This window comes from Biomphalaria glabrata, chromosome 10 (genome assembly GCF_947242115.1).
Source record: "Biomphalaria glabrata chromosome 10, xgBioGlab47.1, whole genome shotgun sequence".
In the NCBI taxonomy this organism is placed as follows: domain Eukaryota; kingdom Metazoa; phylum Mollusca; class Gastropoda; family Planorbidae; genus Biomphalaria; species Biomphalaria glabrata.
In genome coordinates, this window is record NC_074720.1 from 17,461,032 (window position 1) to 17,529,726 (window position 68,695).

Here is a 68,695-nt window from a genome sequence, read left to right on the forward strand (position 1 = left end):
TGATAGTTTGTAGTTCCTAGTTTATGATATTCGGCTTGTTAATAGTTTGTAGTTCCTAGTTTAAGACCTTCGGCTTGTTGATAGTTTGTAGTTCCTAGTTTAAGACCTTCGGCTTGTTGATAGTTTGTAGTTCCTAGTTTAAGACCTTCGGCTTGTTGATAGTTTGTAGTTCCTAGTTTATGATATTCGGCTTGTTGATAGTTTGTAGTTCCTAGTTTAAGACCTTCGGCTTGTTGATAGTTTGTAGTTCCTAGTTTAAGACCTTCGGCTTGTTGATAGTTTGTAGTTCCTAGTTTAAGATATTCGGCTTGTTGATAGTTTGTAGTTCCTAGTTTATGATATTCGGCTTGTTGATAGTTTGTAGTTCCTAGTTTAAGACCTTCGGCTTGTTGATAGTTTGTAGTTCCTAGTTTAAGACCTTCGGCTTGTTGATAGTTTGTAGTTCCTAGTTTAAGATATTCGGCTTGTTGATAGTTTGTAGTTCCTAGTTTAAGACCTTCGGCTTGTTGATAGTTTGTAGTTCATAGTTTATGATATTCGGCTTGTTGATAGTTTGTAGTTCCTAGTTTAAGACCTTCGGCTTGTTGATAGTTTGTAGTTCATAGTTTATGATATTCGGCTTGTTGATAGTTTGTAGTTCCTAGTTTATGATATTCGGCTTGTTGATAGTTTGTAGTTCCTAGTTTAAGACCTTCGGCTTGTTGATAGTTTGTAGTTCCTAGTTTATGATATTCGTGCCTTTTTAGTTCACTGAGTGAACCACTTCGAAGGCCGAGTTTGATTTTGTGTTTTCACTAAACTGTCTTGGTAAACTTGTTTTTTTTTTCTGTGCCTGACAGATTGGTATTTCTAAATGAATTTTGTCTTATTATTGTCCTGTTTCAGGGCGTGCCACTGACACTGACAGTAATTGTATCCTTGAGATGCAGAAACAATGTAAAACTCACAACGAGGCGTTGACGGAAGCAGAAAATGACCACGAAAATCTTTGTTTGTAAGTATAAATGTTTGTTTGTAAGTATAAATGTTTGTATGTTTGTATAAATGTTGTTTTTTAAGTATATAATATGTTTGCTAGTGGAAATATCTGTAAGTAAAAATGATTTAAGTAGAAATGTTAGTTTGTAAATATATGCAGTGATGTGGCTATCGTGTATGTAGTTGTTTCAAAGAGACAAACATATAGTCTCTATGTGCATTTTTTTAAACATATGAAAGACTAGCTGACTCCCATGAACTTGTTGGTAGACCTATATGTTTATTTGAAGACTAAGACTAAGACTGCTTTATTGATCCTTGTGGAAATTTGTTGTGATTACAAGGACTCGTTCCTCATATAATGACAACACAACAGAAACATTCACATAATAGAACAGACACAACATAAAGAGTTCATTCAGCGACTAATTACAGATATCTTGGTCCTTTTCATGTTTCCTGATCAACGAGTGGCGTTGATACAGTCTGACCGAATAAGGTACGATCGAGTTTTTGTTTGGTCGGAACACTTTTGTTCATCCTACAATGGAACGTCCCCCAATAAGAACGCGTCCCGACATTTTGTGTTTGCGTGTACTCCATACCCCTTTTGACTCTTGAATTCTAAAGTCCATTTTTTAAATCCTGCATTCGAATGGCCCACATTCCGCCCATTTAGACTCTGCACTCATACACACTTCTTTGGCCCATCAGTTGTGGTCTCTAAAAAAAAAATCCATGCAAATTACTTTTTGCTGTTTTGCCTTTCTGTTATCTCGATTTTGTTTAAAACCAAATCAACGATTGAGTCGACAGTTTCCTTTCCAAGCCTGTCCCTTTTCGTAAACCATTTCTACAACACCTGTGAAGTGGCTACTTTTAATGACCTTCCCCCCCCCCCCCCCCCCCCGGATTTCTCTCTCACTTCCTGCAGCTTATGAATATTCATGACCTCGGCTACATTGACATGTCATTTCGACACGTGCCACTTGGCATGCCATTCCAGATTTAACCCCTCTATGTGGCACCTGTGATTCATTCAGTGTTGCTTTATGGACATCATCAAGGTCAGCGCCCCACACCATCCTCCCCACCGCCGTTCCTCTCTATGCAGGCTGCCCCCCCCCCACCTACCCACCTCCACTGCGAGATCAAATATTGGTTGATTGATTTCATCCCTTCCGCGACCTCGTTCAAAGATGACAGGAATCAAATATTTATCTTGCTTCGTTAGAGGAGTGGCTGAAACCATTGAGGGAGCCGCAGCCCTTGGTCAGTCTGACCGGTGTGACTAATGGATCGACAGGTGAAGGTTTTACAGCACTATAACAGTGGTCAGTGACCAGTCGAGGTCACATGGGGTCATTGGGTGTTGTTGCTAATCTGGCCTGCGTCAAACGTCTTCCTACTCTTATCAATATCACAAACACAGACCTATATATGTGTATTCTACCTAGACTGGAAAACGAAAAGTAATTCTTATCCGATAATGAGCAGATCACAGACCTATATATATATATAGATTGTTATGAACGTAGCTCTTTTTTTCAAGCTCTAAGGGAAGTCGCCCCGAATCTAGGAAAATCAATCTTTTCTGTCTTAGATAAGTAATGATCTTCAGTTTTCTAAGTTTAAAAATAATGTAATACCATTTTGCGGATCTTTACTAGAATGGGATATTAATCACATAACTATATAGGTCTACATCATAGACTTATATATTAGATATTAGATCTATATCTAGACTGGAAACCGGAAATAAATTCTTATCCGCGATTGATAGATTCACAGACCTATACATATATAGATTTTTATGTACGTAAACTCTTTTTTTCAGGCTCTAACGGGAGTCGCCCCAATCGATCTTTTCTGTCTTAGAAAAGTAATGATCTTTAGTTTTCAAAGTTTAGAAATAATGCAAAATCATTTCTCGGATATTCACGCAAATATATTTCCTGTTTGTTTCCATTGAGATAATGTTTCAAAAATCCTAGATGGAAATAATTCATGTTGATTTAAATCATCTTATGTACATTTAAATAGATTGATTACCTAGATCATTCTAGATTATGTATCTAAAAATTGCAAAATAATATTTATGAGACAAGAGTACTCTTATTTTTTATGTTCAATTATTAGATCTAGATCTAAAAATTAAAATACACTATAAGATATGTTACATAGGTTAGGGTTGAAAAAAAACTTGACTTCTTTTAACTTCTTTACAAAACAACGCCTTGATCCAACTTTCTACAAAATTTTCACGACATTTTTTGTAGTGTTAAAAAATCTCCATGTACAGTCTATGGTCTATCTATATATTCACGCAAATCTATGAAATAAAGCCATTTCGTGTTAGTTTCCATTGAGATAATGTTTCGAAAATCCTAGATCTAGATCTAGGTCGTAATAATTGAAGTCTGTTGATGTTAATCATCTTATGATTTTAAATTGTACATTTAAATAGATTGATTACCTAAATCTTTCTAGATCTAGATTATGTATCTACAAATTGCTAAATAGGAGACGAGCGTACTCTAGGTTGGGGTTGAAAAAAACAACTGTACTTATTTTAACAACTTTTTTTTTTGTGAAGTTTCTCACGACATTTTTGTCTAGTATAAAGAGATCTCCATGTCCAGTCTAGATATACTATGTTTAGGTCTGTGGTCACAAACTGAATTTGAGTATATGCTGATGTCGCAAACGGAATTAAGTATTGGTTGATGTCGCAAACTAAATTTATGTAATTTTTAAAGTTGCAAAACTGAATGTAAGTAGGCTATTACTTCGGCACCTTCGATGTGAGGTCACAGAGATCACGATTAGTTGGATGCCTGTTCGCGTGGTATGTGCTCTGAACTGTCGTCTAGATGTTCCCGGGCTCAATTCCTGCCCGCCGCCATCCCTCGCCGTTCTGTGGTGAGCCTAGCCAAGAGCGATTCCTTGAGCGTAGCCATGGGAGGTGTGTATTACCCCCCCCCTTTTTCTGGCCAATAACATCTTAAAGTTCTAAAGGAAAACTACAGTCACCAAATCCCGTAGGCAAGTGTTTAAAAGCAAAACTACTACAGTCACTAAATTACACAAGAGTAGTTAAATGAGGTTTTAGTTACCCCCCCCACACACACACATTTTTCTTTTTTTTTAAAACAAAAAACTGAAGGATAACTAGTAACTAAATTCCACAATCGTAGCCTTGGGTGTTTAAGTGTTAGATTCTAAAGCCACTACATTCTATGGGCGTAGCCAAGAGATGTTTGAGGTTAAAACGTCCTCCAATAAAAAAAAAAAAAAAAAACTAAAGTCAACTAAGTTCATGAGCGTAGCCAAGAATATATATGTGTGTGTTGTTTGTGTGCGTGGGTGCGTGTGCAAAGGAGAAAAATTCAGCCCTCCTCACGAAATAAATCCTGGTTACGCCCATGGTATACTCACTGCACTGATGTACAAGACATCGCTTCATCTCGCTACTTACAAGACCAACAAACCTTCTGAATAGTTCAATTCAAAGATATACTTTTGCTTCAAGATAATTATTCCCAGATCTGGGATCAAAGTTCATCCAAGTCATTGGTTTTACTAGTGCCCAAAACAATGGATGTATTTAATAGGGATTTGATCTCCTCTGGATACAGGTGGCCGCGCTGTGAACTGGGGCCAGAGGGAAACGATTTGAAAAAGTTCTTCCTGGCCACCGACCTGTTGACATCTGTGTTCGTTTTGCTGGTCAGTTCAATATGGCGGCGGCGTTCACGTCTGCTTTCCTGCCATAGATCTGGAGTAAATGTGACCTTACCCCGGATGTTGTCATTCTCATTGTTTCTAAAGAGATGGTTACAATGAATTCATTTCTAATGTATCACGTGTGCGTATGGCTGACATGGGAGGGTCCGAAACTTGTAGTTTGGAAAAGGGGGGGGGGCATATGGAGCCTGATAATATAGGTCCGTGCAGTCTAATTACAATTTTACTTGTCCCTGTTTTCCCCCCTAACAAACAAATGTATTCATTCAATCGGGCTATGTAATTAGCAATAATAATTGTATAATAATTTATTAATGATAATTAAAGAATTTAAGCTATAACCACCCCATCCTCCCCACACTTACAATACATTGTTCGACTGTCACACTAGTCGATGTGGTGCCAGTTGGAGTGAGAGGCTATGAACGTGAAAACGTAGCTGGCTACTGTTTCAATAGTTTCAAAAGAAATGATTCGCTTATTCATTGAAACTGCTGCTATATTTTTAAAAAGTGCGATCGTTCTCCCCTCCTTTGATCTGCCCATGATATTCGCCTAGAAGGAGGAACGAAATCATATCCTACAGTTTGATGTTGGTCTAGTTTTTATACTATTGAAAGTCTGGTTTCACCAGATGTATCGCCTCCCTTCCTGCTCCGTGTAGATGCACTGGTAGTCTTCTGAAAGCCTGCTTTTTACAAACGTTACGTCACACTGTGTCTGTCTAGTCAAAAGTTTGAACGCATTGTTTCTCCCACACTCGGATCAAGTTGAATCTCAACATAATCAACTCTTTAGTATTTGTCATCTCTTCTTCTGCGTTCTCATTTTCATATTGTAGGGTAGAAGAAGAAATGGCAAAGATTGTAAACCCTGTTTACATTTGGTCCTGCGAACTCTTTAGCTTGTGGAAATTAGACAACATAAAAACTATCAACAGAGAGCTTTGAAACATTTGTTGATTTTGACTGTACATTCGATCTAAATAGATCTAGACTTCTTGATTGGATATTAAAACAGGATAGACCTATTTATATGGATCTACTTGAAAAATTAGATTCTAATTTAAAGTTGTTTTAAAGATTTAAATAGTTATGAGTTACGCCTATAGTAAACCTTCTCAGTATTCATTACAAAGCTTATATCAACTCACTTTGTCTGTCTGTCTGGTAAAAAGTGTGTACACGTTATTTCTCCCACACCCATTGTCGAATCAAGCTGAAACTTTGCACAATTATTCATTGACATAGACAAGACATGTATCAATAATTTAAAAAAAGTAACAATTAGAAAATTAATTACTGGTAGCTTATTATTTTATTTAATAGAAACAAGGGAAACTTATCCTTCAGTATTCACAGATATGGCTAAATGTGTTGGATGTAGTCCCCGTGTTCACGCTAGTTCTCCCATCACGTCTTCTCCCATCACGTCTTCTCCGATCAAGTTGAAACAATGATTTGTTGTACCTAAAGAGAACATGAATCAATAAACAAACAAAAAAAAACAAAAAAAAAAAACTCAATTAATTGTTTGGTAATTATTTATTTTGTTTGATATCCAATAAGGGAAATAACTTGAACATTATTGGTGGATATAGTTTTAAGGTCGGAGCTATTCCCCTTTAGATAACTTTTTTTTTATTATGCTTGTTTTTATTGAATAGTCTATAGATCTATTTCTTGTATTGTGAAACACTAGAACTAGAAAATCACAGTGTACATCTGTTTGATCCCATCTCCAGACACTTCTATGCTTCTCTGAGGTGTGTCGCTACTGTGTCGCCAGGATGTATTGATACTGCCATGCACACACTGCAGCACTACACACACTCACCTTGGCATTGTGAGCTGAGTCAGGAGTTGGTGAGTGTTTTTAGAAGCAATCTTAAGATTCTTAAGACAGTTCAAGGGTTAGGGCCTTACTATTTAAAGTATGTTCAAACACCTAACATGAGCTTAATGTAGACAAGATTGTTCTGGAGTTAGATGTAAATGTAATGAATTGTAATGTAAGTAAAGTTGTACATAACAAACTTAGCATTAGGTTGTACTTAACAAATCTAGCATTATGTTGTATATAACAAACGTAGCATTAGGTTCTACTTAACAAACGTAACATTAGGTTGTACTTAACAAATCTAGCATTAGGTTGTACTTAACAAATCTAGCATTATGTTGTATATAACAAACGTAGCATTAGGTTGTACTTAACAAACGTAGCATTAGGTTGTACTTAACAAACGTAACATTAGGTTGTACTTAACAAACGTAACATTAGGTTGTACTTAACAAACCTTGCATTAGGTTGTACTTAACAAACGTAGCATTAGGTTGTACTTAACAAACGTAACATTAGGTTGTACTTAACAAACGTAACATTAGGTTGTACTTAACAAACCTTGCATTAGGTTGTACTTAACAAACGTAGCATTAGGTTGTACTTAACAAACCTTGCATTAGGTTGTACTTAACAAACGTAACATTAGGTTGTACTTAACAAACGTAACATTAGGTTGTACTTAACAAACCTTGCATTAGGTTGTACTTAACAAACGTAACATTAGGTTGTACTTAACAAACGTAACATTAGGTTGTACTTAACTTAAGTCTTTCACAAACTTTATATGCTTATAAAATGTGGAGGTGACAAGTTCAGCCTGCTCTAAATAGTGTGTGTGTGTGTGGGGGGGGGGGGGTCGCTATTACTTATGTAAAAGGATTAATCATTGAGCTGGTCCTATGGCTGCTTAATAATTGTTAGCTACCGAAACAGTTGAAGGTCTCTGCCCTCTGAACTTTTACATTTTACATGGAACTTGACTATTGAATGTAGAGCTCTAGCTTGTTCTTGGTTTGTTGAAAGGCCTTTGAAAGAACTCTTTTGTTTCTCTCTAACTCTGTATGTGTACTTCCACTTCCCCAGGCTTTAGAACTTCAAAGTTTAGCCAGCAACTTCTACAAGAGTCATACAACAACGACCAGCCCTCCAGAAACATCAACGATCAATGGCTCTGCTGTAACATTAACCACGGCTATCAAAAGATCAACAGTTAGATTGGATTCCAAATCAACAGAAGTCCACGCCAACAATGCCAGTCAACAGGAGCACAAGTCACGCAGTAAGTATCTGCAGGTGTTGATCACTTAGTGGCACTGTAGACTTAAGCACCTTAGGTATTAATATATAGTCAGTGTAATCATGTTATGTACATATGTACATGCACATGCATTTCAGGTGCATGGTTATGATTTTTAATTACATGTTAATTATCTTATTTTCTGGTAATCATACTTTGTATAGGGTAATGCTATGTATAGGGTAATCATGTTATTTATGTGATGATTATGTTATGTTGGGTCAACAGGATAATACCATCATTAGGAAAGTGTCTGATAATGTACATTAAAACAAGTCTTTGTAAAAAAAAAAATTATATATTTTTTTTACTTGATAATTTTACAGCCAAGAATTGTTTTGTAAATTTTAGACATTTCTTCATATATGAAGATTAGTACATCTTAGCCTCCTGTAGAATAGCAAGTGTTGGCAGAAGACTGGGTTTGAACCTGGAACCTTCAGATCATGACAGTCTAGAGCATATACAACATGACTAGCCCACCATTAGTCATTAGTTAAGATAACAACCAAATAAATGTTAGAAAATATGTCAATGTGATATGAACTCTTCCTTGTAAAGGGCTTAATACTGATAGTGGCTGTTAGTTAATAGTTAGAAACTGAAGCATTTATGTCAATATTCAGTGGTTTAGAATAATTCATTTGTTTGGATATTTTATTAACAGCGTGAACATCAACTTATCACAACAGAGTCCATGTACCTTCTTGTTTCAGTTTCAATTCTTATTACCAGTGATTTAGTCAGAGATTTAAAAAAAAAACATTCCCTCAGAACTTGTCTTAACAAATGGGTTGGTCTGAAGGTTAGGCTCAGGGTTAGAGCTTGCATGTGAGAGGTCTATCCTAGCTGAAATCAGACACAAACATACACACAAAAAACAACATTGAAAACATTTTGGGTGATTGATTTACACTTTGGCTTTAGCTTGACTTTAAGAACTTATTTTATAGTTTTTGGGGGTTTTTTTGTCTATACATTTTTTTTTAATATGTGAACAAGTGAGATTGTTGATATTATACACATACCATTGCCAACATCAAGTCACTGAACTATACAACTAGGACAAATATTTTGGTCAATTCTAATTTGAGAATCTTTTGTTGCTTTGTTTTGTTTCACATGTTTTGGGTGTTCCTTCAGATATGAAAATAATGACATCCTGGCCCTAACAGCAGTGTATGCTTCAGAATAGATGTGTGAATACATTTTATTTAAAAGAAAATAGCTTTTTTTTTATTTATTGTAATTTTTTTCTATTATTGCCCATAAGTTCTTATCTCTTTGTGCTTATTTCTAAGTTCTTACCATTTCATTTTTAATCATTCATTTTAAACCAAAACATCCTTTTTTCCCCCTCCAGATTCAGCGGTTACTTGGAAAGTCACTGACCTGTACATATTGACTGCAATTGGCTATATGTTATATAGCATGTTCCAGAAGAGTGCTTTGTCTTGACCAAAACAGTCGTCATGACTCCTGTGTTCAAATGGGAGGGTCTTAATTAAAAGGGACCTAATCAATGCGACATCATTCCATCCTACCAAGTTCAGTAGCCTTGTTGTATTGATACATTAATTCAGCTGCTTAATGTAATCTGCTTAATTGAATTCATTCTGTGAATGTTGACATTCTGTTGATTCATTCTGTGTGCAGTCAGTTATGTCAACTGCTAAAAGATTTGCTCTTGAAATACATAAAGAGATCATGTATAGTCATTTATTTTAATGCATTTTCTATCCAGTTGTAATCATTTTAGTTCTTAGACCTATTCCATCAAGAAATTATTTTTATATCTTATTTCACAAGTAGCCATCTTATTTTGTTTTCTGTAATGGTTTAATTTGAAATCAAATCACCTGGACCTTATTTCATCTTCTCTTAGAAAACACATTCCTTTTATGTTTTTTTTATCTAATAACCTCTAAATTTTTAGAATTTTTTATTCTATTTTTTTTTTCACATTTTAAAATATAATTTTTGTTGGGATGGGCTGTATCTGGGGATATTATTGAATTTATGATAGGTTATACAAAATTAGATAAATTTCTATTTTAGTGTACTAATAAATCAAATTTAAAAATGACTAAAGAATAGATCTGCAAGTATTATGTTATCAATTTAAAAAAAAAAGTTTTTTTAAAATGTATTAAAAAAAATAAATCTCTTATTGGTGGTTATGTATCTTAATCTTTAAAAGTTTTTTCACTATTGTCTTGTATTGTTTCATTTCATTCTGCTGACAACTCTGATCTATACCTTTAACTAAAGATGGATAGCTGTCTGATCAGGTGGTATGCACTCTGGATTGTCATTTTGATTGTCCCGAGTCTGAACCCTGCCTGCCCCAATCCCCTGACATCCTAATGGAATTTCAGATTAGGGTGTAATAATCTTCAATTCTAAAGGAATATCAGGAATGTAAAACATGCATAGCATTAAAAAGAGAATTTTTGTAATTTTTCAATGTAGACCTTCAATTAATTTGATAGAAAGCTTTTTTTTTATTGTTTGGTTCAAATGAGTTGGAATTGCTTAAAATAATCCATTAAAACCAATTTCCTTAGTTGTGAGAGGGCTTAAAATCCATCCCATCTTGTTAAATAATTGTCTCGTCTGCCAGTTCCAGAAGGGAAACAACAGAGAAAATCCTTGTTATCTTAAATCAACATGATTCCAGTATTAGTTTACCCCAGCATTCAAGCTGTCCCACCCAGTTCTGCACTTAGAAAGTCATCCAAATAAACTTGAAGTCTCTCCCATGAGATTGTCTACTCTAGATTTCTACTCTCTGACCTCCTTCTTGCCACTTCTGGAGATTAACCATTTCAAAAACAATTTCTTTTCATTAACGAAAAAATTTTTTTTAACAATATGTACATTCCAAAGTTTTTTCAAACAGTGTCCAGTAAATGGCCATTATGTTGTGAATGTGATGTCATTATTCAAGGGTTTATTTCATGTGATTCAACACTATAGAACAAAATATTACTCTACCATGTATTTATTCAAACTATTAGAACACATGTTCTGTTGTAATGCAATGTTGCTGTTGTTGTTTTTTTGGTTAATTTATTGCAATCAGTCATACAGATCTGCACCTGTTTCTTACTATATTTATTTTCTTTTGATTCTTTTTTAATTCATGTTTTGCAGGTGCCATTTTGTTCTGTTGAAATTCAAAAGCTACAAATTTGACTTTGTTCTTAAATAAAACATGAATTGATTGAACTGTGTACATAGAATCAATGAACAGAAATCAAAATTTGTTTTATATTCATATATTTAATTTCTTATAACCATTTTTTTTAATTCTTTCTTTTAAAGGTTGTGAGGGTATAGATATACATAAATAGAATTCATTATTATAAATTAACAGAATATATTTTATATTTTAATTTGTTATTAATTGTGTGTATTTTCTTTTTTAATTAAAATAGTAGCTTATTTTACTCTTAACATTTTTCAATTTAAAGAAATTTTATAATTTAAAAAAATATATTATTAATTTAAAATTCATACATCTGAATTCAAAATACAAATATTAATAAGATCTGTTTATAATGTGTTTCATGATTTGATTTGCTTCTACTTTCTGCATTCTATATTTATTTCATCTATTTTTTTTTTTTTAAATACAATTTAACTTAATCAAATAATTTTAAAATTATTTATTTATTTTGTTGATTTCCGCACAAATTTTGTAATATTACTTAATGTGAATAACATTTGTACAATTTATATGATTTTAACAGAGTAGACTATAAATTCAATTTAATGTCTTTGTCAAATTTACCATATCTACATAATTGTACAAAAATGTCTGGGTTTTTATTTTTATTTAAATGCCAATTATCTGCCCTTACTTTCTTCCTATGCTTCCCCTTTGTTGACATATTTTATACAAATTATGGATTATTAAATAAAATCTTTTGAATATATGACATTGTCCTATTCATAATTTGTTTGCTTTATAGCTTCACATGTTGGGGAAAATGGAAGTAAGTTAACTCTAGATAGACACTATTCACTTTTGGTTTAGTACATATTATGTCCATACGGTGGCAAGACTGCACTAAAAACAGCAATGTCCTTGCGAACGCCAGTATGGACAATATAGGGGCATCTTATGGTCCGACAGTTACGCTGGGCAGGGAACATATCCCGTATGGGAGACAAATGTATGCCAAAAGCAGTCTTTTTTGGTGAGCTAAAAATTGGTCAAGGTAACAGAAGTGCCCCAAGGAAATGCTTCAAAGACCAGCTTAGGCATTAACTTCCTTGGCTGACATAGAAGAGAGCACCTGGTTGCATGTGGCCTCAGAACGAGACAGCTGGAGGTCACTCACGAAGGCCGCGGGATACATTTGAGACCAAAAGAAAATCCGCTGCCATGGACAGACGCATACGACAAAAAGAAAATCTTAATCAAACACCTGCGAACAATGGTTATGCTTGCCCTGATGTGGCTAAATATGTAGGTCACAGCTTAGGCTGCATAGCCATGGGAGATACTGCATTCCTCATTAATCTTCGGACTTGAAGACAAGCCTTATTAGTAGTTGCTATGAAAGTAACATTTCCTGAGACTTCCATGTTGTGTTGCACTCCATCAAGGCCTGTTCAGTTTATAAAAGATAACTTAGCCCTCACACTTGGTAGACTTAAATACCAAGAAAAAAGAAAGTTGACAGTAAAATTGTCTATTAATGAAATGAAAAGATGAAGCTGAGCTATATAGGCATTTTGCATTAAAAGAAACTACATCCAATAAATAGTGGCATTTTACGTCTCGAGAGACGATCTTTTCCCTTTGCAACTTCTTGTGTGACTAAAGAGGCCAATCCTTGATACACAGGTTGGGCATATATAATCACCAGGCGCCGTTGCATTTTCACCCTTCTTTCTGCTTCTGTTGTGTCTGACATCTGCAATCTGTGACCCTTCCTTTATGCTCTCTCTGTGGATCTGTCCAGTGCCACCTCTTCCCAGTTGCCAGTGTCGATTTTGAAGAGCTTCATGTCGCGTTTGCATAGTGTAGAACTTCATATAAATAAAGAAAAGAAAATAGCATTAGGGCAGTGCTACTCACATTTTCTTTGTCAACAGTTAAGTGACTACAAAGATTGAACTCTGCAATCCCATATAAAATTGATAACATTATAAAACCTATGCCATTATAGTTATAGTATAATATTCATAAAAGCATTTATCAATTAATTTCAATATTTAATGAATTTGTAAATTTCAAGTTTTGGCTGAGTTGTAAAGTGCTTGGCTTCCTAAACATGGTGTCTTGGATTCAAATCTTGGTAAAGGATGGGATTTTGAATGTCTGGATTTTTTACCCAACTCTAATGGATACCTGATGTAGTTGAAGAAAGTAAAGGCAGTTGGTTGTTGTGCTGCCCACATGACACCCTTGTTAATGTTAGACAAAGAAACAGAACTTTACATCATCTGCCCTAAAGATCACAAGGTTTGAAATGAAGTACTTAATATCAAGTTTTCTATGAACCATTATTTAAAAGTTTTTTTTAAAACATGTTCAATGTCTCACCAGTTGCGAGTTAAATGCTATAAAATGATATAGTCATTAGGACATCAGAAAACAACAGTTGAGCAAGTTTAGGTAACAGTCCAATGCATGTCTTACTAGCAATGTCCCCCACCCCTCCAGTTTCACTTAGCTCCCAGCAATGTCCTAACAGTTTCATTTAGCTCCCAGCAATGTCCTAACAGCTTCACTTAGCTCCCAGCAATGTCTAAACAGTTTCACTTAGCTCCCAGTAATGTCCAAACAGCTTCACTTAGCTCCCAGCAATGTCCAAACAGTTTCACTTAGCTCCCAGCAATGTCCAAACAGCTTCACTTAGCTCCCAGCAATGTCCAAACAGCTTCACTTAGCTCCCAGCAATGTCCAAACAGCTTCACTTAGCTCCCAGCAATGTCCAAACAGCTTCACTTAGCTCCCAGCAATGTCCCCCAACCCCTCCAGTTTCACTTAGCTCCCAGCAATGTCCAAACAGCTTCACTTAGCTCCCAGCAATGTCCAAACAGCTTCACTTAGCTCCCAGCAATGTCCTAACAGCTTCACTTAGCTCCCAGCAATGTCCTAACAGCTTCACTTAGCTCCCAGCAATGTCCAAACAGCTTCACTTAGCTCCCAGCAATGTCCTAACAGCTTCACTTAGCTCCCAGCAATGTCCTAACAGCTTCACCTTGAGATGTGACACAGTAACTCAGTTTTCTGAATATCTTAATTAGACAAAGAAATGTTGGTCATACAGTGCACAATAAGACATTCACTTCTGACAAAACTTGGCAAAGTTAATGATAAAAAGTTTATTTATATTGGTAAGTAGACAAGTACTCATGGCTAAAAATAGAATATGTATATTTATATATAATTCTTCAATATCTTTTTTTATATTTCAATTTTACAATGTTAAAAAAAAAAATATTTGATTGGTAAATCGCATTATTAATTAAAAGACACAAAATAAAAATATTCAAATATTCTTAAAATTTTGTGATCATATACTGTTCCAATTAAAAGATGAGTAATTTCCTATTACTCTGTGGTCATTCAATTGTCCATTCATGCTAAATGAATTCAAAGTTGAACAGCAGAATATTCAAATGTTTGATGTGAATATTAAAATAAAAGAGAATCAATTCTCAATGTAATATCACACAAACTTATTCACACACAAAAAGTTTTAGTTCAAAGCAAGAACTATAAAAAAAAAAAAAAATAAAAAAAAAAAAATTAAAATTGTTCTTTGAATAGCAAAGAAATACATGCAATGGTATATTGATGTACACAGTTCTTTAGTCACATGCACTTTGTAACAACAGTCATCTCGTAGAAACACTGACTATTTATAATCTAACATTTGACTCAAATCATTACCGGTAGTTGAAGATGTTTTAGTTCCTTATAAAAAAAGTAAAGGGAAACAACTGATATTTCTGAAATGGGATTTCGTTATCTACACATATCTATAAGTTATTTCCCTTACCTTTGTTATGTCTGCGACAAAAAAAAAATGTGGACTAACTAAGAATGCTAAAAAAAATATTTCTAGATCTATATATTTTACACAACCACTAAAAAGAAAGATACAAGTGTTTTGAGATCCAAATGTAACAATTGCTTGAACTCTACAAGAAACTAGAAACTAGTAACACTAGAGGAATCTTTTGTTTTATAAAGTATCAGAATAGATCCTTCTTGGGCAATACCACCAGACACACACATATACTAAGTAGATAAGGTTGAAAAAAGAGTTTGAGAACTATTGCTCATAGGATACTTAATAGCTTAGTGGTCAGAACAGAGACTGGACACAAGATCTAATAATAATATACAATCTCTTCTTGCACTCACTCTAGGGGGAGAGCATTCCTGATTGTCCTAGAAAAAAATATGTGTGATTGGCACTGACTATGTGAAGTCTATGTTTTGCAAGACATCAACATAAATAGATCTCTATGGTCTGGCTCTTTTACTAGGATCTGGTGATTTCAAAAATCTTCCAGAAATACACAAAGAGAGCTAAAACAAAACAAAAAATGTAACTAATCAAAATGAAAAGCATTTCTGAGGAAATTAAAGAAAAAAAGTATTAATTGGCAGATTCAAATGCAAGACCTCTATCATCTAATATTTTAACAAATCCAAAGTTGGACTGTTGTTTTTTTTTTCAATCATTCTAAAAACTCGGCAACCTCATCATCTAAAATGGAGAGATTTGTTTAATATTTGAAATTTTCCAGCTAAAACTTTTCTTTCCAAGAGATGGTAGTGAACAAAGAGTTCTGGCCAGGACAAATGCTATATTTCTATCTGAGAAATCAAACCAAAAATGTAAAAACATGTTTAGCTTGAAGTAGTGATGTCTAAAAATACTGGCAATGATACTATCTCTTTGTCATCCACCCTGGGCTCTCTCTTTGTTCTGCACTGAACAATGAGACACACACACACACACATACTGGAACAACACTGGTGGAGCCAGGCAACTTGGAAATAAAATATTGATTTTTCCTTGGTCAGGTAATTCAACTGCTTGGTCAACGCCCAATTGTAAGACCTTTCATTGGCTAATGGCTTTATCAAGGAGAGAGAGGAAAAAAACTTAATGAAGAAAACAAACAATAGAAAATGTGGGGATAAAATGACACTACAGCTTGTTGATATATTATTGATTGGAGACTGGAGTTGAATGAGACATGGGAGTGGACGAGTTGAACAAAGACATGTGACTTGTTGAACTGATTCACTCACACACACAATTGTATAGGTTAGGCTTCTTTTTTTCTTTAATATTGCTTTCCAAAAGAAATATTTTATTGTTTAGAGTTGAGACAAATATTTACATAAATATTTCATATCAGAAACTCTGGTCATTTTATTCTTTTTCCTTGAAAATTTTAGAAATTATTTGGCAGCAGTTTAACTTTTTTATTTTGTTAAAAAAAAATAGTGACAACTAGAAGTTCGAAGAACAATGGACAAAGTATTGGTCCTGATGGGGGAATGGAGAGACATTACTATCAGATCAAGTTGAATAAATCATGCACAAGTGTATACAATCAGAGAAATGTTCATGAACAGAAAAACAATATAAAAGGTTAAGGCCTGAGGGCTTATGTTTTTTTTTTTTGTTTTAACATCTAACACACACAGTACAAGCTCATATCAGAAGTTGTAAGCTTAGAAAAAAAAAATCAAAGATTGTACAAATCTATAAAAGAACAGGAACTGTAAAAAGTTCCAAGACAAAAATGTTTATTGTTGAGAAAGACTTTGAAACAAAGAGAGTAATATGCCTATGTTTTAAAACACATTAGAAAAAAATATATTTTCACAAACTAAAAAATAAATCTACCAACATTTAGTACTAGTGCATAAGTACTCAGATACAAAAATACATTTTTTCAGGTAACAGAGACCAAAAGAAATTATTTCATTAATCACTTTTACTTTGTAAAAAATAATAACAATAAAATAAAATTTTCTATTAGGACAGTAGGTCTACATGTTGCCAAATATTATTAGCTTTATTACTACTATTAGCTCTTGGTTTGATATGGAAGAAAAAAGTTTTGGTTTGTATTTTCTATAAATCTGGCAAATGTCTTGACACAGCCAATAATAAAACCAATTGTGACTATTCTACATAGAATTGATTTCTTACTATTTCTATAGTCTGTTCAATGATTGCAGATGGAAAACAAGCTCTTAGTTTTTTGTTTAGAAACAAATAAAAGAGAGAACCAGAGGCCAGACACTATGTTGACAGATCCAATGTGCAGACAGTAAAGTGGTTGTTGATTAAAGTGAGAAAAGTCAGGAACTGGATTATCTCCCACACCTGTGGACTCACTGGTCCCATTCTTTAGTCTTGTCCCCTCAGAATTCTTGAACTCCACAACACAATTGTTTTTTAACACAAACATTTCATTTTGACTAAGCCAATTGTTCATCCTTCTCACATCACAAATTGCAGACAGTTAGTGTCAATAGCACAGCACTACAATCAGACTACTAGAACAAGTAAGGCACAGGTGTTCAACTTGGAGACACTTTACAATCATCAGACACTGAGGAAAACATTCAAGCTACTCAGAAGAGATTTTCATTGATTGAAGTATATAATGATGTCAGGCTCAGAACATGCTTTCAAAATAAACTTTGCACTAGGTAAAACCTGTCTCCTGGGATGTCACCTGACATCTTCAACGGGACCATTTGAACATACATCAACTATTGAGCAGAGTACAACTGTTCAGAAAGATCTTGTGAAAAATGAAGCAATAAGCATCACTTGCCACAGATCAATACTTTTTTTTACTCAGATTCAAACAATTCATACAAACAAATTGTTGATTAAAATTGAGTAATGATTCAAGATACTGACAAGTTTGAGAACCCTAACCTATATAAGTTTGTCCAAACTACACAAAAGCAATGAAAGAGGACAATGGCAGCATTGTGTCCTCTAATTTATTTGTATTATATAAGATAAGATAAGATTGGTTGTGTCCATTACAAGAACTCACACATCACGCTGGTTAGTCTAAATAAGTATCAAATATTTAGCAAAAAACCTGATAAATCCTAATAAATGACATCTGTTAATTCCAAAATTCAGATTCGATAAGTCAACTGATATTTTATTGATATCATAAGTACACTCCTTGAAGCCAATTAGGATGATCAGCATTCAATAACATTTATTCAACAACAACTAATGTACTTAAACAATGTCAACATTCACACCAAAGCTCATAAACACAAATGTATTACAAATTATTTTACTAAATCAAAAAATAAAAGACATCCATAAAAGTCACCAAACAAGTCTGAAATCACTTTCTGAATGTCATTTGAAATATTGTTTATATACAAAAAATCCTTTCAATGTATATAGATGTACACATGAATAATAATAACATTTTAAAAAAAGAATCTTTCATCGTATGTATAAATAGTAAATAGATGTAAAACTGAAACAGGTGAAGAAGAAAGTCTTTGAGGAACTACCTGAGAACAAGATATAAAGAGAGAATCTTTCAAGATTTGTTTCTTGGCATGAACAACAATAACCAAAGCACTTAGCAGTGGCATGCAGAAGGGTCAAGGTTCAGGGTCCTAAGGCTTCTAGGAAGGTGTACTGGATGCCCTTTCAATATGATAGGACCAAGGCTTTTATAGACACAAATACAAAATGCTTACTTTGGATGCACTGTTGTATTGAAGATTGTCAGATATGGTGGGAGGTATTAGCTATATCCAGTGGGGACTGAAGCACAGAAATGTTGATAGGTTTTTTTTTGGTCGAAAGTTCTAGGATCAGTTTTGTGTCTGTACTTTTGAGCACTGCAGACTGCAAGTTTCTAAAAGTAGCTCAATTTTCTTTGTATTTATTTGACAACATTGAAGTTAATTGAGTGCTCTTGATATTGTTTAGTTTACAGGGGAATCCTTACTACCTATGAAAGCATAAATACATTCGGGACTTTGAATGCAATGGGTTCACTGTTGCATGTATGTAATTCAATTCAAATGGTAACTCTTCAAATAGCAACATTTCTTTTCAAAGACCTTTGTTTCTGTACAAATCTGATCTGTGGGCGAGGGAGAGGAAGCTGACCCTGAGATGTTCTGCATGCCATTGACACTGAGAGCATAATATATCAATAGTGTAGATGTAATCTAGACATAATTTGTAGTATATAGATCATGATACACATGTCACATGTATGAGCAGGCTTTTTTAATGTTCAAATTCACAATAAAATCTTTTCAAACAAAACTCCATCAAAAATAAAAAGCAACAAGAAGCGGTTTATAAAAAAAAAAACAAGATTAAAAAATTAGTCTGTGAATATAAATACTTGTTTAAATATTAGCAGCTGACATAGGTCAATATAGTGTAAGGCTATTAAATAAAGGGAGATATGGTGTGAACCCGTTCATCTATTAAAAAAAACAGCGCATGAAGGATTTATGTCATAAAAAAAACAAGTTTATGAAACAAAAATAACATTGGAAACAAAAACAACAGAAAAGTAAAATCACAATTTTCTTTTTGTTAAGTTAAACAAATAAAATAAAACAAAAATTATTAAACATCTTTGTCAACAAATTGCTTAGTTCTGGGTTTGGAAGTACTTTGTCATAGAAATGAACTGGACAGTCTCTGATATCAACATTCAACTTTGTTGGTCAATGGAATTAAAAACTAACACAGAGGTATAGATAAAATATAGAATTGCTTTGTAAGCAAAGAAGCAAAACAAAAAATATTTCAAAATAAATTATTACTTAAAAATCACTAAAAACATTCAGGCAGTAATTGTGGTTTAGTACTTTTAAAATACTAAAAGGATCAATAAAATGAAACAAAATAGATTTCTATCATTTGCATCATTTTGGGGAATTAGGAAAACAGCACAAGTCAAAATGTTCTTATCAAATTGAAATAAGTTTCCAGATGAAATCTGTTTTCAATAAGACTTGTGTTTAAAGACTTGCCAACTTTGTGACATACTTTTTAGTAGCAGCTGTGAGAGTGTGAAGAGTGAATCACTCAGTGAAAAGACTTGATTGGCCACATTAATTTCTTTGACTCTTAAAGCTATTTGTTCACTTTAGGTAATATCAAGTTTTATACATTTTTTAAATTTTTTTTTTTTATCTTTCTCTTTTTAATTGTAGGTGATAATTTATTTTAAATTTATTATTATTAGCTGTTTGGACAAAACATCTTCTTGAGGTTTTAGACTGCGCACGGTTTCTATTACATAGTAACAAATATTTTCTCCTGATTCTGCATAACTGTTTTGATATCCAGTTGGACTTTTTGTAACTTCTATACCTGTAAAGATGTACATGTCCATCACTGGATAACAGCTCAGCAGAATGATCACTAGCAGATGAAGGCCACAGATTGGGAGATGTGAAGGCAGTGGTAGAGTTCAGTGGTGTGAAAGGTGGGCAGGAGGATGATGAACAAGAGGATGGTTCAGGGGGTAGTGCCATGTTTGCATCAGATAAATCCAATTCATTCATTACATGAGGAAAGTGGATCTCAACTGGGCTAATGTCAATGTCATCTGAGAGTCTATGTGAGCTAGACATAAACTCTTCCACTTCCTTGCACTGAGGAACACAAGACAATTCATTCACCTGCTGAAACATTTCTTGGTCTTTAAGATTGTTCTGGAATGGTTTCTGGCTGCCTTTAATGTTTGAAATATAGTTGACAAACATTTTTGTTTCAGTTTTATTGCTTCTAGATCTTTTCTTTGAACACTCTGCAATATTGATGACCTGTCTGGAGTCTCTTCTGATCTGTTGACTTTTGTCCTTGCAGGGAGATGGAATGCTATCTTTTCTTCCCTCTGGACACTTCATTGCTTCTTTAGGGCCATGGCTGATGCTTGAAAAAAAATCATCAAGCTTACCAATATCCTTATAAATATTTAGGTTAAATTCTTTATCATCAAAGTAATCTCCCTTTCCTGCATTGTAGTTAGAGGACAATGTTGGCAGTAAAGAGAATAAATGTTTGAAAGGATTTTGGCTAGGGAAGATCTGAGCATGGTAAATCTGTGGTTCAGTTGCGGTTCGAAAAGTGGAATAGAAACCCCCTGGATACATATGAGCATGTGGGTGCATTGGGTACGCTGTCGGTCCAAAGCCAGCTTGATTTGGAGCAAACTGACCCAAACTGGTGAAACTGGGAATGCTGGAGGGGGTGATGTGTGGAGCAGTGGGGTAGAATGGTGTATTTATGGGTGACCGCATACTGCTGTGATTGGCATGATTAGCTGTGGCATGAGTCAGATCCTGAGAGAAACCAGCCATGCTGTGGTGGAAGCTGTGTTGCTGAGAACTGTAGCGGGATGAGGCGGAGTCAGGCAGGCCAAGGCGGCAGGAGGACGGAGTAAAGGATGATGGGAAAGGTGTAGAGTGCTGTTGAAAGCCATAAGCAGCAGCTGCTGCAGGGTGGTTTGGCAGGGCTGGTGGTGCCCATGTATGTGGTCTAGGTAACCCATAGGGCATAGAGCTCCACGTGTCCATTGGTGAAAAGTATGGGTCCCTGGGAGGTAAGGTTTTGTTACTTTGGTGATGGCTATGGTGGCTGCTCATGGAGTTCAAAGGTGACACAGCAGCTGCTGCAGCTGCAGCCAAATTCATATCACTGTTGTGGTTCATGCTGGCAGCACCCTGATCCAGCTTACAGTGAGCTGCATTCAAACATGCTGCACCAGGGCCAGCCGAATACCTTGACATGTCTCCCAGGCTACCCTTAGAAGGGTCAAGAACAGAATGATGGTGGCCCATTGTGTCAAACAATGAGCTACGATGTTGATGTTCAATCATTCTGTGCCTCAATGGGTCCAACATGCTGTTATTCATGGCAGACAGTGCAGCAAATGGTGACTGGTTCAGCCTGCAAGAACTTAACTCAGATTGGTGAGATGAAGAGACAGAAGGGACAGATGCTGGTGATGACAGGGCTGATGCTGGGGCAGAGGTTGTATTGCTGCTGTTGCTTACATTCTGAGGAGCTGCGCTGCTACTGTTACTAGAGTTTGTCACAATGGTGGGAGCCTGTGTACTCGAAGGCTTGCGGGGTGGTGTGGGTGCAGACTTCTGTGAAGCAGCAATGGGTGTTTCCTGGCGAAACCTTGGCACCGGCTTGCGAAGATAAACACATTTCCTGTAGATACAAGCCTGTTTCAAAACATCCTTTCTCATGCAGTATTGACACTTGTTGCAGTTTTCTTTCACCTACAAAGTAAAACATTATAAAGCTTAAAATTTAAAATGAAGTCAAGGTACTAATCTATCTATCTATCTATTATAAAGCTTAAAATTTAAAATGAAGTCAAGGTACTAATCTATCTATCTATCTATGTAATTTAAGTCTAAATCTAATCTAATCTAATCTAATCTAAATCTAATCTTATCTTATTTTATATAATACAGACGTTACTTTAAAAAAGAAGATGATTACGTCCTACGTGTTATGCATTTAGTCATGCATATTAACCAATGACTTAAATTCTGCCAAGTCACTGGTCTTCCTGGCTAGCTCAGGCACTAGGGAAGAAGGAGTATTGGTACAAATTTGTCCTAATCTAATCTAGAATGGGAGATCAAAATGGATTAATAACCAAAATACTTTTATGTTTGGCTTACTTTCACATCTAAATGCCAGTTATGGCCAGAATGTAATTTGTTTTTCTTCAAATACCGGTACAACATGAGCAGACTTGACATAAAGCTAAATTATTGTTTCAATATATATATAAACATTGTGTGGGTCTGTTTCCTACTTCCCTCGTGTAGAGTTCTAATGATAACGTGTTTGGGCAGCTAGCCATTGAAATGTAATGCAGGTGTTTCCATTAGACAGTGAAAGAGCATGGCTTTACTTTAAGGGGCTAAGGACTTCCTCATCCCTAGTTTTTAATTTATCATTGAAAGTAATTTTAGACCAATAGAAGCACGGGAATAGCCAGTTTACAAATAAAATACAGTTAGCCTCTTCATAGTAACAGTCTATTCTCAAGCCTAGCTTTATAAAAGTCTATCATAAAACATACACTTTGGATCTGTTATGGGCTGTATAAATGAAAATCTAACAAACTGAAAGAATTCGTTTCTTTTCAATACTTGGCTAACAGAAGGAAACAAATTGTCTCATCTATCAGTTAAATAAAAACTAACCAAAAAAAAAATGACTGTAGGCTACCAGTGTTACCAGTCAGTGTGTAGGTAGCATAAAAGTATTTGTGTCAAATGTCAGAAATGACAGAGTTCATCTTGTCTTCATAGTGCTTTATAGTCGACTAACGCTAGACTAACTACACATAATCTTGCCTTCTAGTTGACTGAACATTCAGGTCAAGCTAGGTGTGACAGGTAGTTAGACTCTAGTAGTGTAACCTTCCTTACAAAGATACCTATCTAACTTAATGCTAATTCTATGGCACTGACCAGAGGATATTATGGACTATATGTTGGCTTAGGAAAAGAAAAAGACAAAACAATTACATGACTTTTTGATAGGTAAAAATTCGTACAAGTGGCTCCTACTTTCCTAGTGCCATTACAGCATGGAATGGATTGCTTGAATCAGCCAGGAAAACCTACGACTTAGCAGAGTTTAAGTCTCTAATTGTCATGCATGACTAGATAAACAGATGGATAGAATAGAGTAGAAATGTAATTGTTTTCTCTTTTGAAGTATTATCTGTAATTTATAAGATAAAATAAAATTGTGAACGACCTACTTAGACCAAGATTCTTTGGATCTGGATCGCTAAAGGGCCTAATCTTTAGAATTCAAATATCTGATAGACATAATCACAAATATTTGAAGCTAGTGAGTCATCTTCTGATGAGCATTAAATAGGCTAACAACAAACGCACATACAGAAAGAGCGAGAGAGAGAGAGAGTGAGAGAGAAGAGAGGATATACAAATTAAATTTGTCAATTTAGAAAAAAAAAGTATTTGAGATGACACAAAAAAAAATTCGCCACTGATCTAGAAATTTTTCATTAGAACAAATCTAGTTATTGAATGGACTATGCAGGCAATGATTCTTTGCAAATATATAGTCCATAATATCCTCTGGTGAGTGCCATATAATTAAGAAAACATTAAGAAACTGGAACAGACACAAAATAGAGTAGTGAGATTCATAACAAACGAATATTCACATTTGACTAGAGTAACACCTTTAGTAAAATCACTCAATTTAGAAAGCTTTCAGGACAGAAGTCTCAAAAACTCTGAACCATAATCTTTAAATACAAAAACAAAATCTAATAAAATACTCAGAAAGACAGAAAGATAAAGGCACATTCCTCGTCCCATATGCTAGGACAAATGTGTACTATTGCTCCTTCTTTCCTAATTCCTAGTGCTATTAGAGCATGGAATGGGTTGCCTGAGTCAGCCAGGAAAACCAGTGACTTAGCAGAATTTAGCTCATTGGTTAATATGCATGAATAAATGCATGACTAAATGAATGACGCGTAGGACGTAATCATCTTCTGTTTTGTAGTAACGTCTGTATTATATAAGATAAGATAAGATAAGATAAAGATATGAATGTCTTCACTTCCGAGGATTCTTGATCAGTGAGTGGTTCACATAGCCACGTAAACCCAGCTGCAACCTGCTGCTTGTATAATTTGTTTTTGAAGGGGGGGGGCCTCAATGTGGGCCTCGATAGTCTCGGGTTCGGACCCTTCCCGCCTCCTGTTGGGGTGCAGGTCTAGGATGTAATAATCCTGAAATCTGAAGGAACTTTCGGCTGAAGTTTCGAAGGGCCGGATAGTGTATTATACAGAGGAAAATACTCTTGATCAAAGTTTGAAACCTTTATCAGTAGAAAACAAATGGTGAGCATAGGGCAATGAAAGAGGTGAGGTACCAGAAGTCAATTTGGGGTCAACTGCATTATGTGTGTTAATTATTTTGGATACTACCAGGCTGGTAATTGTCAAAATAGTTTCATTTTTATTCTTGTTAATAGATGCATGTTTTCTTCTACCGTAGTACAGTTGATTCATGATAGTCCGACAGTTACTAGGACAGCGTCGGATGACCGAAAACGTTGGGTTACCAGCTGTACTTCAAGGAATGTAACTGTACAAATCAAGAACATTCTAAGTCCATGATATTCTCTTAGACTTACTGTGGTAGAACATAAATAATAGACGCATTGATCTAAAAAAAAATGTAGAACAAATTTGATTTAAGCTTTCACCTACTGTACAGTGGCGTAGCTAGGGTAAGGGGGGGGGATTTGAAAATCTAATAAGTGTTTTTTACATTTAAAAATAAATATTACGCAAAATGCAGGGGCCCCCATAGTGGTCAAGCCTCCCGGGCCCCCAAATGATGGATAATTCTTATCTACGCCCCTGCTACTGCACTAAATTACAATTTAAGTCTATCGACATTCTATCAATATACGATTTAAGCGACGCGTAGGATTACTGAATATGTTATCTTTAGACCATCAAGAGTCGACTGTATATTATATGGAAAATGTGAGTTGAGAACAAAGTATGTTTCCTTAATACACTAAGTAGCCAGTTCATATATTGTTTTGGTTCAAATCGGTAATCAACCTTGAACATCATTTTTGACCATTCGACTCATCACCACAGATTGATGCCAGGTTTGGTCAAAATATAGCAGAGACATCTCTGGTGACCAGTAAGAAACATAAAGTCCCATGAGCGCACGAACCTCAACATGTCATGCACAGCTGATCCGAGTCACTACTTATTGATTCCAGCGTGTAAGAGCTCCCCTCTAGTGTGTGTGTGTGTGTGTGTGTTTCTGTTCAAGCGAGTCAGCGTAAGTATGAATGTGTGCGCGGAAAGTTATGTATGACTGAGTGTGTCCACGCGTGTGAGTGTATATGTGACTGTGTGTATGTGTGTAGTTTATTAGGCTGCGTCTGTACCCCCCCCCCGAGTTTTTGTTATTACCACAGAAATATTATTATATCAAGCTTTTAAATCCAACTGACCAACGCCCATTCTGACACCCCACTGCACGTACACAACACACAGCTCCCCCCCCCCCCCCTTTATCAAACATTTGTTAATGCCTGAATTACTTCCCCTTCACAAGTACAGGCAGCGGTACCTGGATAGTAGTAGAGCCATAGGAATCTAACTAGCAGCCAAAGCTTGGGTATCTTGTCCCAGTATGGCTTCATCCTATGGCAGGCTATCAAATCAAACAGACCATCCCGTAGTCTCTGTTCTGTATACAAACTGCTAGGCTCCAGTATCACAGGAATAGCGGCTATCAATATAATACTCGGTGGGATAGTTTTATTTATGTCGGTGGGATAGTTTTATTTATGTCAGTGGGATAGCTTTATTAATGTCAATGAAATAGTTTTATTTATGTCAGGGATAGTTTTATTTCTCAGTGGGATAGTTTTATTTATGTCAGGAATAGTTTTATTTATGTCAGTGGAATAGTTTTATTTATGTCAGTGGAATAGTTGTATTTATGTCAGTGGAATAAAAGTTGTATTTATGTCAGTGGAATAAAAGTTTTATTTATGTCAGTGGAATAATAGTTTTATTTATGTCAGTGGAATAAAAGTTGTATTTATGTCAGTGGAATAAAAGTTGTATTTATGTCAGTGGAATAAAATTTGTATTTATGTCAGTGGGATAAAAGTTTTATGTTAGTGGTAAACGTTCAATATCGACCTATGTAAAAAAAAAAAAATACTCCCATAACTTCAAATGACCAATCGACTGACCTTTTTTAAAACAGGAGTGACTAAAAGAATTTGATAAAAAATGCATTAGGAAATATGGCGCTGAAAAATAAAGCCAACTTGAATTCCAATACGACAGACAAAGTCAAGTCGTTAAAGTTGTAGGATCTATGTCCGTCCTATTTGGTGAATAAATGTATCTATTTGTTCTAGTCTGTGTGTTTATTGTGGACGATAAGACAGTATTAAAACAACAACCACGTGACCTCTATTCTGTTTCTACAGATAAATAAACAAATGTAGTTTAATAAACACAGTAATTACATAAGTAAACAGAAACATTGTCATAGTTGAGTTGAGTAGACATAAAAGGTTCATTTTATTACGTCACATCCTGTCAGGTAGCCTAGGTTTCACAAGACAACAATTAGCAATGACGTTATGTATCACAATCTCCTTATTAAAAAAAATTGTGTGATAATAGAAACTGTGTCGTTTAGAGAGTAGGACAAATTCAAACTGGTTTGCAATCATCAAACTCAATTTACAATTACCTGGCAAGGACCGCACTGTCCACATCTGCGGCGCCTTTTGAGGCGAAACTTGCCTCCGCCGTCTCCCTGTCCATCCCACGCCATCCCGGGAGGTGTGACGCCATCGTGAGGATATCCATCCTCGATGACGTAATCGTCGCCATTCTGCGAGTTGACGTGCAGGGGTAAGTTGTACTCAGCCGTCATCCTGAGTAAAGTTGGCAGCACATTCTGGCGTCTGCAACAATAACATAAGAAGTTAGTAGCCTCCAGAGGCGTAGCGATCATACCTGGCGTCGGGTGCATGATATTTTTTGCCCCCCCCCCCCACATCGTAATATAATAGATTGTGCTCAGTAATAAGAATATAATAAAAATAACATTAGAATGTATTACCTAACTAAATAGCTACACTATAGATAGCACTTCTGCTATTAAAAAAAAGGACACAATAAAGACTTTTTGTATTTTGTCATTTTCTTTTTTTTCTAAAGCCAACTAGCTGAACTGTTTGTATTCTGGCGCTCCATTTGGTTTCAGATTCACTTTGAACAGTTTTGTTGAGCGAACCATTTGATTAGCTTTGAGTTCTGTTTTCGCTATGAGAACAAATATCGCATTAGGTTAGGTATATAGATATTGCTTTTACCAACAGAATCCCTTTCGAGATTTATCGAAACATATGCTAAAATGCATCCTAAATTTTACAAAATACGTTATAATGTCGATATTGTTGTGGTTGCCTCACGAATGTTATTTCAAAGATCGAACACGTATTTACGTATTTATAACTAATTTATTTTTTGTTTTAGTCCTTTGAAAAGTTAATAGACCGGCCTTGCAACCCGCCAACAGTTGTCCGGGAGTCGTGCCTTTGAGAAACACTGCTGTAAATCACAGAATTGGATTTATAATAATGCTGCCCTGATGACAGACGACATACCTGGCGTCATTTGCAGTTTCTGTAAGTCAAGCATTATTCCATGATTGTAACATTTTTCAAAATAATAGAAAACATAGGTCTCTTTTCAACATCAAACAGATGGTCTATAAATAGATGGTCTATAAACAGATGGTCTATAATGCACTATTTCCCAGAGTAAGAAGATCCCAGGTTTAAAACAGTGTTTCACAAAGTTTTATTAGTGGCGACCCCCCCCCCCGCCCATTACGTTCCGCGCTAAGGACACGATGCCCCCCCCCCCTTTTACTACGCCTCTACTAAAAGAAATTGATAGTAACCTCCCTTTGATTAGGATTCTACTATGAATGTAATATACGTACATTTTTTTTTTTAATTAGGTCATTTCTATTTGAATCAAATGGACAGTAAATCCGAGCTAGATGGGGCAATACAACTGGACTCGAGCTAGATGGGGCAATACAACTGGACACGAGCTAGATGGGGCAATACAACTGGACTCGAGCTAGATGGGGCAATACAACTGGACTTGAGCTTGCTGGGGCAATACAACTAGACCCGAGCTAGCTGGGGCAATAGAACTAGACTCGAGCTAGCTGGGGCAATACAACTGGACTCGAGCTAGCTGGGGCAATACATCTAAACTCGGGCTAGCTGGGGCAATACAACTAGACTGTACTAGTAGCATGACAAGAGGAGGTAGCTGGGGGAATACAACTGGACTCGAGCTAGCTGGGGCAATACAACTGGACTCGAGCTAGCTGGGGCAATACAACTAGACTCGAGCTAGCTGGGGCAATACAACTAGACTCGAGCTAGCTGGGGCAATACAACTGGACTCGAGCTAGCTGGGGCAATACAACTAGACTCGAGCTAGCTGGGGCAATACAACTAGACTCGAGCTAGCTGGGGCAATACAACTAAACTCGAGCTAGCTGGGGCAATACAACTGGACTCGAGCTAGCTGGGGCAATACAACTAAACTCGAGCTAGCTGGGGCAATACAACTAGACTCGAGCTAGCTGGGGCAATACAACTAAACTCGAGCTAGCTGGGACAATACAACTAGACTCGAGCTAGCTGGGGCAATACAACTAGACTCGAGCTAGCTGGGGCAATACAACTAAACTCGGGCTAGCTGGGGCAATACAACTAGACTGTACTAGTGGCATGACAAGAGGAGGTACAAGGCAAGACAATGACGTCATCCATGGGTCAGTAATAGCGGCTAACGGATGCTAGAATACATTACAGCTAAATCAGAAGATGGGGAGGGAAAGAGACAGACTCGTTGACCGCTGACCGCTTGATGGGAGGAATGTAGGAGTAAAATCGATCATAAACTGACCGCATGGCATTACTGACTGTTCTTTGTTGACTTTGTCTCAATATGTAACGAGACGTCGCTGTGTGTCTGGAAATTTGGGAGTGGGATCAGAGAGAGAGAGAGAGAGAGAGAGAGAAGATTTTGTTCTACCACCCGACTTTAAATATTTTAGTTTGTTATTTTTATAGATCGGTGTTGATTATAGATTCCTCTTTTATCTTTCATACTCTCACTGTCTCTCTCTCTCTTTTTCACCCCCCTCTCTCTCTCTTTCTCTCTGTTTATCTCTCTCTCTCTCTCCCATGCTCCTTCACAATACGCATCTTTTCTATCACACACTCCTTTGTATCTTCTTTTCAAATTTCTCTCTTACACACATTTTGCCTCTATAACTTTCTTCACTTTTTTTTCTGGGACCGTTCCCTGAAGGAAGGTCTTTGCGGGAAGACCTTGTAATATGGCCATAAAATTTTAGTTTGCGTTTGTTGTTGTTTTTTTTACACTAGTTAGCAGGTCATCGTGGGGTCCAATCGTTCTAGTAACTCTGTCTCTAATCTCTTCGTTTGTGATGTGGTCTTTCAATGTGATACCTAGGAAACTTCTGTAGCAACTCAATTCCATTGCTAGGATCCTCCTCTCTGGTTAGGCAGCGTCCAAAACTCACAAGCATATAATAATGTGGTCATGAGAAGGGAGCGCATCAGTCTGATTTTGGTGTCAATGACAATGCATGGAACAGTACCAGGAAAAAGAAGAGGCATACAGAGAAAGAGATGGGAAGACAACATAAAAGAATGGACGGGCCTGCCATGGAAAGAGGTTCTATCCAAGGCAAAAGACAGAGAAGAATGGAAAAAGACAGTCGACAGATCTTGTGTGGTGCCCCAACAGACTAAGAAATAGTTGCAGGTGAACTTCCTTCCCTTCGTTGCAATACTTTTACAATTTAGTTTTGAAAAAAAAAGTTTTTTAAAACATAACACACGTGTAGATCAAGTCCGAGCACTCTAGAGATACATAACACACGTGTAGATCAAGACCAGAGCACTCTAGAGATACATAACACACGTGTAGATCAAGACCAGAGCACTCTAGAGATACATAACACACGTGTAGATCAAGACCAGAGCACTCTAGAGATACATAACACACGTGTAGATCAAGACCAGAGCACTCTAGAGATACATAACACACGTGTAGATCAAGACCAGAGCACTCTAGAGATACATAACACACGTGTAGATCAAGACCAGAGCACTCTAGAGATACATAACACACGTGTAGATCAAGACCAGAGCACTCTAGAGATACATAACACACGTGTAGATCAAGACCAGAGCACTCTAGAGATACATAACACACGTGTAGATCAAGACCAGAGCACTCTAGAGATACATAACACACGTGTAGATCAAGACCAGAGCACTCTAGAGATACATAACACACGTGTAGATCAAGACCAGAGCACTCTAGAGATACATAACACACGTGTAGATCAAGACCAGAGCACTCTAGAGATACATAACACACGTGTAGATCAAGACCAGAGCACTCTAGAGATACATAACACACGTGTAGATCAAGACCAGAGCACTCTAGAGATACATAACACACGTGTAGATCAAGACCAGAGCACTCTAGAGATACATAACACACGTGTAGATCAAGACCAGAGCACTCTAGAGATACATAACACACGTGTAGATCAAGACCAGAGCACTCTAGAGATACATAACACACGTGTAGATCAAGACCAGAGCACTCTAGAGATACATAACACACGTGTAGATCAAGACCAGAGCACTCTAGAGATACATAACACACGTGTAGATCAAGACCAGAGCACTCTAGAGATACATAACACACGTGTAGATCAAGACCAGAGCACTCTAGAGATACATAACACACGTGTAGATCAAGACCAGAGCACTCTAGAGATACATAACACACGTGTAGATCAAGACCAGAGCACTCTAGAGATACATAACACACGTGTAGATCAAGACCAGAGCACTCTAGAGATACATAACACACGTGTAGATCAAGACCAGAGCACTCTAGAGATACATAACACACGTGTAGATCAAGACCAGAGCACTCTAGAGATACATAACACACGTGTAGATCAAGACCAGAGCACTCTAGAGATACATAACACACGTGTAGATCAAGACCAGAGCACTCTAGAGATACATAACACACGTGTAGATCAAGACCAGAGCACTCTAGAGATACATAACACACGTGTAGATCAAGACCAGAGCACTCTAGAGATACATAACACACGTGTAGATCAAGACCAGAGCACTCTAGAGATACATAACACACGTGTAGATCAAGACCAGAGCACTCTAGAGATACATAACACACGTGTAGATCAAGACCAGAGCACTCTAGAGATACATAACACACGTGTAGATCAAGACCAGAGCACTCTAGAGATACATAACACACGTGTAGATCAAGACCAGAGCACTCTAGAGATACATAACACACGTGTAGATCAAGACCAGAGCACTCTAGAGATACATAACACACGTGTAGATCAAGACCAGAGCACTCTAGAGATACATAACACACGTGTAGATCAAGACCAGAGCACTCTAGAGATACATAACACACGTGTAGATCAAGACCAGAGCACTCTAGAGATACATAACACACGTGTAGATCAAGACCAGAGCACTCTAGAGATACATAACACACGTGTAGATCAAGACCAGAGCACTCTAGAGATACATAACACACGTGTAGATCAAGACCAGAGCACTCTAGAGATACATAACACACGTGTAGATCAAGACCAGAGCACTCTAGAGATACATAACACACGTGTAGATCAAGACCAGAGCACTCTAGAGATACATAACACACGTGTAGATCAAGACCAGAGCACTCTAGAGATACATAACACACGTGTAGATCAAGACCAGAGCACTCTAGAGATACATAACACACGTGTAGATCAAGACCAGAGCACTCTAGAGATACATAACACACGTGTAGATCAAGACCAGAGCACTCTAGAGATACATAACACACGTGTAGATCAAGACCAGAGCACTCTAGAGATACATAACACACGTGTAGATCAAGACCAGAGCACTCTAGAGATACATAACACACGTGTAGATCAAGACCAGAGCACTCTAGAGATACATAACACACGTGTAGATCAAGACCAGAGCACTCTAGAGATACATAACACACGTGTAGATCAAGACCAGAGCACTCTAGAGATACATAACACACGTGTAGATCAAGACCAGAGCACTCTAGAGATACATAACACACGTGTAGATCAAGACCAGAGCACTCTAGAGATACATAACACACGTGTAGATCAAGACCAGAGCACTCTAGAGATACATAACACACGTGTAGATCAAGACCAGAGCACTCTAGAGATACATAACACACGTGTAGATCAAGACCAGAGCACTCTAGAGATACATAACACACGTGTAGATCAAGACCAGAGCACTCTAGAGATACATAACACACGTGTAGATCAAGACCAGAGCACTCTAGAGATACATAACACACGTGTAGATCAAGACCAGAGCACTCTAGAGATACATAACACACGTGTAGATCAAGACCAGAGCACTCTAGAGATACATAACACACGTGTAGATCAAGACCAGAGCACTCTAGAGATACATAACACACGTGTAGATCAAGACCAGAGCACTCTAGAGATACATAACACACGTGTAGATCAAGACCAGAGCACTCTAGAGATACATAACACACGTGTAGATCAAGACCAGAGCACTCTAGAGATACATAACACACGTGTAGATCAAGACCAGAGCACTCTAGAGATACATAACACACGTGTAGATCAAGACCAGAGCACTCTAGAGATACATAACACACGTGTAGATCAAGACCAGAGCACTCTAGAGATACATAACACACGTGTAGATCAAGACCAGAGCACTCTAGAGATACATAGCACACGTGTAGATCAAGACCAGAGCACTCTAGAGATACAAATATACTCCCTTCCCCCCCCCCCACCCTAGCTCAGTGCTCAATTAACACAGGACCTAAGGTTCTACGTCTCAGGAGATGATGCTGTTGGATCTAAGACATGACCTAAGGTTTCTACCCCCGGTGGTCTGTATCAGGAGATGATGCTATTAGATCTAACAGAGGACTTAAGGTTTCTACCCCCAGTAGTCTGTCTCAGGAGATGATGCTGTTGGATCTAAGACATGACCTAAGGTTTCTACCCCCAGTGGTCTGTCTCAGGAGATGATGCTATTAGGTCTAACAGAGGACCTAAGGTTTCTACCCCCAGTGGTCTGTATCAGGAGATGATGCTGTTGGATCTAAGACATGACCTAAGGTTTCTACCCCCAGTGGTCTGTCTCAGGAGATGATGCTATTAGGTCTAACAGAGGACCTAAGGTTTCTACCCCCAGTGGTCTGTATCAGGAGATGATGCTGTTGGATCTAAGACATGACCTAAGGTTTCTACCCCTGGTGGTCTGTATCAGGAGATGATGCTATTAGATCTAACAGAGGACCTAAGGTTTCTACCCCCAGTAGTCTGTCTCAGGAGATGATGCTATTAGATCTACTCGTTTTGAAATGAATGGACGGTCTTTGAAAGATGAGGGAAACATTTACTGTCATAAATTGAAAAGGTCAAGGCACCGAAAAAAAGGTCAAACATCACCATATCAAGGTCAAAGCCACACATTTTAAGGTCACTGCTACATCTGCTTGAGTAAACACAATTCTGACGGCTAGGTATTTATGTGTCAATACTACCCCCCCCCTCATTTTTTTGTTCCATTTAACTTCTTTCAGATTTCGCTACAGCCTGAGCTCTAAGTCAATCGACAAGCATCTAATGGAGAGAAAATATACATTCAGATGTTACAGGCCCTCGAAAGTAGAAAAGCTGCCATTAGTTTTAAGAAGTCTGTCTTTACATCCGTTTAGTAGTCAAAAACTAAAAGCTCTATTGAAAATCAAATTTCACCATATTCTATAGATTAAAAATAAGTGTAATGGCTACTATTGGTCTTTAGAAAGACATCCAGTTTGTGTTGTTGTTTTTTTAATACAAATAAATAATGTTTAAATAAGATTTAAAGTTATATGTGGTTTTTAAAAAGTATTATAAATATAGATAATACTTAATTAAGTATTCTTTTAGGCATCAGAAACGTATAGGTTACAGAGAGTGTACTTTTGTTACAATCACGAATGATATTCATAACAATGCTTTGTATGTACTCTACTCTACAGCGTTTTCCTTCAAATGAAAAAAAAACACAAAAAAACAAGCAAAATATTTGTTTAAAATACTTTAAAAAAAACACAAAGCTAATCTAAAGGGAAGAACCGCCAAATAACCTCCAAATAACCTCTTTTCCCCACATCAAACAAAAATAATTAACTACCACTAATTGATTATTAACTAATTGGTCATTTGTTTTTGTATTTATGTAATGTCATCGACTATGAATAATTTTGCAAAATTCCAACTTCATCCGATAATGGGAAGTGGGAGAAAAAAACGTGTTCAAAATGTGTACCAGACAAAACAAACCATCAGTGCATTATGTTCACGTGTACTACATGTTTGTATAAAAGAAGATAGTTTGTAGTTCACAATATTTTGTATATCAACACCTGAATGTTTCCTTGTGATGTTTTGTTAACCCAGAGGTTTCGATTAGTTCTCTATGTTAATAATTACATCTACTGTCACTAGTGACATATTCATCAGTCGAACACTAAAAGCGCTACTGTCACTAGTGACATATTCATCAGTCGAACACTAAAAGCGCTACTGTCACTAGTGACATATTCATCAGTCGAACACTAAAAGCGCTACTGTCACTAGTGACATATTCATCAGTCGAACACTAAAAGCGCTACTGTCACTAGTGACATATTCATCAGTCGAACACTAAAAGCGCTACTGTCACTAGTGACATATTCATCAGTCGAACACTAAAAGCGCTACTGTCAATGTAATTTCTTCCTCATGTTTCCGTGCTCAAAAAATATCAAAAGTTGCCCTTTTACCTGCATTGCTGAGCAAAATATAAAAAGAGTTTGGTTGAAAACATAAACTCCCTTTTGTTAACTTCTTTTTATTGTTATGTAACACGTGTTGAGACCATGTCATTTTGGTCTCTATTATGTAGACTACAGTGATTGAAGGAGTCCATTTGATGATACAATCATTGCCTGAGAGAAAAAAAAAATGAGAGCGGTTAAAATGAAAGGATTGGGGGGGGGGGGGGGGTGGCGGATGTCTATGTTTTACGCTCATGTTCAGTTCAACATTTGGCAAAATTTTGTGGGAGTCGAACCCAAGAGTCAACATTGAGAAAGGATTACCCAGAGTACACTGGTGCTCAATCAGATATTCATTTTCATGCATGGATTTCTTTTTTTTTCTTTTGTGTGTGTGTGGGGGGGTGTACATAACTACACGGTGTAAGAGCAGACACACACACACACACAAGAGAGGCAGGCAAAAAAAATTTAAGTAAATGTTAAGACTACATCATTATGGAAAGCACGGCCTTACATAGGGATATATCCTCCTAAATAATGTCCTGCCGTTTGGCAATAACCTCCTAGAGATGGTCTCTCATTGGAAAATAATCTTCTTAACATGGTTTCCCAAAAAAAAATGGACAGGAGAGAGAGTGAGAGAAAGGTGGGGGGGGGCTATTAACTCTGAAAGTCTGTGTACATATTTTGGTAAAACTAGAAATAACATGTACAAAACAAAACAAAACAAAACAAAAACTTACTCTAACTGTACAGAAAACTTTTCATGCAACTAAATCAACAGGTCATAATGCACATTGCATAGTCCTAAACTGACAGTCTTCTAAAATGTATCACTACACGTTTCAGACGAACACCTAGAGGCAGTGGCGTGATGGTGCTTTTGGATGTACGGGCAGAACGTCACACACACGTGTTTGTTTGTTTGTTTCATTGGACTAGGAAGGGCGAATACGTGTTTCAAAAATAACATAAAATAAACATAACCCCTTAAACACACACACACTATCATTGTATTCATCGTTTAAAAAATCTTTTTTTTTCTTTATTTATTTACTAAGTGATATTGATCAATGAAGACGATACGTGAAAGGAGAGGGGGGGGAGGGTTAATAATTGATGTGTACAATGACAGACACAAGTAATAACAATTTAAAGAAAATTAATTGGGTAAACAGCTATTGAGGAAATACTTATTAGTAAACTCACTTCCACCAACATCAGAAGTTGACTTACTACCTGGTTAGTTTTCAAAATAAGCCCAATGGTCATTCTTCAAAATAAATCCAATGGTCATTCTTCAAAATAAGCCCAATGGTCATTCTTCAAAACAAGCCCATTGGTCATTAGTCAAAATAAGCCCATTGGTCATTCTTCAAAATAAGCCCAATGGTCATTCTTCAAAATAAGCCCATTGGTCATTCTTCAAAAACTGCACTTTTCCAAAATGCAACTTTAAAAAAAAAAATTACTGCCTCGAATTTCTCTCACAATTTAGTATCGACATGTCCCAACCCTTCTAATTTAATTCTATTTGACTTTATTAAGGAGAAAGAGCTTCTGACGCTCAGAAATGTAGAAAAACACAGGTGTAAGCCTGTCGCACGCCATTCGACGCATAAGGCTGCAAGCTTTCTCCACGGAAATCAGTCTAAAGCGACTTTCACAGCCACTTATCAGGTGCCCACGAAATTCAGGACTTCTACAAAGGTGTGACGCCAGGTTAGACGTGGACGGCCATGTTTTTTATTTCATCTTTTCGGCTTTCATGTTAAGTCTGACTTAAGTTAACGTGTTTCGTCTTGTCTCATGATATGTCTCACAAATGTCAATTGACGTTCAGTCGCCTCTTCCCTTAGACAGCGAATGCCTGTGTGCGAAAAGATTTCTCTATTGGTAAAATTATCTCTGGAGGATTCGTAGGATCCTTTCTCAGCCATCACTACTCAGCCTCTTTTCAACCTTCCTCGCCTCGAAGCGTAGATGGCCGATAGGCCGTACTTATTGAAAGACGGCTCCTGCTTTCCAATCCGACATGCAACACCATGATATATATCTCCATTGCTTGAGATAACATACTGCCTAAATAGGTTAATTTTACTATTTGTTCTAGATCTGTATGACCAATGTTGATCGGGAACTGGATAACCTGCACCCTATATGTATAACTTTGAGGGCGTTTTTATCGGTCATCTCGTGTATTGTGTATACAATTGTATTTCAAAGTAATGCTATGACTTCTGCATAATCCAACTCGGTTTGATTTACTCCATGGGAACCCGAATGCAGCCTGTTTAATGACATCGTCGATGGCAACAAGAAAGAGAAATGGGGATAAGATACACCCTAATCCGTATCGATGCTGAAGTATTCCACCGTCTGTTGTGAGACAACAGCTTAATTTGCTTTAGACATATTGCTGAATCTGGACAAATCGTTGCAAGATGCCTTACTCTCTTGCTATTTTCCAGAGTGATTCCGATGAACGCTATCAAACTTTTTTTTTTTTTAAATCCACAAAACTGAATTTTTGATCTTTGTTGGTATTCTAGGCTTTTTTTGTGTGTGTTTTTGATAACGTTGGCGGGACATAAACCAGTTCAGTGCTTAATTTGCCTTTTTGGAAGCAGCTGGGAAACACTAGTATAATTTAAGACCTTTTCCTTAAGGAGCTCTTAAATAATCTCTAGTAAAAAATATGTTCAACTCAAGGTTCCTCAATTGTATGATATTACATTTTTAATTTATACAATAACATTCGATAAAATGGGAAAAACAACATTTTAAAATAGAATAGAAAACCATTTTTCGAGTATAAACAATTTACAGTTTTATTGTTCAAAATAAAGAAAGTTGTGTTGTTTTTGAGGGGAAGATTATTTTTTCCTGGGAGGAGGGGTGACACCCCGAGCTTACCGCACCGGGTGACACCGACCCTAGTGACGCCACTGGTTCACTTCAGCTTGAGATGTACTTTGTGCCTTGATAAAACTGTCGCGGCCTATTCATAGGATTAAGACTCATGCCTAACGTTCAATACAATAAAACAAAAAAATCAATATTATAAGATTCGAACTGTTCATTTGAAACGCCTAGCTAAGACTGGACTAAAGCAAGCTGTCTCGGTTCATTAAATGCGAGGTAATTAACCCATTACATTCAGAAGCATAGCGTACATTATGAAACAGGCTCTAAACCTTAAACTCAATTCCGCCCTCGCCTTTCACGAGCCAAGCGATAAAAAGCAAAGTCTTGTAAGTACTTAGTACGCTGCTAAGTGTTTTGAAGGTGAATGGAGAAGGAGACAGCTGCGAGGGTTAAAATGATGTGGGAGTGATGCTTATTTGTAATCAAGGTGTAACAACTGCACAGCTGAACATCGCATTGTCTCGATGAGTGTTAGTTTTATCAACCATTATTCTGTTAATTAACTCTATTATAGTCATTAGTATTGTCCCTTATGTTATATGATCATCGCAGTAGTCAATATTTGACAAAGTAATAGCCACTATATTACTTAGTCGAAATACTTGCAATTATATGGCATAGTCCGAGTACCAGCAGCTATTTAATATTAAACAACTTTTCTTGTTAGCTAAATTTTCAGAACACTAACTTTCAAGGAATTATTGCTTTGATTTATTAGCGGCCCCCGAAAGGGGAAAAGACGCTATTAGTTTTGTGCGAAATTTCTGTCCGTCTGTCCGTCCGTCCCGTTTAGATCTCGTAAACTAGAAAAGATATTGAAAATCCGACTTCACAATATTTTAGACCATTCAAAGTTATGATGCAACGGCTACTTTTTATTTCCCTGAAAGCGAAAATTCTAATTTTTAAAATCAATTATGCAAGCAGTTTTTTAAAGAGAAAAAGCTAATTAGTATGCATTATATGTTAGACCTAATTTAAAACGAATAGTAATCTTATAAACTTCATTTTTGTGAACATTTTTTCTATATAGCGGAAATTTTTTTTTTTTTTTTGAGGATTGGAATATGAGATTGAGCATTTTCAAAACAATTACCTTATTTATTCCGAACAGAGGGTCCCGGGTTCGAATCCTGGTGAAAACTGGGATTTTCAACTTCTGAGTCTACCCAGCTCTAATGGGTACCTGACATTAGTTGGGGAAAAGTAAAGGCGGTTGGTCGTTGTGATGGCTACATGACACCCTCGTTAACCGTAGGCCACAAAAAAACAGATGAACTTTACATCATCTGCCCTATAGACCACAAACTAGTTAGGCCAGGTTGACATCTAACTTTACATTCACTTTCACCTGTCCTTTGATCTGCGGGACGGTTGGGGCACTATACAAGATCTGTTAACCTTCTTTCTCCATTCTTATCTCTCATTTGTCTTTGATATAATTTCATTCGGATGTTATTTCTGAAAATATTGAAGCCTACCTGGGTGGACCACTGGTCGTGCGGTTTGCGCGCTGGACTGTCGTTCGGATTTATCGACGGTCAAAGGTTCAAACCCTGCCTGCTCCCATCCCCCGTCGTCCTGCGGGAGGTTTGGACTAGGAAGTAAACTATCTTCAACTCTGAAGGATTATCCAAATTATGTAAAACATTTTACTTCGGGGGCCGATTTTGAGTTTGTGTTTCCACACAAACTGTCTTTTGTAACCTTGTTTTGTTTTAACTTTACCAACATATTTCTGGTGTAAATTTTACATTGTCGAGTGTCTTTGCAATTCAATTTTAATTATTTTGTTTTTATGTGGGCTTTACACAATTTAATTCCGGCACCTTTTGTTTTAATAGATGAGACTGCCCATTTGTTTAGTGAAGACTTACTGCCCATTTGTTTAGTGAAGACTTACTGCCCATTTGTTTAGTGAAGACTTACTGCCCATTTGTTTAGTGAAGACTTACTGCCCATTTGTTTAGTGAAGACTTACTGCCCATTTGTTTAGTGAAGACTTACTGCCCATTTGTTTAGTGAAGACTTACTGCCCATTTGTTTAGTGAAGACTTACTGCCCATTTGTTTAGTGAAGACTTACTGCCCATTTGTTTAGTGAAGGCTACTGCCCATCTGTTTAATGAAGACCACTGCCCATCGCTGTCAGGTAAGATTGAATATTTAGAAAACTAATCTACATCTAGTCATGTGTGTATACTGGCATCAAGTACTGACCACTCAAATGGCCAGGCCATCTGGTCAGCCATCATTGATCCAATAAACTCTTTCATTTTAAGCGCATGTGACTGACTATCAGCTGATAGTGCTAGCCAAAGGTCAGTTTATAACATTGAGGTCATACTAACGACGCACGCACAGATAAACCAAACAGACTTTTACATCAGATCATACACACACACAATAAGTGCACACGCCCAAACGCAACCACACGCGCACAATCATAAGCACACACGTAAATGCCGTTCTTTCTCTATTTCTACATTGGAATATGTGGTCAAAAGGTCCAGTACAGCTAGTTGCTCAAGAACGGTAACTATGGTGACCAGAACATTGAAAGCTGTGCATCAAATGTCTCAATGAGAACAAAACATATCTTACATTTAATATTTCACTCAATGGTATATTAAATAGATGCAAGAAAAAGTCTCACGTAGAGATCTCTGGACAAAACGCAACCTGACCTACAGTAAGCTTAGGGCTAAACTAAGTTTGGACTAGGATTCTGAGGCTTAAACCTAACTTGGCCTAAACTAAGCATGGTTTATATGTTACCTGGTCTAAGATTCTTATGCTTAACTTAACCTAAATGTAGCTTGACCTAACAACTAGATTCACTCAAAACTTCATTTAGCCTAAACGTAACTGGTTTCAACGTAAATAATGGTCAATTTTAATTCTATTCTTCGCATTCATTTGACGCCATATTTGTGAAGACATTTCTGAAGACATATTTCTGAAGACTTATTCATTATAACGGGCCAACAACATTGCCGCCAAAAGTGCAGAGCTCGCTCTCCACCCAAAACATTTTTTCTCTACCAAAAGTTGAAAGAGTTGTCTTCCCAACATTTTACAAAACCTTTAGAGATCTATATAAGTGTGTAAACTAAAACACATAGAGGAGGGGGTGTGTAACGGGGGATGGTCATATATTGTCACATTGTGTGAACAACATCTAGAGGACATATCCAACCGTGTAGGTCTGCCTCAACTATGTACTACAGAGAGGGGAAGGGGGGAGGGTAATAAATTTTCAGAACTGGAAGGGGGCAACGAGTGGAGGGTACACTGCAATTTTCAGAGTTTTTCAAAAGCACTCTATCAATTTTGTAGCCCTCGCCTTTATTTGATAAATTCCTACCTTGGCATGGAGTGTATGCTTTTCAGCCTCGGGACCCCATTCACAGAGCGAGCGGACAGGCGAGGGCTGTACCGAAAACCATATTGCTGGCGTTATTCATACATCCCCCCTTTGTACTAGCGCAAATAATAGGGGGTGGGGTGGTGAATGGGAGGGGACGAGGTGAATGGAGGTGGTAGCGAGTGGTGTATTAATACCTTTAGCCTCTCCCTAGTCATTTCATGTTCACTCCTTGCTGTAGAATATGAAGAGAGAGAGAGAGAGAGAGAGAGAGAGAGAGAGAGGAAGTTTTACAGCTACTATGGTAACAGGTCTTCAAAGTAGTTCCACTTTATCAACGCCGCCTTCATTGCTGCAGATAGAGAGACGAGATACATGGGAGAATAAAGTAAGATGGAGAGATAGTAATAGTAAAGAGAGATATAGAAAGTAAATATATATGAAGAGATAGTATATGTATGAAGAGATAGTATATGTATGAAGAGATAGTATATGTATGAAGAGATAGTATATATATGAAGAGATAGTATATATATGAAGAGATAGTATATGTATGAAGAGATAGTATATGTATGAAGAGATAGTATATGTATGAAGAGATAGTATATGTATGAAGAGATAGTATATGTATGAAGAGATAGTATATGTATGAAGAGATAGTATAAGTATGAAGAGATAGTATATGTATGAAGAGAAGGAGAGGAAGAGAGAGAGAGAGAGAGAAAGTATATGTACGGACAGGGTGTAAATGTAATTAAAAATTAAATATTGGAGCAAAAAGGAAGTAATTTTGTTTTTTGTTATTAAGCAAACAAGTTGTTTAATTAAACAAGTATGTCGACTAAAATGCGAATAAAAAAATCTTTTTTTCAATTTGCGTTTCGAGCTGTGCTGAGTTGTTCATGACCCAAGGCAAGTAATAAAAGATGAAATGTGCATCTAGTTTTTCGTCCAGCCCAAGTGGGAGACTTAGTGATGAGTCGTGAATGAATGCTTCCACTAGCTAGGGCAAGAGATGCAGAGACAAATGTTTTATAGACCCGAAACCTGTGTATTTATTCCCCCCAAGCAAGCAACCCACCAAGTGGCCCATCCATTACAAAGTATAAGGGACGAGTGTCCTAACAGACTGACTCAGCTGACCATGCTGTTGACCTGGTACTAAATGTAAACCAGAGATAGGAACGAAAGTATTTACACACACACAAACAACCACACACACACACTCTACACATTTTAAAAACTTATCTAGATAGGACTTGAAGCACCATTTATTTTTAGTTGATACTTTCACGTGTATTAAAAACACTTCCAAAAATCAAATATAGTAGAATACATACGTATGTTTGAAAACAGTACGATCATACAGAGACACACATACGTATGTTTGAAAACAGTACGATCATACAGAGACACACATACGTATGTTTGAAAACAGTACGATCATACAGAGACACACATACGTATGTTTGAAAACAGTACGATCATACAGAGACACACATACGTATGTTTGAAAACAGTACGATCATACAGAGACACACATACGTATGTTTGAAAACAGTACGATCATACAGAGACACACATACGTATGTTTGAAAACAGTACGATCATACAGAGACACACATACGTATGTTTGAAAACAGTACGATCATACAGAGACACACATACGTATGTTTGAAAACAGTACGATCATACAGAGACACACATACGTATGTTTGAAAACAGTACGATCATACAGAGACACACATACGTATGTTTGAAAACAGTACGATCATACAGAGACACACATACGTATGTTTGAAAACAGTACGATCATACAGAGACACACATACGTATGTTTGAAAACAGTACGATCATACAGAGACACACATACGTATGTTTGAAAACAGTACGATCATACAGAGACACACATACGTATGTTTGAAAACAGTACGATCATACAGAGACACACATACGTATGTTTGAAAACAGTACGATCATACAGAGACACACATACGTATGTTTGAAAACAGTACGATCATACAGAGACACACATACGTATGTTTGAAAACAGTACGATCATACAGAGACACACATACGTATGTTTGAAAACAGTACGATCATACAGAGACACACACGGGGAGGGGGGGTACTAATGTTTGAATACAGTATGTTCATATAGTGACACGCATACATATGTTTGAATACAGAATGTTCATATAGTGACACGCATACATATGTTTGAATACAGAATGTTCATATAGTGACACGCATACATATGTTTGAATACAGAATGTTCATATAGTGACACGCATACATATGTTTGAATACAGTATGTTCATATAGTGACACGCATACATATGTTTGAATACAGTATGTTCATATAGTGACACGCATACATATGTTTGAATACAGAATGTTCATATAGTGACACGCATACATATGTTTGAATACAGAATGTTCATATAGTGACACGCATACATATGTTTGAATACAGAATGTTCATATAGTGACACGCATACATATGTTTGAATACAGTATGTTCATATAGTGACACGCATACATATGTTTGAATACAGAATGTTCATATAGTGACACGCATACATATGTTTGAATACAGTATGTTCATATAGTGACACGCATACATATGTTTGAATACAGAATGTTCATATAGTGACACGCATACATATGTTTGAATACAGAATGTTCATATAGTGACACGCATACATATGTTTGAATACAGAATGTTCATATAGTGACACGCATGCATATGTTTGAATACAGTATGTTCATATAGTGACACGCATACATATGTTTGAATACAGAATGTTCATATAGTGACACGCATACATATGTTTGAATACAGTATGTTCATATAGTGACACGCATACATATGTTTGAATACAGTATGTTCATATAGTGACACGCATACATATGTTTGAATACAGAATGTTCATATAGTGACACGCATACATATGTTTGAATACAGAATGTTCATATAGTGACACGCATGCATATGTTTGAATACAGTATGTTCATATAGTGACACGCATACATATGTTTGAATACAGAATGTTCATATAGTGACACGCATACATATGTTTGAATACAGTATGTTCATATAGTGACACGCATACATATGTTTGAATACAGTATGTTCATATAGTGACACGCATACATATGTTTGAATACAGAATGTTCATATAGTGACACGCATGCATATGTTTGAATACAGTATGTTCATATAGTGACACGCATACATATGTTTGAATACAGAATGTTCATATAGTGACACGCATACATATGTTTGAATACAGTATGTTCATATAGTGACACGCATACATATGTTTGAATACAGTATGTTCATATAGTGACACGCATACATATGTTTGAATACAGTATGTTCATATAGTCACACGCATACATGTTTGAATACAGTATGTTCATATAGTGAACATATGCAACTAATATCACCTAATGTTACAATTGTTAGGAGTAAAAGAACATACTTAAAATCCCGAAGTTAAAAAAACCGCAGCTGCCGGGATTTGAAACGTTAGTAAAGTCCCCCTTTCAGACCTTCTGACACAACGACCAACCGCCTTTACTTTTCCCTACTAGTCAGGTACCCATTAGAGTTGGGTGGACTCAGGGGTGTCCTCAAAGTCCCGAAATTCAAAATCCCACTCTTCACCGAGATACGAACGCAGGATCCCAGGTTCGGAAGCAGCAACACCACGCCGAGATTTGAGCTCGTGACCATTCAGTTTGGAAGCCAAGCTTTACCCCTCGGCCACCGTGCCTCTCCCACTTTTCCAGTAAATCAAAGAGATTTGATGTGTATCAAGATAGCGAGACTCAAAGCGCGATCTAAAACTGAAGTGCCTTGACTCTTTATCTCGCACCATAACTGGCCGCACCAAGGAGTAGACTTGAACTCAATGCCTTCAGTATCGCCTGGTCCTAGAGAAGTACCGTGTCGTCCCTTTCAGAATGTTCCGCATAGATAAGCAGAATTAACACACACACACACACACACACACCTGAACACACTGGAAGGTGAACCGTTCCTTTTATATACCTGGCTACTATCTACTTGTCATTGATGACATGTTATGTCACTTCATGTGTACAGATGTCATCTGTACATGTCATCCTGTAGTAACTTCGCATTTAATCAAATCATTTTCTTGTTGCTATAATCCACTATCATACAATTTAAGGCGGGGGGGGGGGTCTCTAATAGACGCGTTGGGTTTTTGTTTGTCTACGATTTGAGACCCGTGTCTAGAGTGAGGAGGCAGACGACTAAAGGAGGACTGATCTTCCACACAGCTGTCAGGTCTAGTACAGGAGAATATTGCCAGCAGACACCAACAGAGACATTAGTCCATGGGCTATATATAGAAACACTTCAAGTTAAAAGATTAAAAAGTGACAGGGAAAGAAAAGCTCCAAAACAAAATCAATCAATCACACAGATAAAACATTTGGCTATCCCACAAGCTGGGATAAATTCATACAAGTCCCCGTACCTCCTTTTTCTGCTGCCATCCGAGGATAGGATGGGCATGTATGAAATAGTGAAGAAAAAAAAAACAGCATTATTTTCACTAATTTGAAAGTAACTAGATATAATGTTTTTGTTTTCATTGTGCGTTTCTTTTTTTTTTTTTCTATTCCAACTTTTATCTCACACTTGTGTCATAGTCAAAAAGTATTTAAACACACACACATAAAGATTCGAATAATTTATTTTGATTACTTTAAATTCTCCCAACGAACTGAAATTTCGCACATCAAAAACTTTAATAAAATGCTGCATGAAAACTTCAGAAAGATCATATTATTAGCGGCCACCGAAAGGGGAACAGCGGTTATTAGTTTTGTATAGTCTGTGTGTTTGTCCGTCCGTCTGTCCATCCGTCCCAAGTAGATTACCAAAAATTAGAAAATATATTGAAATTCGATATCGTGCTCGAAAAGCTTTTAATGAAAAATTGTTAAATATTTTGTCCATCTATTAACTAACTAATTAGTACAAAGAATACACATTTAAATTTGTTTGTTTAAACATTCCCTTTAGGTGTAAGTCCATAACAGGAATTTTATTTTTATCGCGCAGTGTCCTGACCTGTCATTTCGCACCTGATGTCGACATCTAGATTTAATGAACAATTCGAAAACAATTTTTAAATTATTAAACAATAAACAGTTTGATCCTTATCAACATGTAATAATTTTATGTTTAACTGTATCAGAGACCCGATATGGTGTTGTTTTTTTGTTATCAATTAGATCTAGACTATTTAGGTCTACATTTAGATAGACTAGAGCATAGATTCTCTCTGTACTTACATATTTATAATATTTAGGCGTATGAATCATGAATTTAACTTTTTTACTCTAGATAAGTTTCAAATTAAAATTAGATTTATAAAGATAAATAGGCTATAAGTTAGTATTTGCTAATCATGAAACTGTAAAGATAATTGAACTGTCTAGTACGTTAGGTAGTTTGATAAAAAGAAAATCATCATTAGACTCATTAGCGCTACAAGAGGGTGCAAGAAGGCGAGAGTTTGAATCCTGATCAGAGTTCCATTTTTATTAATTTATATTTCTTTTTTTTTAATTTACTTTTGTAAAGGCAGCACGGACACCTTCTCCCAGATACCCCCTCCTCCACTGGTCAACAATTGGACCATAGCGCATTGAACACGCTATAAGAATGAAAGTTGTGCTATATAAAAGCAATATTAATATATATATATTATTACTATTTTCAGTTGCAAAATTTATCATTTTACGACTAGATGTAGCGGAGATATTCATTTTTTAAGTTCCAAAATTTAGTACAGAGTGGTTCGTGCAGAGGCGTGTCCTCCGTGTTCAAAGGCTGCTATGGTTATACCGAAAAAGTCTCAATCTGTTGTTTTGTTGATGCTGTTTTTTTTTTTTTTTTTTTGCGGCCGCCGTAAGTTGAAAAGCCGTTATTAGTTTTGTGTCATCTGTCCGCCACGTTTCAAAATAATATGCAAAGTTGATTTTTCCTTTTGGCAGTAAATAAATAAGTAAAAAATTACCGAATAAGTTATTGGTTTATTTAAAGTCCTGCTCAATATTAGTAGACTGGGCTAGGCTTCAAATGTTCTTTTTACGTAAGTTCTTTGATCTTTAAATTCTCCAACGACACCCCACCATGGTAGAAGACATGACACCGTTGTAACGCTCACACTTTGAGCCCTCAGGCCCGAGTTTCTCTCCCTCCATATTTGTAGCTCCACGATTACCTGCCCCTACACTTGTACACTGCATTATACATGGCGAGTCTGAACGGGACTCCAATCCCGATGGAATGATCCCGGAAAGGGAGGCCGAGTGTGGGGGGGGGGGGGGATATCGACACACATTATTGATTTGGGGGGGGGGGGGGTTACTGGTTGACTGTAACGGTGTGGACCGTGGCTATTGTTGCGTGTTACGTACTAAACAAACTGCCACCATTGAACTGGAAGGCCGGAGGGATGAAGAAACGAACGGGGTAAGTTAGAGCTGGAGTAACGTACGGGTACGGGGGGGGGGGGGGGGGGAATACAAAAACTGACCTGATCAATGAGGTAAGAGCCAACTGGACATTGTGAAACAAATGGTGCGGTCAGTTAGGAGCCAGATGACTGACGAAGAAGAATCAACATTTTATATTCTCATATCACAAGTAAAGATAGTCCATACTTATGTTAAAGACAATCCATAACTTCAATGACTGTGAAGTGTAACTCCAAAAAGACTAAACAGGAAAGTGAGACATGGCGACAGAGCATTTAGAATTGAAACAAGAAAAGCATTCATGAAGTAACCCAACAAAATAGACGTATCTAGAACAAGTGTGAAAATAGTCGATCTAGGCCTATACAAACAATTGTTTAGCACTCAAGTCCTTACATTTCTGACATTAGTTGTGGAAAGTAAAGGAGGTTGGTCGTTGTGCTGGCCACGTGACACCCTCGATAACTTTCGGCCAACAAAAAAAGGCCTGAAAGTGGAAAAGAGTAATTCACTTGAGTTGACTTTGAAGTAAAAAAAAAAAAAAAAAGGACAACAGCTAACCCCCCCCCCCCCCCAAAAAAAAAATATTCTACCAAACTGCATCTAACTACGAGAAACACGTCACAGAAAGGATACTGCTAGCTATTTCTATGTGATGTCACTAATGTGTGTGTGCTGCGTCATCAGAATGGGGCTTTGTTAACAAGACACGACATTCATATTTTCATTGACAAACCAAAGACAGTTGTTTGTTGAAGTTTTTCTTAAATCTATTCAACGCAAGAGTCTAAAAATAAAACGACAATCTAAGAAGCGTGTCCTTGTGATCAAAAACATTCTTTGATTTTACTGGCTTCTGCGATACTCTGTGTGTGTGTGTGTTCCTTTCTCGTAAGTTTCGGCTGATAACACGCCCTATTAATTTATCGCCTATTAATTCATGGAAGATATTTATGGTAACTTGATAAAAGACCCGGTTCAACTGTCCCCACTGGTATTGTTAGATCCAAATCATGAGCCGAATGGAAAAAAAAAAGGGGGGGGGGGGTAATCCTTTCCGCCTTAACGCTAAAACTGAATTGAAATTGAAGAAAATACAAGTAGATCGATCTACATCGAAATGTTCATCCCGTCAGCGAGCCAGCGAAGAACTTCAAGAGATAGGACGTTGTGCCTTGGTCAGAAGAAACAGCCATACTATAGATGAACACATAGCCAGTAGAACGAAGTATTGATAAAAATTGACCGCAAATGTAAACAATAATAAATCTATATTCCCTGAGGTGAAAACTTTATGGACTTTATCTGATTTAAACACAAATATGATTTCCAAATCTGATTTTGTTTTGAAAAACATTGTCATTTAAATCGGGATGGCGAAGAAAACTGAAAACAAAATGTCAGTTTCCTTGTTGCTGGATGTTCAAGTGATGTTATGGTGATGTCTTTTATAACACACACAGTTAACAACTAGAATGTACATCAATTCATTACTTGAATTTCAAAACGTTCCACCATTGATCTACCATAATGAAAAAGTGACTAAAACGGCGATTGCCAATTGAGCTTCTAAAAAGTACTTCTCCAAACAAGAACAGATTTTATCAGAGAAATAACTACACAAACAAACACTTGATGACGTAATAAACGTAAAAAAAAAGGGGGGGCACATACAATTTCTCCACCACTGCCAGGACGCTCGTTTGAAGGTTTCACTCCTGGTCTGTTCAAGAGTCAAGCTACTAAGGAGAAAGGTAATTCAGGGGCGTGACCCTGCCCACCACTCCTCACCTCACTGGTCATTAAGCGTTTGAAGTAAAAATGTACAAACCTTATCGAGTTCTATATCTGTACGAGTCAGAGGAAATGGAAGGAGAGACAGAGAGAGAGAGAGAGAGAGAAGGGGGCGGTCTACTATCTCTTCATCAGAACATTGAAACTACACGAAAGCCTTATCACTCTACTTCCATGGAATCCAGCCCTAACATAAAACTTCTGCCATTTATTAGAAGTGTGTAACAAGTCATTAAAATGGTCCACATATTTTTTTGTATAGTCCCCCCCCCCCCGCGTCTCCTCGCTATTTTTTTTTCAGAAAGATATTAATTCTCCCCCTCCCTCCTTCAGGTTTACTAGTGTGTTCACTGGTGGTGGGGAGGGGGGTGAGGACATCAGGTGGGGAGTAGAGGAGGAGCGATTCATGAAAACTGTATTCTGTAGCCCAGGGAAAAAAAAGCTAACAGAGGGTATGAATAGAATAAAAAGTGTGGGGGGGGGGGAGCATGAAGGGTGCGCGAGATCCATGAAGCGGTGAACGAGAGAAGAATAGAAGCTTGAGGAACGTGAGGAGAAGCGAGGGCAGGAACAAGCAATGAGGAGAAGTGAAACCTGAATCCAGCCAGGAGTAGTCGCTATTCACTAGTCCCGCCTGTTATCATAGGTTAGGTTTTTTTTATCTCCCCCCCCCCCCACTAAACGTATGCAGGATTCCGTATTTACATTTCAACAAAATATTCAACAAGTTCCAGCCAGACTTTATTTTTGCCCAATGCCTTTTTTTTCCTTAACCTTTGAATTATATTAAAAAATCTGGCCAGCCGTTGGTGTACTTGTTGAATGATAGTTGCCAGTTTGAGCAAGCCGCCCCAGATATAAAAACACCTCTCTTTACAATTTCTTCTTGGTTTTTATGAATACCGGTATATAAACCCCAGGCCCCTCCCCTCAAATATAGTTTAGTACACTTATTAAAATGAAGCATTTTTTTTAATGTTCCTTTTTTTTTTTTTGTATGAAGGGAAAACCGTAAAAAGGTTTCAGAATTATTTAAAATTCGTTTCCAGATTTTTTTTTACAAAACTTCGGTGAAAATTTCCAGCACCCCCCCTTTTCCCCTCCCAGCATTGCATACTTCACAAACACAAAAAAAAAATCTAATTAAATCTTTTGACAGTCTTTAAAAAAGATGTGGACAAAAAAGAACGTGTTTAAATATTTGAGTTTTATATTTCATTCCCCTGAGTGTCACCTTCAGGCAGCCGACTGAATACATGCCTGCTGTTTAATGAAATTCAAACAACACAGAGATGTCTGTAGTCCTTTTTTTTTTTTCACCTCCTAACGCTTACATTTATATGTTCAATTACTAAATTTTAGGTTTGCCCTATTTGCATGTATTAAAATGTGCCATGTCAAGATGCTCGAAAATTTTTAACGCTTTAAAAATTATCAATGAAAGTTTGAATCTTGAGAATTTAAAAATTAAATCCTTTTCAAGACTGTGCGTGAGTGCGGTGTGTGAGTGCGGTGTGTCATTAATGAACAGATGCTACATGTGGTCATCTCAAAGCGACCAATGGACACGAACTATTTTAAATATTTTTCATTACAGACTAATTACCGAACTACATCTCTTTATTATTACACATAGGCGTTTATATAACATACATGTAGGCCTTTATATAACATGCACGTAGGCCTTTATATAACATGCACGTAGGCCTTTATATAACATACACGTAGGCCTTTATATAACATACACGTAGGTCTTTATATAACATTCATGTAGGCCTTTATATATCATACAAGTAGGCCTTTATATAACATGCAAGTATGCCTTTATATAATATACAAGTAGGCCTTTATATAACATACACGTAGGCCTTTATATAACATGCAAGTATGCCTTTATATAATATACAAGTAGGCCTTTATATATCATACAAGTAGGCCTTTATATAACATGCAAGTATGCCTTTATATAATATACAAGTAGGCCTTTATATAACATACACGTAGGCCTTTATATAACATGCAAGTATGCCTTTATATAATATACAAGTAGGCCTTTATATAACATACACGTAGGCCTTTATATAACATGCAAGTATGCCTTTATATAATATACAAGTAAGCCTTTATATAACATACACGTAGGCCTTTACATAACATACACATATGTCTTTATATAGTATACACGTAAGCCTTTATATAACATACACGTAGGCCTTTACATAACATACACATATGTCTTTATATAGTATACACGTAGGCCTTTATATATCATACAAGTAGGCCTTTATATATCATACAAGTATGCCTTTATATACCATACAAGTAGGCCTTTATATACCATACAAGTAGGCCTTTAAATAAAATGCATGTAGGCCTTTATATAACATACATGTAGGCCTGTAATACACACGTGGGCCTATAACAAAAAGGTAGGCATATACCAACCACATAGACCTACACAATACACGAAGGGCTATAGTATAGCATGTAAGCATGTAAACACACGTATGCCTATAACATAGATTAATTACTATTAACATAAAAGAAGGCATATATCATAAGCCTACACGCAGGCCTATAAACCACATGTATGTCTATAGCATACACGTAAACCTATAACATCATGATGACCTATAACATATATGTAGGCCATTTATATACATATAGGCCTATAATATACATGTAGCCCTATAACACACGTATACATATATATAGGTAGGTCTAAAACATATATGTGGGACTATGAAATACATGTAGGCATATAATACTTATAGGTCATATACATAAGTATAGGCCTATAACATACTCGTAAGCATTTGTCACACATGTAAGACATATAACATACACTAAAGTCTATGACACCATATTAGTGAGACTTATAAACGCGTACATCTATCATCTATGACATACACGTAGACCTCTAGCTTACACGTAAGCTTTCCACAATCCAGTCGCCCATAAATGCGGCTGTTAGATCCTTATAGAAACATTGTTTTGATTATTTGTCATCTAAATAACAAGAGTTGTGAACTCGTGCCGTTCAGTTCGTCCCACACATCACAAGACCCAGTCCATCTTCAAAGATGATTTCAGCAAAAAAAATCTAATGGATGTTACGGGGACAATACTTCATACTCCACTGGTCATATCAAACAACTCCACTGGTCATATCAAACACCTCCACTGGTCATATCAAACAACTCCACTGGTCATATCAAACACCTCCACTGGTCACATCAAACAACTCCACTGGTCATATCAAACACCTCCACTGGTCATATCAAACACCTCCACTGGTCACATCAAACACCTCCACTGGTCACATCAAACACCTCCACTGGTCATATCAAACACCTCCACTGGTCATATCAAACAACTCCATATATCAAACAAATCCAGTGGTCATATCAAACACCTCCACTGGTCATATCAAACACCTCCACTGGTCATATCAAACAACTCCACTGGTCATATCAAACACCTCCACTGGTCATATCAAATAACTCCACTGGTCATATCAAACACCTCCACTGATCATATCAAACAACTCCACTGGTCATATCAAACAAATCCACTGGTCATATCAAACAACTCCACTGGTCATATCAAACAACGAGCAGGAGTGTGATTATGTGTGCCTGTGTGTGTGAGAAAGAAAGAAGGTTTTTTAAAGATACCAAGGACAAAAAAAAAGTTGCTGGGGGGGGGGGGGTACGAGCCTGAAAAGTGATGGGAACAGCTGGAGTAGAGAAAACAGTTTTTTTTAATTAAAAATTAATAATTGTATGACATATATAAGAGAGAGAGAGAGAGAGAGAGAGAGAGAGACTTCTCCGTTAAGTTCTCAGGTAATCGTTAAGGACCCAGGTAATCGCCCTTTGAAAGCGCCGGGTACCCGGGCAGAGCAATTTAAACCCGAACCCTAATCTTCACACGTCCGTGGTGACAGCGTAGTTGTCACAGAATGGCGGCAGGTCTGTGGTGACAGTTGAACGTTAAAATGACACATAACACACCACGTGACACACTGCACACCAACAGCTCACGAAATAGTCGCGAGATGACGTGCCAAAGAAAAGAGAACTCTGGGAAGACAGGATCTTTAACTTTAGCAAGCAAAGCGGAAGTGAACCGGTGTCTAAGAATTGAGAGTGAACCGGTGTCTAAGAATTGTAAGTGAACCAGTGTCTAAGAATTGTAAGTGAACCAGTGTCTAAGAATTGTAAGTGAACCAGTGTCTAAGAATTGGAAGTGAACCGGTGTCTAAGAATTGAACGTGAACCAATGTCTAAGAATTGTAAGTGAACCAGTGTCTAAGAATTGGAAGTGAACCAATGACTAAGAATTGGAAGTGAACCGGTGTCTAAGAATTGTAAGTGAACCAGTGTCTAAGAATTGAGAGTGAACCAGTATCTAAGGATTGTAAGTGAACCAGTGTCTAAGAATTGTAAGGGAACCAGTGTCTAAGAATTGTAAGTGAACCAGTGTCTAAGAATTGTAAGTGAACCAGTGTCTAAGAATTGTAAGTGAACCGGTGTCTAAGAATTGTAAGTGAACTGGTGTCTAAGAATTGGAAGTGAACTGGTGTCTAAGAATTGTAAGTGAACCAGTGTCTAAGAATTGTAAGTGAACCAGTGTCTAAGAATTGTAAGTGAACCAGTGTCTAAGAATTGTAAGTGAACCGGTGTCTAAGAATTGTAAGTGAACCAGTGTCTAAGAATTGTAAGTGAACCAGTGTCTAAGAATTGTAAGTGAACCGGTGTCTAAGAATTGTGAGTGAACGGCAATTAATTAAGTTGACCACTATCTAAATAAAAACAAACTTATAAGTGATTTTTTTTAAAATTTGAAATAGGAACACGTTTCATTATTTCAAATTAATGTATCATTAGAATCAGCCATACACGAAGTATTAGAATCAGCCATACACGAAGTATTAGAATCAGCCATACACGAAGTATTAGAATCAGCCATACACGAAGTATTAGAATCAGCCATACACGAAGTATTAGAATCAGCCATAAAAAAATCCAAAATTCTCATTGAAAAACAACAAAGTATACGACAAATTCATTTTCATTGCTACCTATTTAAAGTTTTTAAAAAAAATTGCATGCTTCTTATTTGTTCAGAATTCGGAGAACTCCCGACACTAGTCATAGTCTGAATCCCAAAGAAAAGACATGCGCAGAAGACGAAAAGAAAACTGAAATAGACATCCCGGTGGACAACAGCTTAGTCTGCATTAGTGGCTGGCAAAATAGGCAGGTCACAACTGGGTCTGCGTGGTCATGAGAAACACTGCATTCATCCTTGATCTTCGAAATTGAAGACTGTCATTATTTTTCATTTGTTCAAATTGTAAAGTGCAATCCATTTTCCTTAAATTATTCATATAATCTATTTGCCATATAATCTGATTGAAGCTGCCCCCCTCCACATGGTGATTGAAGCTGCCCCCCTCCCCATGGTGATTGAAGCCCCCCTCCACATGGTGATTGAAGCTGCCCCCCTCCCCATGGTGATTGAAGCTGCCCCCCTCCCCATGGTGATTGAAGCCCCCCTCCCCATGGTGATTGAAGCTGCCCCCCTCCACATGGTGATTGAAGCCCCCCCCCCCCTTTCTGATTTGACAAAAGTCTGTACTACTCCTCCTCAATGTCCCAGTCATTTCAAATGTTGCATATCGTCACAAGTTAACGAGAAAGACTTTAATTACTGCGCCTGGGAGATAACAACAGGGTTGGTGTTGGGTGGACACTGATCATTGGGTCAGTTAGGGTACTGATCATTGGGTCAGTTAGTGTACTGAAATGATTCAACCAACCGTACAGCTATTGTAGTGTCTCAAATTCTAAGTGGACAATGGTGTGTGTGTGTGTGGGCAGGGGTTGTGAAGGAAAGACCGAAACCAAGGAATCAGGGTATAGCTGGGGTGGAATTAACTTGGAATGGTTTAACACATACACGTGATTTAAAACTGTAGCAACTTGAGGCTACAGTACAACATAAGGCTATAGTACTGCACTGAGGCTATAGTACTGCACTGAGGCTATAGCTTACGACGCATATATAGGTAAAACCGGCCAGCACAGGCAGTTAAAAATGTCTTTTCAATTTAAACAGTCAATTTTTATTCCATAGACACTCATTTAAAAACAACAACATCCCATATGTCTACCCCATGGATTCAGCTCAACACTAGAACAGATACTAGACACACCCGTTGAATTACAGTATTAGTATACAATAGGTACTTTAGTAAACTTCAGTTTGACCTTGAGGGATAAATGTTCAATGTCACATTTTTTTTTACTTAATTTAAAAAAAAAACAATAACAAACAAACAAAAAAGGTTAAAGAGATCTCTTGTTGGCGATCAACATTTAGAGTTTGGGCCCTTGACGCCGCCTCGGCTGTTGAAGTCAACACATTCCACTCTTCCTATCTCGACGCCTCTGGGAATGGCAGTTATTTCGTTTCATCGCGAGTCTCGAGTGTCAATCGTGGAGCACTACACAGTGGTAGCCGAGCCGAACGGAGATCGCAGTCAGTTGATCGGCTGCTCGTAGCGCGGCGGGAGAAGCAAAGCACCTGGGGACAAGCGATCGACAAGGGGTAGCCGAGCGAGGCTTGCGAACATCGTCACGCTAAGTGACCCCAATTTTTATTTTATGTAATATATTCGTTTCCTACGTAAACCAGATCATGCTCAATGAAGCGGTTTATAAAACCCACTCCAATAATTGAATAAATACATTCATAGATCTAGTGTAGCTCTAGATTAGATTTATAAAAAAAATGAAAATAAAAATCTGACATACCTTTTTTATAGGTCAAAATCAGCTGGTCAGAATAGTAGAACAGGTTAGGTCAATCACTGGTGGTAGGTATCCTCGCTATTCCGCCATATTTGCTTATGAATCTTAAACGTAGAGGATATCAATAACAAGGTGGATTAACGAGCGACACGGGAGGGCGGTACAGTGTACTGGTTCTTCGAAACAAAAAATTATCACCTACGGTCACAAAATTACGGTAAACGGTTGCGCAGTGCCGACATCAGCCTTGAACTTATCAAGTTTCGCCCCGGGCACAAGTTATCGATTACTTCTTGCTCCCGTTGTATTTCATATCCGCTAGATGGCGTTATGACGGGCACTTGTTGGCCCGTATCATTGATGAAAGCTACGGCGATGCCCCACCCCTTTTCACAAGTCGGAAACCTCGCGAGGGCTGCCCGATCTGTTTACGCTCGCCGCTCGCTGGAGTAGTGTTTTTTTTTTTCCGCTTCTCCCGGCCCGTGTATGAAATGCCGTGAGGGAGACGGCAAAAATGGCTCAATTTTACACACGAGAAGCTTAGCTTGTAATCACAAGAACCTAACCCCCTGGCGAGGAGATCGCGAGGGGCGGAAGGGTCAGGAGAAACACGAATGTCGGCGTTGAAGCACGCACGGGAGATTACTGCTGATTTTAGCCGACGGCTGCAAGGAAGTTTTTTTTTTCTCTCTCTCTTCGTCGTTCCCCGTTGAGCTCGGCGTACACGAGAGGGGGGGGGGAGGTCCGTTCGCCGTCGATAGTGATTACCGTAGCCCCGGCCCGCGACGCAGGAGGTGATAATCGTCTGGGATTAAAAGCTCGGCAAATTGATACCGATTCTAATTCGATTGTAGTCTCTTTAAATCCTGGACTGTGATCAGTTTCCTTTTCATTCTCTCAGAAGAGGCCATGTTAAACAAACGATAGCTTGGTGACTTCTTCATAGGCGGAGCTTTTTGGAAGGAGCTCATTCCGCCCATGGCTCATTCAAGAGAGTTTATTTGTGCCAATGGAATACAAACGCTGGTGATAAGTAGTGTGACGTCATTATCAGCACATTAACCAATGACTAGGAACGTTTCATCACTATATAAGCGTCATTCAAAGTTCCGATAGGAAAACTAGGAGCAAATTCAACAAGGTTACAAAGACAGTTTGTGTGGAAACAAACTCAAAATCGGCCCCCAAAGTGGTCCACCCAGGCAGGCTTCAATATTTTCAGAAAGAACATCCGAATGAAATTATATCAACGACAAATGAGAGATAAGAATGGAGAAAGAACGTTGACAGATCTTGTGTAGTGCCCCAACGGTCCAGCAGATAAAAGGATAGGTGAAAGTGATTGCAAAGTTAGATGTGAACTTGGCCTAACTAGTTCCCCTTTCAGACCTTGTGGTCTATAGGGCAGATGATGTAAAGTTCATCTGTTTTTTGTGGCCTACGGTTAACGACCAACCGCCTTTACTTTTCCCCAATGTCAGGTACCCATTAGAGCTGGGTGCCCAAAGATTTCGAAGTTGAAAATCCCAGTCTTCATCTGGATTCGAACCCTGGACCCCCGAATCGGAAGCCAAGCGTTTTACGGCTCAACTACCGCGACAACAACAAATGTAAGAACTTTCTGACGTTTTTCTTTGGGTTCCCCCCCCCCCAACCTATTCACATTTCTCCATATCACTTCCCTTCCTTTATCAATCTTAATGTATTCGGTTTGTTAAAGAACATACACTAGATCTTCAAGCTCAAAATGTACTCCAGAACATGTTACTGTCATTGATATTAATTGTTGAAAATCTCCCAGTGAGGATAGAAGTAGGGGGGGGGAGAGTAAGAGAAAGTACGAGGATGAAGGGGGAGGTAGTTCTTTCTGTTCAATTTGGTTGTAAAGCTTTTAATAACTCCGCCTGTAGGTCCGGCTGTCTCTGGATTTGTTTTACACGGTTTTCTCCCTTTTTTACTCTCGGATCAAGCTCAAACTTTACACTATTACTCGTTGTCAATGACAACACAAAGAATTTTTTATTTAAGTTAATTAATTAGTGGTAAATAAATATAGCAGCATTGAGAGAAATGGCAGTAGTTGAGCAGCAAGCTTTGTTTAAAAAAAAAATTATTTCGTTTATTATTACATGAGAAATACAACATATTGTAGCCATGGGGGAGGGGGGATCGGAATTTAGTGACTGATTTTTTGCTTCGATTTTGTTTATTTTAGGTGAGATTTTAATACTAAACCATCACTTGCCCCAGCACAGCCAAGGGGTTTTGAGTTTAAATCCCCCTCTTCTATAAAACAAAACAAAAATGCAAACGACGATCCTCAAATTCCAAGAACACATCTAAGGAAGATTTTTATTTTGCAACCCCCTCCAAAATTTACGATAACCCCCTCTTCAATATAAAAAAAAGCAAATAACGCACTCAAAATGCTATGAGCGTAGCCAAATGGGTTTTGAGTTTAAACACCCATCAGCGGGGTTTGAAACTAAAAAATACCTCTTTAGTATTAAAAAAAAAAGCGAATTACACTCTAAAATCTATGAGCGTAGCCAAAGAGGTTTTGTGTTCGTTTTAACCCCCCCCCCCCGCCATCGGGGTTTGAAGCGAAAATACCTCTTCAATATAAAACAAGATTACAAAGAGAGTTTGTGTTATCACACAAACTAGGAGGCGCCCCCCGTCGGGTCACTGTCGGATCCACCTATTCGCAAGGACTATTCAAGTCGTGATTTATTTTGATTGTCAAAAATCAAAATGTTTCAAAGATTTATTTGCCGTTGTAAAAAAAATATTGTTTTCTGTCTTACATGTTTCAGATGTTCTTTCAAAATTAAAGATAATTAACTTCCTTGTCCAAACCTCCCGCTTTACGATGGCAGCGAGCTGGGTATGAACCCGGGACCGTCGAGATAATCAGCCCAGCATGCTAACCGCACGACCAGGCAATGCTGTTAACTTAATAACAAACTGGTTACAAACTAATAGCCTATTATTGATATTAATATTACACATTACGGCATGACATCTACCGGATATGTACAATATGTCAGACGAGCGATCTTAGATAATCTTTCAGCATTGGAGAAAGAAAAGAATAGATATCTTGCTTGTAGGCCTACTTCGATGTCTCAGCACAGTTACCAACACTGACCAACAGAGCTTTTGGTATTTTCATTTAAATGGAACTAGAATGAGAATGCAGATCTACCTAAACTAAACTTCTGATTTAGTACTCTTAAGATCTATATCTACTATATCTAGATCTAAATAATAAATTTGGAATAATTTAGATGTTATTAGATTTACGAAAATAAAAAGCCTAGATAATCTATCAATAGACTGAATAATACATTAAATTTAAAACAGTAGATTAGTTTTGGTATATTAGGCTATAGCATTGCAATACTGATCTAGACGTTTGGAAATCAAAATCTACACTTTAAGTCTAGAAATTGAAATTTTATATCTTGATCTAGTCTATATCATTTTAAACTAGACCTAGAATGATTTTAATTATAATATAAATATATATCTAGTTTTAAAAAATCTAGATATAGGCCTACTGAAAAAAATCTAGATATACTGTAAAAAATCTAGATCTAGTTAAAAAAATCTAGATAAAATCTTAATCTAGCTATTATGTCTTTTTGAAATACGAGTCAGATAACATTACTATATCGAGTTGATTTAGCATTTTATTTAAAGAATTAATTCCATATGACGTCAAAGGGAAAAAAGACCACTACGTCACATGGCCAATGTAGACTAAAAAATGCCTCCATCAATACGAACCAGTTATCGAGTGTTCATAGACATTGGTGCACCGAGTGAGTTCTTTTAGCATTTAATTTAAAGAATTAATTCCATATGACGTCAAAGGAAAAAAATCCACTACGTCACACGGCCTAGTTAGACTAAAAAATGCCTTCATCAATACGAGCCAGTTATCGAGGGTTCATAGACATTGGTGTACCGAGTTTTTTTAGCATTAGATTTAAAGAATCCATTCATATGACGTCAAAGGAAAAAAAATCCATTTACGTCACAAAAAAATGTCTTTATTAACACGAGATAGTTAACGACATACATTAGTGCAATGAGTTTTAATAAAATTTATTTAAAGAAGATTAAAGCCGCATTTTTTTGTGCGTTTTATCTGTCAGTCCGTCATGTTAATATAAAGAACAACAACTAAAAGCTATTGAAAATTTGATTAACTATAATTTTCGTTTCGAAACATCCCAATAGTTTTAAGTATGAACGCAATAGATTTAGGTATATATAATAGATTGTACCGGACGTTTGTATAAATAGAGAATTCCAGATAAATATAATACCGTTAATTAAGTTTTTGGGATGGTCTTGTATAAAAATTAGATGTGGAGAGATTTTCATTCCATACTTTGGTGTTTGGAAGTTGTTTTCCTTAAAAATCGGAACATAATATTAACGATAATTAGATTTTGTAACGTTTTAGCTAGAAAATTAAATGCACTGTAAGAGAGAAGTGAGATTTTACATATAAATAGAGTTAAAATATTTTTCATTAGAAAATCCGGAACTACATTTTTTCGTAAATGCGAAGATTATTTGTTTTATTAATTAGAAGAGAGATTTCAAACAGTTATTTGGCGTTAGTAGATTTTTCATATAAAATTCGGAAATTTTTCGCGACGATTTGTAAGAAAATGTAAGTAATGTAGGTCGATTTCTTTTCAAAACAAAATCCGGAACATTCTTTATCGATTAAAAAAAAACTTTTGTTATGTTTCAGCAAGAAAAGTAAATGTAAAATAAGTCTAAAAAGTGATTTTCAATAATCGTTTCTAGCAAATTACTTCCTTTTTTTCTTTCAAATCCTGAACAACCTATCTTCTTCTATACTATAAAGTAGAATGTGAGGTGTATGTATGTGACTTATAGATGTGAGCTGGCGATCCTAGATCTAATTTTTTATCTATTTTTATCTTTATTTTAATTTGTAATTTATATAGGCCATGGCTATGATGTTTGTAATTTAGTGTCTTTTTAGTTTATATAGCTCAGTGCTGAGTATTTTTTAGTTTTCGCTATTTATAACTTTCTGCTAGTTTTAGTCTTTTTCTGTTATTTGTGTTTTACTCGTAGAGGAAAAGTAGTTTTTAAAATAGTTAACTAGCCTTAAAGCTGTGGATCTTCTTTCCTATTTTTTGTCCCTGGTTAGTTCTGCTTATTTTTGTCTTTGACATTAGTGTTGGATTGGTTGTTATTTTTTAATTTCAGTTTATGTGCTGGTCTGTAAACGGTATAGAGCCCCCATATGAGTTTAGAATAGAAATAACTTTTCATCTTCCTTTTTTGTATTTTTGTAAAATTAAATTTTAAGATTCTCTTTTTAATGCTGTTTAATTTGGTATATAATGTTGTGTAGTCCTTGTCAGTAGTAATTTGCTAGATTTTATTATAGCGTACGGCTAGGTACAAATTAGGGAAATCAGCAGTCCAGTTTAGTTTTAGGTAATTAGCGTGACGTCATGCTCTCGATATGTTCGCGCTGACCAGTTATAGCTAGCTCCGGAACCACGTTGAGCTCTCTTTTGTCTTGACCAGTGGTCAGTGCTGACAGTAGTGCCTGTGTAAAGTTTATTGTGTGTAGTGTGATTTCAGCTGGGACCGCCTGTAAGTTTGAAATGTTTTTATTTTTACTTTGTTTAGTTTGTATTTATATTAATAGTTCTTACATCTATTGCTATAGTCTAGATGTAGACTGATTAGTGTAGTGGCATCACTGGCTAGTTAATTAGCCATGATTACCTCTGATGGAACCGGAAGTTCCGTAGACTTGGGTAGCGTCACCCCCTTTTACCCATCCTTAATGATCCCCTTATTGTTTTTCTATTGTTTGTCCATGTGTAAATATTTTATGTTCCCTAAGTATTTTTATTACTACAATATTGTTAGGATAATGGCTTTAGCAAGTTGGCAGGTTCCTAATTTTAATTTTTTAATCTAAATAATGGCTGCGTCCTGAGCATCGCTGTCATGGCGGCTTTGTTAAGTTTGTTGAGCCTAGACTTAGATTTATGTTATTGTTGTCTAGCCCAACTGGTGTTGTGGCATAGACATTAACTTTTACTCATGTATTGCTTTCATTAGCTACAGGCTGGTGGTGAATATTACCTTATGTCTGTATTATTTTGTATGTGTTAGTTTAGATCTAATTCATTATTATTTTGTTATTATGTCTTATGTTTTATGTATTTGTAATTGCAGGCTATAATTCCTGCCTGTCTGCCAACTGTTTGCCGCAGTTATTACTGTCGTTACTGCCTTACTGTCATTATTTCTCCTGCCAACTGTTTGCAGTTATTACTGTACTGCCTAACTGTGCGGTAGTACTGTCGTTATTTCTACTGCCTTACTGTCGTTATTTCTACTGTTGTTTACTGCCGCTAGTAGCTTACTGTTTAGTGTTAAGGTAATTTAGGTTATTTGAGTGGTTTATTGTTTTGTAGTGGGTATATTTGTTTTATTACTGTTTTTTTGTGTCAATGTAAATAAAGTGTATATAAGTTTTGTTTTATAAATTTCAGTTTGTTATTTTATTTTTAGTTAGCTAGTTTAGTTTGGTTTAGTTTAATTGTGCTGTCTGGTTGCTTAGGCGACTCTAGCCCCTTGATCGCAGACCGAGGTGCACAGATTGGGCCCACCCAGTAGAGCTACCACTTGCCTACTGTAAAAATATTGAATAAATGTTGAGCAGCAGATAATAAAAAGGGCCTCACTCAGTAGCGCCACCCTGACCTGCTCACATGGGTACCTGACATTAGTTGGGGAAAAGTAAAGGTGGTTGGTCGTTGTGCTGGCTACATGACACTCTCTTTAACCGTAGGCCACAAAAACAGATGAACTTTACATCATATGCCCTATAGACCACAAGGTCTGAAAGGGGAACTAGTTAGGCCAGGTTCACATCTAACTTTACATTCACTTTCACCTATCCTTTGATCTGCGGGACCGTTGGGGCACTACACAAGATCTGTTACCATTCTTTCTCCATTCTTATCTCTCATTTGTCTTTGATATAATTTCATTCGGATGTTCTTTCTGAAAATATTGAAGCCTGCCTGGGTGGACCACTTCGGGGGCCGATTTTGAGTTTGTGTTTCCACACAAACTGTCTTTTGTAACCTTGTTGGTATTTAAGTTTGTTATGTAATTATTGTTAAATCTCTAACATTACACAACACCAGGCTGCCATCCATACTTCACAGTATGCATGCATGAAATAGTCAAAATTATTAAGTTAGTAAGGGAGGGTAGAACCGGGGTCGGCAAACTGCGGCTCGCGAGCCACATGCGGCTCTTTGGGTGTGAAGCTGCGGCTCTTTAGTTCCATACGCAAATATTATTTATTTTATCAAAACATTTTTTTTAATAGTTCTGAATCTGTTGTCAGTCCGTCAGAAGCTCTCTAATGACGCCATCGTCGGATGTTTCTATGTAGCTTTCAAGTCGCTTTCGACACTAGATGAATTGGCAACTTCACCACGTGCTTTGGCTGTGACGTAAAGTTTGTTGTTTCAAGTAAATGAGTTGGAAGCAATTATCTTCTCAAAGTTAGAAGCAATCTACAAGTAATGCTAATCTGGCAGGCTTTGCGGTACCACACGAAATTGCACAAAAAGGCAAACCATTTACAGATGGTGAGTATATCAAAGACTGCTTCCTACGTGCATCTGAAGAACTGTTTCGTGATTTCAAGAACAAACCAGAAATCTTGATAAAAAATCAAAGATTTGCCACTATGTACAAAAACACAGCAAGATAGAATATTTAAAATGTCTTCAAATGTAACATATTTACAGTTGTAAGATATTCAGCTTTCTTTTGTCCTATCACTTGCTAATCTTGCTACATAAAGACACGGCACAAGTTGCCCATTTTGTTAGGTATATGTCTTCCCAAGGTCCAAAAGAAGAACTTCAAGGATTGCAACCTCTCACGTAACGCAACAAAAAATGGACAGCTTTAAAAGAAATCCCGCGAGTTGATTCGGCGCATGGAATACTCTTCCAGATTGCTACAGTGAGGGAAGAAGTTGACATTTGGAGTGCTGACTATCTTCGGATCGACATATTCGTGCGTGTTTTTTTTTTCATGAATATAACTAAAAGCAAAGTAAGAAGCCAACTAACAATTGAAAATTTAGAGTCGTGTTTGAAACTAAAAACAACAACTTTTGAGCCAAATGTATCCAAACTTTCTAAAACCATGCAAAGCCAACGCTCCCATTGAATTTGATTGCTCAATTGTTTGTTATTGAAGTTCAAGTTAGCGTTTAAGTAAATGTTTAACTGTTTTAGTTGTTACCGAAATAAAAAAATTATTATGTAATAATGCTATATATATATATATATATTATCTAATTTGTTGTGAAAAAACACTACTTATAAATAATAAACTTTTTCATAAAAAAAAAATGTGCGATTACTATTTATTGTTGCAAGAAAAACTTTGTGGCTCTTTAAAAATTTAAAATTTTGCAAATTGTAATTTTTGGCTCTTTTGACTCAAAAGGTTGCCGACCCCTGGGGTAGAATATATATATATTCTGTTTGTCTCGGTAAAATAGTGAAAAATTCTGTTTGTTATAAATTTTTAAACACATTTTTAAGCGAAAAATATTAGTAGCTTTCGTACATTATATATGTGATTTGAGTAATTATTTTTATATCTGCTCCTAAAACCTTTTTTTATGTGAGCTCTAACAAGTCCATGAATCAATGTGACTTATTATTTACTACATGTAAATGTGTGTTTATGTTTCCCATCATATTCTTTAATAAACATTTTGGCTTGTGTATGTGTGTTTATTAAGAGGCACACTTTTATTTCATTTTTTTTTTTTTGTTTAAGGTATTAGATCTACATTAAAAAATATTTTTTTTTAAATGTAACGATGATAGACAAAAAATTGATGCAATTATTTGTTTACATTAACATTGGAGTGAAATGTGCCCAGAAGAGAGGGGGCGGGATAGGTGTCACGGGTAATGACCAGTCCCAAGGAGATGATCGCCAGACGCATAAAACCAACGACCAGTGCTCGGTGCTGGTCTTATCTTCATTTGTTTAACTCTACCTGCATCAATGCGAGATGTGTCACCCAAATCATCCCTACCCAATTTCTCAAAATATATCTTTTCAAAGTATCTTGGTGTCGTGAATTTGTTTCTATCTATTGTCGCCCATAGTGTTTGTTTAGATTTGTGACACTTAGCTAGTTCGTATATTACACTGATGTAAAAAAAAAATGTCATCCAGTGCGATTAGCAGAACTCACATATAAATAAAGGGGAGGGGTTACCATGCCATTACCATTCAGGAATCTGACTTTTAATAGGCCCATATTCATAAAATAAGCAAAACCTTTATAATAAAAAAAAAAAAAAAAAACAATTCGCTGCACGGTGTTAGAATTCATACTATACATACAATATTATGATAGAGTGAAATAAACATTGTTATAAAAGCTACGTGCTTATTAAATTATCGTCAAATTATATCTCGCGCCAAAACGGCTCGCGCCAAAACGTCTCGCGACAAAACGGCGGGGCCAAAACGGCGTCGTCAAAACGGCGCCTCCAAAACGTCACGATCCGCCTTAGAATTTGCATTTTGTTGGCTTTCAATACCGGAAATAGTGCTTGCCGGCGTTCCCCCAGACCCCCTTGCTGGCATGGGCGGGGAGTCTACAATTTTTCCACTAACCCCAGGAAAAACATTCTAGGTAACAATAAACGTCTTTCGAAAGAATGTAATAAAGATTATTTATGTACATACACCATGATCGTAGCCGGGGGGGGGGGTTGGGGTTCAACACCCCCCCCCCCCGAAATGAATTCAGTGACTGATTTTTTGCTTTCATTTTGTTTATTTTAGGTGAGATTTTAAGACTAAATCATCACTTACCACAGCATAGCCGAAGGGGTTTTGAGTTGAAAACAATATCCAGGGGGTTTTGAGTTTAAAAACCCCTACTATAGGGTTTTGAGTAAAACCCTATCAGGGGGTTTTAAGATAAAAATCCCTCTACCAGGGGGTTTTGGGTTTAAAACCCCCTACCAGGGGTTTTGAGTTTAAAACCCCCTACCAGGGGTTTTGCAGTTAAATCCCCCTCTTCTATCAACAAAACTATAAAAAATGCAAAACGACAATCCACAAATTCCAAGAAAACAGCTAAGGAAGATTTTGACTTTAAAACAGCCTCCAAAAATTACGATAAACCCCCTCTCAATATAAAAAAAAGCAAATTACACACTCAAAATTCTAAGAGCGTAGCCAAAGGTGTTTTGAGTTTAACCCCCACCCCCTCCAGTTGGGGTTTGAAGCTAAAAAGTACCTCTTCAATATAAAAAAAGCAAATTACACACTATAAAATCTATGAGCGTAGCCATAGCGGTTTTGAGTTTAAAACCCACTGCCAGTGGGGTTTGAAGCTGAAAAATACCTCTTCAATATTTAAAAAAAAAAAAAAAAAAGCAAATTACGCACTCAAAATGCTATGAGCGTAGCCAAAGGGGGGTTTGAGTTTAAATCCCCATTCAGAGGATTTAGATGCTAAAAAATACCTCTTCAATATAAAAGAAGCAAATTACAAACTAAAATTCTTTGAGCGTAGCTAAGCTAATGAGAGGTTTTGAGTTTAAATCCCCTCCTCCAGATGGCTTTTTTATTAAAATTTAAAACCCTTTCAGTTGGTTTTGAGTTTAAAATTCCCCTACAGAGCGTTTTAAGTTGAAAACCTATCTCTTCAATATTATTTTAAAGCAAACTACAGTCACCAAATTCTATGACCGTAGCTAAATGGGGTTTTGAATTAAAAAAAAAAAAAAAAAACTCCATCCAGAGATTTTTTATTTTAAAACCCCTCAACAGATGATTTTGACGATAAAACTTTACTTTTCAATATAAAATCTAAACCGAAATACAGGCATGTAATTCCAAGAGCGTAGTCAAGAGAGGTTACACATTTTTACCAGTGGCTGGGCTCCATTAATAAAGTGTGAATAGTCATCTGCCGAAATTGAAAAACACTAAATGTGGCTCAACAAAGATGGCTAAGACAGATTTTAGGAGTCAGTTATAGAGATCGGGTCTAAATCAAAGAAATCATATGCCGAACTGGGAGTCGAACCCTTAGTAAGGTTGTGACAGAGCGTCGCATGAGGTTTTGCGGGACATGTTCTCCGACAAAATGAATTACGCATAAGAGTTGCGGAAACAGCTTGCCGGAAAATGTGCCGAACGGCGCGAGAGGGTCTAAGTCAGTAAGAACAGCACATTTTTTTTTTTAATAAAACTTTTTAATAGCAAGATAATGCACTGTAGATACCTCAGAATATGCATTTTGTTGGCTTTCAATACCAGAAATAGTGCTCGGCCGCGGGGCTTCGCCCCGCGCTGGGGGAGCACTGCGAGCTCCCCCAGACCCCCTTGCTAGCAAGGGCGGGGAGTCTACAAGATTTCCACACATCAGTTCCCCCCACTTCACGCAGCTGATGTATCCAAAGGAACGGCAGTGCCGATACAGTTTGGGGTCAGCGGCGTCGCAGGTTCTAACAGGGTGTTGCACTGAGTGCTGCAAACGGCCTTAGGGTCGCCATCTCCTGATTTTTCCTCAGGGTTGACACCCGAAGCCTTTCCCATGATTGGGTATAGCTGCAAGGCAACAGAGGTTTGAATTCAGAGTTTTCCTTCTCCTAGGTGGGTAGCCAGCCATGGC

General features: G+C 37.1%; 1 protein-coding gene across 1 annotated transcript; it reads right to left on the bottom strand.

The window, feature by feature from the left end:
* Nucleotides 1-15,561: 15,561 nt before the first annotated feature.
* Nucleotides 15,562-57,540, bottom strand: LOC106073045 (uncharacterized). Its single transcript, XM_056044382.1, has 3 exons — nucleotides 56,932-57,540; nucleotides 27,213-27,429; nucleotides 15,562-22,178 (listed from the first exon to the last, which is right to left on the bottom strand). Exons 2-3 carry the CDS (start codon nucleotides 27,396-27,398, stop codon nucleotides 20,073-20,075), a joined length of 2,292 nt encoding a protein of 763 aa, XP_055900357.1. The 5' UTR covers nucleotides 27,399-27,429; nucleotides 56,932-57,540; the 3' UTR covers nucleotides 15,562-20,072.
* Between the last annotated feature and the right edge of the window lie 11,155 nt (nucleotides 57,541-68,695).

Excerpts from the sequence above, each read along its gene's own strand:
- LOC106073045 (XM_056044382.1), bottom strand. The coding sequence starts at position 27,398 with ATGACGGCTGAGTACAACTTACCCCTGCACGTCAACTCGCAGAATGGC. Across the intron at positions 22,179-27,212 it reads GACAGTGCGGTCCTTGCCAG|GTGAAAGAAAACTGCAACAA; the intron begins GTAATTGTAAAT and ends TTTACTTTGTAG.